The sequence below is a fragment of the Phoca vitulina genome, unplaced genomic scaffold (genome assembly GCF_004348235.1).
Source record: "Phoca vitulina isolate PV1807 unplaced genomic scaffold, GSC_HSeal_1.0 scaffold27, whole genome shotgun sequence".
Taxonomy (NCBI): Eukaryota; Metazoa; Chordata; class Mammalia; order Carnivora; family Phocidae; genus Phoca; species Phoca vitulina.
In genome coordinates, this window is record NW_022589730.1 from 16,663,198 (window position 1) to 16,735,286 (window position 72,089).

A 72,089-nucleotide genomic window follows, 5' to 3' on the forward strand; every position below is an offset into this window, starting at 1 on the left:
CCATCCTCACAGAAGGCCCGTCGGACAGTTCACTGGTTACTGCTCTCCGGTAACCGCCATTAAGCGCTAGTATATAAATGGCTTATTATTATAAAAGTTCTGGATACACTCTGGATTCAAGTACCTTATCAGACATAATTTTCAAAAAACTCTCCCATTCTGTGGGGTGTCTTTTCACTTTCTTGATGGTGTTCTTTAAAACATAAAAGTTCATTTTGAGCAAGTCCAATTTTATTTTCTTTGTTGCTTGTGCATTTGGTGTTGTATGTAAGAAACCATTGCTTAGTCCAAGGTCACAAAGATTTGCTTGTATGTTTTCTTGTCAGTTTTACAGTTGTAGCTCTTACATTTAGGTAGATGATCCATCTTGGGCTGAAATCTGTGAGGAGGGGAATCCTTTAGCATGCGGCTATAGTTGTCCTAGGACTGTTTGGTGAAAAGATTACTCTTATTGAATACTTTGGCACTCTTGTCAAATATCAATTGCTCATAAACATTATAGGCTTACTTCTGGATTCTCAGTTATATTTTATATTCCCTTAATCCATGTTTCTTTATGCCAGTATCACACTGGGTTACTGTCACTTTGTAGTTAAGTTTTGAAATTGCTTAAGTGTGAGTCTTCCAACTTTGTTCAAGTTTATTTTGGCTTTTGTATTTTCCATGTGAATTTTATCAGTTTGTATTTCTGTATGAATTTTATCAGCTGGTCAATTTTTGCAAACAAGCCAGCTGGGATTTTGACAGGAACTGCAGTAACCCTGTGGAGCAATTTGGGGAGCATTTTCATTTTAACAATGTAAAGTCTTCCAATCCATGAACAAAAATTTATTTATTTAGGTCTTAATTTCTTTCAACAATGTTGCATAGTTTTTATTCATCTTGATGCTACTGTAAATAGAATTTTTATTTTATTTTATTTTATTTTATTTTATTTTTTTAAGATTTTATTTATTTGCGAGAGAGAGAATGAGAGACAGACAGCATGAGAGGGAGGAGGGTCAGAGGGAGAAGCAGACTCCCTGCCGAGCAGGGAGCCCGATGTGGGACTCGATCCCGGGACTCCAGGATCATGACCTGAGCCGAAGGCAGTCGCTTAACCAACTGAGCCACCCAGGCGCCCTGTAAATAGAATTTTTAAAAATCTCAATTTCAGAACATTCACTGCTGACATAGAAATAAAACTGATCTTTGTATATTGATCTTGTATCTATCCTGCAGCCTGGTGAACTCATTTAGTAGTTTTTAAATGAATTTCTTAGAATTTTCTATCTACTAAGATTATGCCATCTGTGAATACATAGTTTTACTTCTTTTCCAGTATGGTTGACTTTTATTTCTTTTCCTTGCCTAATTGCCCTGGCTAGAACCTCAAGTACAATGTTGAATAAAAGGGGTGAGAGTGAGCATCCTTGTCTTGTTCCTGATTTTGGGGACAAGGACATTCAGCAGTCTGTTGCCAATAAAGATGTTAGGTGTGGACTTTTTATAGATGCTCTTTATCATATTGAGGAATTTCCATTTTATTCCTAGTTTGTTAAGTATTTTTATCATGAAAGGGTACCGAATTTTATCAAATGTTCTTTCTGCAACTGTTAAGACAATTAAGTCAATGTAGTAATTTTGTCCTTTATGAACACGGGACAGTTGATTCTCATTATTTATGAATCTGTATTTGTGAATTTACCAATTTATTTGTAAAATTTGTTTGTAATCCCCAAATCAAAACTGTCAACACGGGGGTGCCTGGGTGGGTCAGTAGTTAAGTGCCTGCCTTCGGCTCAGGTCACGATCCCAGGGCCCTGGGATCGAGCCCTGCATCGGGCTCCCTGCTCCACGGGAAGCCTGCTTCTCCCTCTCCCACTCTCCCTGCTTGTGTTCCCTCTCTCGCTGTGTCTGTCAAATAAATAAATAAAATCTTAAAAAAAAAACAAACTGTCACCACTTTTATGATCATTCATAGGTATGTGCAGACCCATGAAAATTTTGAGTTTCTCCATATGCATCTTCCCAGCGGGGGCGAACAAGACAATGCTTTTGCCTTCCTGTTTCAGCCCCCACCCCCAGACATGACCAGAAGATGAGGGGGCGGAGGCAGGGCTGTGAAAGCTTTGGCTCTGGGACCAGTTGGACGGGTATGAATCCCAACTCTGGCAGTTATTAGTGGAGTGGCGTGACCTCAGGAAGGTCACTTCATGTTTCTGAACCTCATTTTCTCTTTTGTAAAATAAAACAGTATACCAGGATAAATTGTTTTCAGGATTTAAGATTATAATCTACTTGAGATATGAATACACACACATTTCCCTAGGAGCAATGGCTCTGCATTCACTGGTTCGGTATTCACAGCGACTTCCTAGACTGTAACCACTGTGAATAACGAGAATCGTTTGCATAGGACATGGATTTTTGGATGTTAAACAAACCTTGCATTCCTGGGACAAATCTTACTTGGCCATGGTGTATAATCCTTTTCATATGTTGCTAGACTCAGTTTGCTAGTATTTTGTTGACGACTTTTGAGTCTCTTCGTAACAGATATTGATCTTTGGTTTTCTTGTGATGTCTTCACCTGGTTTTGCATCAGGGTAATACTGGCTTCATAAAATGAGCTGGGAAGTGTTCTCTCTCCTTCCATTTTTGAGGAGAGTTTGCAAAGGACTGGTGCTAATTCTTTAAATGTTTGGTAGAGTAGAGCAGTGAAGCCATCCGGGCCTGGTATTTCCTTTGTGGAATGTTCTAAAATTACTAATTCAATATTTTTGTTATTGGCAGTTGCCTTTTTAACTTGCTTTAGGTAGGACAAAAGGTGGTTAAGATTATCTCTTAAGGCCAGTAAAATTCATTAAGAAAATGTTATCAAGGAAGACATATCCAGTGTTTGTAAGATTCAATAAGCAGCTGCCAAGATTATCCAGTAGGAGAATTATCCTGCTGTCTTGCTCTAACAGAGACAAATATTTCATCACCTCTCCATGTGCTTTCATGACCTTAGGAACAAGAAACTTCAGCCTGTTCTACATAAGATTTATATACAAACATCTTAACTAACACTTGCAGTAAAGTCCTATAATCACAAATTAAAGTTTGTACATTTCTAGATTATATACAGACATGCATATTTATATATTATCTTTAAATCTATCTACAAACATAATACCTATCTTAGAACCTGTCGGGAAGGCAGTGTGTAGTGGAATAAACACTGGAACAGAAATCTGGAGGTCTCAGTTCTGGGGCCAGCTCTAATGTAAACAAGATGCCTCAATCTGTTTCTCCCACTGATGAAACTAGGTTAAGCCTGATGATCACCAAGGTTTTTTTTCCTGATCCTAAAAATACAATGACTTACTCTACAACGCCATTCCCATTGTACTTACTTCAGAGTGCTCAAAATGAAAATATTTTTGCTATAAACACATAAACATAGACACATCCATCCTTCATTCTTACAGAACAAGTCAACCAATTCACCAACTCTTAGAAGAGAACAAAGAGGAAGTCTGTGGGTAATATAATTCCAACACCTCAAAGTCCTGGGTTTGCCAGGAAATACCATTACTAATCTCTCTGTACAAATACGTATTTGCTTTTTCGTAATGCCTCCCTTCATGTCAGTGCTGTTGCATACGAGACTTCTAGTAATTACGATAACTTCCAAAAACAAGGAGGTCACTTTTCAGAAATCCGGAGCCCCTCAGAGAGACTGAATGGCATGTCATCAGTTGTCTCCACTGGCACGTTGCTCCTACCAAACTGGCATGGATAATGGTGGGTGTGGTGACTTGAAATGAATGCATCTGCCATCCGGCTGCAGTGACAGCCATCTGAGGGCAAGACGTTACTGGAGTTACCAAGGTGCGAATGGTAAACACCATGGAATGAGTCTTGAGTCGAGTGGTAATGGCCGGCTCCTGCTGAGGTGGATGCCGAGCTCTGGTAAGGGCCATTACACATAATACAAGTTTGGAAGCAAGTCTTCCTGCCCAAACCTCGGTGAATGTCCAGTTTGGCAATGAGGGGTTTCCCAACATTCACCTCCTGCTTCTCCTCTACGGTATCTTCCAATCCTGAGTACTGATATGATAGGCAGACTGTGAAGATCAGATGTTCCTGAAAAGGAAAAGAATTATTTTTATCAACCGTGAAAGCATATCAATCTTAGAGTAATACTGACAAATACAAATACACACGTGATCACACAACAACAACGCACACTCTCACTCCCCTTTCCCAGGTCCCCAATCCTCAAGGCTCGTTTACACCTTCCCCACATGAAGAAAGGCCAGCTATGATCACCTTCCCCTCCCTCACCCAGTACTTAAAGATCTTGCTACTGCCCGTAGCCAGAATCACAGAGACCTTGTACTGTATTCCGGATGAACAGTTTAAAGGCATCTTCCAAGTAGTGGGGTTTGGGAAAATTACCCTTCCCTACTAGTGGAGATGGAGAATGATCCTTTAATGAAGAAACCTGGCTTTACACCTAGGCCAAAAGTTTAGCTGTTTTAAAAAACATGAAATAATAATCCACAGTCCTAGGTGGAGAAGTATAACTGAATCAGATCATAAGGTTATTTCAAAGACAAAGGAGACTGTAGGTAAGATTAGCTATAAACAGGGTGACAATAGTCTGTCTTTTATTCCTTAACTAGGAAATGATTATTTGGAGATGCGAAGGTATTTAAAAGCAGACTATGCAGGCGCCTAGGTGGCTCAGTCGTTAAGCGTCTGCCTTCGGCTCAGGTCATGATCCCAGGGTCCTGGGATGGAGCCCCGCATCGGGCTCCCTGCTCCGCGGGAAGCCTGCTTCTCCCTCTCCCACTGCCCCTGCTTGTGTTCCCTCTCTCGCTGTGTCTCTCTCTGTCAAATAAATAAAATCTTAAAAAAAAATAAAAATAAAAAATAAAAGCAGACTATGCTCTTTATCTCTAACTTTTCAACAATATGGAGAGTAATCACATGTACTCTCACACAAAAATCCTCAGCCCATTACCAGGGACAGAAGAGAGTATGACAAGGGTCACTGATAAGACTCACTGTGTATCACTTATCTCTACTTCAATTTAATACCCAGTGAAGCAGTTCATCTATAAACTAATATAACTGTCACATGCCAAAATGAATTTTCACTTTCATAAAGTCAGTAGTTAATAAACAGGAAAAGTATTAACCTTTAATTTTTGCAGCGAACTGAGCCTAGTGTAGAGGCAATGCTTGGGAAGATCCTTAGATACTAAATAGCTGCCAGTTTCTTCAGGCGTCCCTTTATTTGCATCTTTTGGATCAATATCTAAGTCCTGTGAAAATCAGTGGATGTTATTAATGAAATCAATTAAAGTCACAACATTGTCTATGACAGTAAAATATCTTAACAGGTATTGTCCTCTTATGAATTTTGGCCTGAATAGGTAAGCCCATAGACAGGACTAAAGAAATAATAAAAACAACATTTTAGAGTGTAACAGGAATTCCAAATTCTGCACAGATACACTTAAAAAGTTAGCTCTGCAAGGATAGTTACTTTCAAACTATCCCTACAAACACTTCTTAATCCTCTCAAGCTTCCTTTTAAGTTCCAGCCCCGTTAGACTGTGACTCTGGATTCTCACCCTGCTCACTCATCACTTTTGGGAAGGTGCGGGCGGATTTATATGATTCATATATTTAAAAAGAATAAATGGACATGTACAGGCAGTCCTTCCCTTTTCCTTCTTTAAGAGCCAACCCCTGGGTAAGAGCGGGAGACCTGTTCTGGAACGTCTGAGAGAAGGCCTCAGGCTCTGCCCTGCCCAATGCCCAGGAGGCCCATCTGAGTCCAGCGCTGTTACGGCTGGTAGACAGACCTGTCTAATTCTGGGGTTCAGTGCTGGACCATTTGCTCTCACACTAAGCAGTGTCCTCCATGAAGTCTTTATCAGTAGCAAAGGTGATGTTCTGGATTTGTCTTGCTCCTTGCTTACTTCTCAATTTACTACACTCATGTAGGAAAGAGGGGTATATTTATTGGCTTCTTTAGGCCAACATGAAATAAATATCATATCTTAATTTACGGAAAAACAGAACTAAATTTCTATGCTTCCAATATACTACCATGTTACTTCTTCATATTTGATATCCTACTTAGGGTAAAGGAAATTAAAGGCTTCTTTCCTGGGTGAACTTTAGACATTCCTAAATTTGATAAATTTAAGGTATTTTAGGGATTAGTTTTTAAATATTTTGACCATTGTTACTAAAATACAAATAAATATTTATATAAATGGAATATATAGGTATTCGTATTTCCTTTAAATTTACCATCAACTTTAGGTTTCCAAATGTTTAGTCTTTAGTAAGTGAGGCTACACTGTGCTATTTTGGATAAAAGAAGAAAGGGGGCTCTTACAAGAGGAAAATCGGTGACATAGGCGTCGCACATCAGTACGTCGGGTGGCTTGTGGACTATGCTTGTGTAGATTATCATGACGTTGGAGAACTCGGCGGCAAACCCTAGCTGAATCTGAACACCGCACTGAAATTTAAGACACATACTTTCTGGGAGTTCTGAAAAAGAACAAAAAGAACAACTTACAAATAATCCCTTGAGGAGTGCTTTGATAAGTTTTCTGTTAAGCAACGGACAATTGTTCTTTATGGGGCAAAATAACAGTGAGAGCTTTTGCTTTCGCTTAAAAATGTTCTATAACGAACACATTGTTCAAAGACACACAAACACACATGCATGCACTTAAAGAAAGAGAAAAAGCCCCATATTCTGCTGGTCAAGCAAATAAAAATCTTTCATTTACTATTTCCTTCCAGTTCTCGTCCCTCTGCATATGTAATTTTTACAGTGGTAATCAAAAGTATCCATACAATTGTAGATAAATTTTCACTGTTGCCTTAATCTTCATGAAAATAGTTTTTAATAAAGCATAGTGTCACTGAATATTTGTTACTCTGAACAAATTCCACTATCTTGAATATCTATAATATTTCTGGGTTTTATTATTTTTCTATCATAGTCAGTGTTTCTTATACATATGTACTTAATGCTTAAACGTTATTAGATACAGCTGCTCGATGGGTCCTCACACATGTGACATTCTCCATTTATACAGAATATAAATAGATTTCACCGTAACATTTCCAAAATGAAGTAATATTAATTTTCAAAGTGTTTACCTAGTTGATGGGATTAAAAAGGAAAAACTACACTATCATAATTTTAATTTTATTTTCTCTAATTACTACTTAAGCTTACCATTTTCTATATTTATTTCTTAATTATTAATATATTCTCAATTGTGTAGGCTGAATTTGCATCCTTTGATGATTAACTGAGGGAGTTTTTTTTTTTTTTTTTTAAGATTTTATTTGACACACAGAGACAGTGAGAGAAGGTACACAAGCGGGGGAGTGGGAGAGGGAGAAGCAGGCTTCCCCCTGAGCAGGAGCCCGATGCGGGACTCGATCCCAGGACCCTGGGACCATGACCTGAGCCGAAGGCAGCCTCTTAACCATCTGAGCCACCCAGGCGCCCCTAACTGAGGGAGTCTTAATGTTTTTCCTTTTACCATTTTGCATGAGCTCTTTAACATAAAAAATGCCAAATCTGTTACCAAAAAAAGTGCTCTCTTTCCAGACAAACTACTCCACATCTCTAGAGCCTATTTGCCTTTGGTAAGGTGACATTTACCCATATCTAAAAGATAAGAAATAAGTATTATTTTAAGACCACAATCTTTTCATTATGTTTTAAATATGTAGGCCACGAACTCTCCTGCAAATGCGGTTATGTTCTGAGTATCACTCATTCACTCAACAACTATTTTACTGAACACCTATTATGTGCCAGGCATGGTTCAAAGTAATGAGCAAACTGAAAAATACTGGACCAGCCCACGTCTAAAGTTTCTTTTTTTTTAATTTGAAGATCTAATTGGCTTTATTAGGCAATTCATGAATTGGGCAGCATCTCATCCACCAAGTAAAGAGACGCTCCCTTAGTTTCATTTCATAAAAGGTTTTTTTTTACTATTGATCTTTACCACCATGATTTTGTTACTGTTGTTGTTTAGAGCTTTTTAAAGGAAAAGAATCAATTTCAATTACTTATCCAATTATCTGGAAAGCCAAGACAATATATTTATGGCATTTTATATTTTAATGTGCTTTAACATATCTAACCAAAAATATATCTTAGAGAACAGACTATTATGAAAAGAAAGATATTATATAGAAGTTCACCAAATACAATTTTCAATTATCTACAATAAGGGATTCACCATACAGATATTTGGGACTCACAGAAAATCCAAAATCTTCATTTCAGTCAATAATTTAAACTTACCTTTTCACTAAATCACATAGAATTACCAAAGGTAATTAAGTTATAGATATGATTTCCACCTCACCTTCTCTTTTCTTGCTCACCGACTCACTTATTCAAGAGTTGAAAAGAGAGAATACTCAGTAATACTGATGAGCAGATAGTATTTACTGACCAGCATGCTTGTCCCTTTACATGTGTGATGGCATTCAATACCAACAACCCTCCCAAGTATTATTTCTTGTCCCCATTTATATATAACATGTTTATCAAGTGGTAGAGACAGGATCAGAACCCAGGCCTGTCTGATTTTTCAAACAGCATACTTCCAACAGCTCACAATATAATAAAATCTAAGGGACTGTATATTAGATAAGTTGTTTAGTTTTGGGTTTGCCCACCAGGCTAAAGTGTTTTCACTACAAAACTGAGAGGAAGACCATTTATCCAGGAGGAAAAAAACCTCCTTCATGATTTAATACAGCATGTTATAGAAAAACCTCATAAGAACCAGGCTTCACCATACCATGTGCTTTGGCCCACTGCAGATTCCGTACCAGAGACTCCGCAGAATACGCTGTTCCCTGAATTGGGTCAGTAAGTGCTCTCTTTTCAGACAAGCTACTCCGAATCTCTAGAGCCTGTTTGCCTTTGGTAAGGTGACATTTACCCATATCTAAAAGATAAGAAATAAGTATTAAGACCACAATCTTTTCATGTTTTAAATACTTAGGTCAAGAACTCTCCTGCAAATCCAGTTATGTTCTCAGTATCACTCACTCATTCAACAACTATTTTACTGAACACCTATTATGTGCCAGGCAAGGTTCAAAGTAATGAACAAACAGAGAAAAATACTGGGCCAGGCCACTTCTAAAGACCCGCCGTTTAGCTTTTATCTTCTATAATTCTATTATCATATCTCTAATATTCTAAGCCTTAAAATTCACAAAGAACTGAAAGTATACTTTTTTTTTTTTTAAGATTTTCATTTGAGACAGAGAGAGAGGAAAAAGGGGGGGGGGGGGAAGGGAGAGAGAGAGAAGCAGGAAGCCTGACATGGGGCTCGATCCCAGGACCCTGAGATCATGACCTGAGCCAAAGGCGCTTAACCAACTGAGCCACCCCAGGTGCCCCTGAAAGTATATTTCTTTTTTTTTTTTTTTAAAGATTTTATTTATTTATTGGAGAGAGAGAGAGCACAAGAGAGGGGAGCGGGAGAGGGAGGAGCAGACTCCCTGCTGAGCAGGGAGCCCGATGCGGGACTCCAGGATCATGACCTGAGCCAAAGGCAGTCGCTTAACCAACTGAGCCACCCAGGCGCCCCAAAAGTATTATTTCTTTACTGAAAGGGTAGCCATGATAATTTTATGTCTATACTCTGCTGAGAAATACATGTATCTAGTAAACAAATGACTACTTATCTACAAAAAAGGCAAGATATCATGCCATCTTTACCTCAGATATTTTTAAGAAAGGAAATAATGTGTTATAACCACAGATACGGCTAAAGCACCACCACTCCTCCCCCGACTCAAAATAACCACTGTCCAGGGTAGTACACATTCTCGTGCGTGTTTTAATTCTCACTCAGGCACAGGCAAGTAGTTTATGCTAATGTTTTAGTTTTTTTTTTTTTTTTAAAGATTTTATTTATTTATTTGAGAGAGAGAGAGACAGATATAGTGATAGAGAGCATGGGCTGGGGAGGAGAGGGAGAAGCAGGCTCCCCGCCGAGCAGGGAGCCCGATGCGGGGTTTGATGGCAGGATCCCGGAATCATGACCTGAGCTGAAGGCAGACGCTTAATGACTGAGCCACCCAGGCGCCCCTAATGTTTTAGGTTTTGAACGTAACAAAAATGTTATGCTACATGCATGCTCTGTAATGTGTTTTCATTCAACATGTTTTAGGCAAAGACTTGTGACTACTGATAAATATCAATTTAAATTTACAAAGCCATATATATCATTCTTTAATATGAACAAATTACAGTTTCTCTTACTTCTGTATATATTATTAATTATTAATAAATAAAGTTTATAAAGTTATAAAGTAATAATATCTGGTCTTTGGTATGTAGTTACTTATCTGGAAAAAAAAGAAGTAAAACTAAGATTCTTAAATAGAAGAATCTATTCTTAAATAGAAGCCAAATACAAAAACCAGATAAAAGCAGAACTTTTCCGGTTGAAGCAGGATGGCGGGAGGAGGTCAAAGCTCTGGCTGGCTATGTTAAATGGGAAAGTGGTTAAGTCAGGTGATCCAGCTAAAAGATCTACACTGATAAAAACATGAAAATAAACAAAGTGACTCACAGCTCTTAGTGAAACACTCACATACCTTATACTCCACCTGCCATCTTTGGAACACCCATGAAACTCCATTTCTCATGGGCTGGTTTGCAAAAGGATTGCCTTTTGGCATGGCTTTTAAAATGGCATTTCAAAAAATACCTGGCAGTCTATCGGGATAATAGGATATGTACTTGTTTGGCACCTGACAGGAGCGTAACATTATCCCGAGAAGGAAAGGGAACAGAAGGAAATGGAAGACATGATGTTAGCCCTCTAGGGTCATGTCCTGAAAGCAGAATTTAAAAACGATTAAGTCCATCAAGAAAAAAATGAACCCAGCCTTTTCCACCCGAGTCTCAAAATTTCTGCAAAGTTGGATCTGTCTGATCCTGGGAGAGGCTGCTCTCTGGACAAGGTTTTCTGCAAACAAGCTGACAGGGCCGCAGCAGACCCGAGGCAGAGATGAGGCACAGAGCTCTGAGGATGAAACTTTACTGATTCCAGCCGTGCCCGGGACCAGCCTTGCAGCTCGAGTCATGCTGTGCAGATGGCGCAAAGCTCAGTCACCAGGGAGACAAGGAGGAAGCAGTGAAACAGGAGTGAACGTTCTAGAAAAAACTGTTTTATCAAAATAAATACTAACTCCAAACCTGCACAATGACAGTAGGAATAAAATAATTACCAGAGAACCCTGAGTAGCTTTCTCTTTTTTATTTTACCTTCTGCAACTTCATCCAGTAACACAGTAATTTTCTTGTCTTCTAATAATCTATCTTTTAAAAATTTCATGAAAATTCCATTTGCCAACCCAGAATGCTGGATTTCAAAAGCTTCTGCTCCTTGACACCTTAAACACAGCAAAAAGACAGAAATTTTTTAAAAAGTAAACACTTGCCCCATGGGGCTTGTGTAAACACTGATGAGCCTCATTTGCTTCTCTGCCTCTCGCATGACACCCTCATTACAGAGCTGACCTTTCAGCAGGAGCTAAATGCTCTGGGGCTTAGTAAAAAGAAGATGCCAAGACATGAGGAGCTAAAGTCAATTATTTAACTCATTTATCCTTTCAAGAGTATCAAGGATGAAAATTTATGCCTACACTTCTATGGATATATCTAGGCTTCTAATCTATAATCAAAAAGAAGTCATCGAAAAATGAAGGTATCTCCAACAGGAATGTAAAACCTCCTTACGTGGCGTATCCAAACACAATATTGGCGGTGACTTTTAGCGCGTCCAAGATTGGGATGGTGTCATCATAGTCATTTCTGTTTAAAAGGGAGGAGGGAGAAGGGCAGACACAAATGTGAAAAAAGTTAAACAGCATTTTAAAGAGAGCATAAATAATAATGAAGAGGTGAAATCTGATAACACTATTCTATTATACATAATTTAAGATTATAGATTCAAAATTCCTTTACCAAATCAGGTACATATTTACCCCAAATAATCTAGGGCTCCTCTGCTGTTGAGACAGCAGACAGTCACATCATCTTTTCTCTGGTTAGCTTTAAAACTGGAGTTACATCTGAACTCTAGCACTGGTTTCTGATCGGTAAATGCTGAGCAAGCACAAAACTGTATTTCTGAGAGGAATAATCACTGGTTCTGTTTCTCAGTAACCCAGTGACAAACAGCTTCAAACACCTGGTCTGGTTACACTTTCTGTATCTGCGAGACCAGGACTGACAGAAGCCCCACCTCTATGCGTGCTGTTTCTGTCAATTTCTGGAGAAATAACTGCAGTGATGACTAGAGACATCTACAGGCATTCTGAAGAGTTGAACCTTCTGGAGTATGAATAAATACCCATACCCTTCAGTTCCTCACTTCTGTTCTATAACAAATAGGAAAAAGGTTAACGTAATTAACTACATATGGAGAAAACCTATTTCCTTCTAGTTTCCTTCTTGGTCAGTTTCAATCTCACAATTACAAACTCACAAGCTTAAGTGTTTCTTAGCATTCCTAGGTTTGCCTTAGATTTCACTGTCAAGGCTGATATTTACCTAACTCCGATGAGCTTTGTTTAACAAAGATGAGGCAGTTTACCTTTTCCTACACATGTCCAACAAGAACACATTAAGTCCAGTTTCTTTTTCTTGCATCAATTTCAGTATATTTTGTACACATAGACAGTTTTCAGACCTATATGGATTTGGAGCATCAACAGGGACCATAAAGCTGTTGCCAAAGTTTTCATAACCATGCCCTGCATAATATAATAATCCTGGAAAGGAAAAAAAGGAGGTAAAAATTAATTCTAAATTGCACTCTGAACATGCATGTAGCAAGCTTTAGAAAAAAAACCAGACTTTTTCTTCAAGTTAATGCAAGCTTATTTAAGGATACCCAATTATAAAAACAACGTTAACTAAATTTGAAGACAACAGTCTTCAAGTACTGTATTTTTTTTTTTTTTAAGATTTTATTTATTTATAAAGACAGAGAGAGACACAGTGAGAGAGGGAACACAAACAGGGGGAGTGGGAGAGAGAGAAGCAGGCTTCCCGCAGAGCAGGCAGCCTGATGCGGGGCTCCATCCCAGGACCCCGGGATCGTGCCCTGAGCCGAAGGCAGACGCTTAACGACTGAGCCACCCAGGCGCCCCCAAGTACTGTATTTTTTTTTTTAGATTTTATTTATTTATTTGACAGAGAGAGACACAGCGAGAGAGGGAACACAAGCAGGGGGAGTGGGAGAGGGAGAAGCGGGCTCCCTGCCGAACAGGGAGCCCGACGTGGGGCTCGATCCCACGACCCCGGGATCACGACCTGAGCCGAAGGCAGACACTTAACGACTGAGCCACCCAGGCGCCCCTAAATGTAGCTTTTTCTAAGCAAAGAAGGGAAATCTAATTTCATGGATTATTTTTTCTTTTTGTTATGAGATATAAATATCATTTTTTCCATCTAGAGTCTCTTGAATTAATAATCTAAAATTCGGGTTCCTTTTAGTATTCCATAGATGAGTCATTATTTCTTTACTGAGAAATGATACTATAAAAACTGCACCAAACAACTCTGAAGATTTTCTTGAAGTTTGTTTTGGCTGTACAAAAACTCCCCCAGAATATCAGTATGGGCTTCCTTATTAAAATATTTGATAGAAATACTTGTGAAGACATATTCCCCTGGGCATGCAATCTCTAGGGCCCACTGACATTGCTCTCTCAGAATTCTGGATATGACGACTTCTTTCTATGGTATTCTAACGTTAACAGTAAAAAGGCGTTTAGACAGGGAACAACAGAAAAGCTAATCCTTTGTATCCATAGTCCCTATTCCTAGCAAAGAATGGGGCTTTGAACACTAAAACAATGTGCTTCATTTGGTCTTAGAGGGCGGGACCCCGGTCTACTTGAACTCCTACTAAAATGAGAAACATGGTTCTTTCATGTGTAACATTTCAGGTAAAAAATGACAAAATGGGCACATTCATTTATTCAGTGTGGGTTTATTCTATCTCATCTGTGCCCTGAATGAAATCATGTAGGCATTGAAAGAAATGAAAAAGAAAAGACAAAGTTCCTGCCCCAGGGAGCTTGTAACTCATTCAGTCCTGCTCATGTTGTTAGTTAAAGAACAAAGAAAGTCAGCACATAATGAAATACCATAAATTATGTGATTAAGGAAACCTTGTCCGATAGGAATAGGGTGCAGAGAGGAATCAGTGTGAGGTGAAGCAGCAGTGGGTGGCCTTGAGAGCCTGGGTGCAATCTAGAAAGGCAGAGAAAGAGTGAGGTTCATGAGAGGCAGGCAGAGCAGAAACAAACAAGGTGAGGACTGAGAATGGCAGCTCATAGAAAGGAGACCAGCCTGGCAAGGAATCCAATTATCATTGTAAATGGAAGTGAGAGTGCACTGATAGGGAGCGTTTTGAAAATCATGACACAGGGAGTAGATTTAATACACTAAGCAATGAAGATCAAGTAAGTGAAAAGAAAACCCGAAGAATGAGGGAAAATATTTGCAAAGCATGTATCTAAAAGGATAACCCGTGTCTAGAATACATAAAGGACTCTTCAATTTGACCATAAAAAGACAAATACCCACATAAAAAATGGGCAAAGGACCTGAATAAACATTTCTCCAAAGAGGACATACAAATGCAAGTAAGTACATGAAAAGCAAAACAAAACGATGAGACACCACTTCGCACTTACTAGGGCGGCTATATTAAAAACACAGGCAGTAACAAGTGTTGCCAAGGATGTAGAGAAAGTGGAAACCTCATTTACTTCTGGTGGGAATATATAATACTTCTGGTGGGACTATACAATATACAACAAAGTGCATGCGCTTTGCAAAGAGTTGAGGCAGCTCCTCAAAAAGTTAAACTCAGAATTATCATGTGACCCAGCAACAGCAAACGCAATCCAATCCAAGGTACATACACCCAAGAGAACTGAAAATGTGTGTCCACACAAGAATGTGTACACGAATGTTCACAGCAGTGTTATTTATAACATCCACACAGTTTAAGCAACCTAAATGTCCATCTGATGAGTGGAAATGTGGTAGGCCCATACAGCAGATGATTATCCAGCCATAAAAATAATGCAACAACACGAATGAACCTTGAAAACACTATGCTAAGTGAAAAAAGCCAGACACAAAAGGACACGTATGGAATGATTCCATTCTATGAAATGTCTCGAAAAGGCGAATCCATAAAGCTAGAAAGTGGATGTGTTGTTGCCAGGACTTTGGGATAAGGAGGAATGAAGAGTGACTGCTCATGGACATGGGGCTTCTTTTTGGGGTGATGAAATGTCCTGGAATCGGGTGACTGATGCACAACTCTGTGAATATACTAAAAGCTGCTGAATTGTACACTTCAGAAGAGTAAACTGCGTACTTCTTTGTCAAGTACAGGTACCCCTTGCTTTTTAAGTCTGCGTCAGACCACTTGGCTTTTATGGAAGACCTACATTAGTACCTGCTTTTGCTAATCAAAAGAAACCCGAAGAGGATTTTTGCTTTGACGAGAAAAGGCAAAAGCAAAAACAGCATTGAGTGTGTGTCTGCAGCGAGCACAAGCCCCGGAGGGGCAGCGCGAGGGGCACCTCGGGCTCCTTCCCCGGAAGCACCCTGAGCACCCGCAGCAGCCCCAGCTGTGAATGGTGTCTGGGAGCCTCTGGGCTTTGTCTCCGTTTGTGTCGTGCATCTGTTAGCAAGATGTGTCCTTAGGTATTAGAGAAGCCTGTTTGGGTCTGGGAATGCTCAAAACGTTTTCCATACAAATGCACGGTAAGTGCTTCTTCCCCGTAGGCCACTTGGGCTTATGGAAGGTGTTGCAGGAGTGCTCTGCGTTCCCGTAGCGGGGGACCTGCGTACAAGATGGGATGGTCTTCCCCACTGGTCTGTTCACCGCTTCTGAAAGCAAGCTCTGCTTATTTCTAACCTTCATGACCCTGCTCTGGTGACTCCTTCCCATCCACCCAGATCGTGACAAGTCCTTCTCAGGCTCAGAACGCTCAGCAGGTTATCGTCCAGACACACCTCAGGCTCGCCCCGCTCTGAAGCCCTGCAGCACCACTCGGGGACACCCTACAGTTCTTTGTAGGTTTAATTTCTTGGATAAAAATCACAATAGACATTAATCTTACACAGTGGTATAGCTTTTTCATGGTTTTGAAAGCACCTTCATATACATGAACTGATTTTAATCCATATAAGCAACCTTTAAATGATTTATAACCTTATTTTATTCTTTTTTTTTTTTAAGATTTTATTTATTTATTTGACAGAGAGAGAGAGACACAGCGAGAGAGGAAACACAAGCAGGGGGAGTGGGAGAGGGAGAAGCAGGCTTCCTGCGGAGGGGGGAGCCTGATGCGGGGCTCGATCCCAGGACCCTGGGACCATGACCCCAGCCGAAGGCAGATGCTTAACGACTGAGCCACCCAGGCGCCCCTATAACCTTATTTTATTCTTGAGGAAATTAAAAAGATCAAATGATTTGCTTAAAATCATATAGGTGATAGGTATTTGGACTCCAAAAAAGCATTTTTTTTTCTCATTATATTAAGGGACTTATAATTTTGAGAGTATAAGTCATGTTCTTTATTTTCTGTATCTCCTTCAATACCTACACACTCCTTTATCTGGGCTATGGATATAATGGTGACAGAGCCAGAATTTGGATGCTGGCCAGGTCAACCACCGTGTCCCCACAGCACTGTCTCTTAATAATCTACTGCTGCTTTTCTAGGGACCTTTGCTCTAGAAAATACAAAATGTCAGCGTACTGGTTTTTGAAAATGCATTAAATTAACAGTGCAAACCAATCACGACAGAAGTAAATCTGAAAAACATTCCATAAAGGGTCTGATTTGCAGTAGAAATGGTACCATTTCTACAACTGGTATTACTTCAGCCAGCCAGCCAGGTGGCTTGGAGATTGCCCCCGCTGTATCACGTAACTCATCTGTCTCTATCAAGACTTGTAACTTGGGAGAAGCACCAACTTCAAAGGAAGGTTCGTCCTCCATCGACCAGGGAAACCTAAGTGCGGTCTGTTATTTCAATGCCATATGTCCTCCTCTGCAGTCACCAAAACTAAGGCACTTGGAACAAAATACCTTTTGTCCATCCCAAAATGATTTATGAAAAGTGTAAGCATTTTGTACCAAAGTCTACATACAAATTACATTGTGGGAGGTTAAACATTCTTATGTAAAATAAACTAGACCAAAGCAAGGTATTTTAAGAATTGCATCTCTAGTACTCCTTATTATTCGACTACCCCATTACTCAAGGACAGAGGCACAAAATAGGTATCCTTTAAAAATGACAAAAAATTGAACATGGTTAGAAATACAATCCTATCAATTAGACTCTTAGGGAATTTTATTTCTTGGGAACATGATTTCCAAGAATATAGTTTATTACAGATACGTATTCTTGTCTACAGGGAGAAGAACGGCTTCAATGGAAGACTGTCCCACTGGAGCTGAGCTGCAGGGCACCCAGCACAGTGCTCTGATGAGGACCACGGCCACCATCTCAACCTACATAGCTCCTCCTCTGTGCCAGGCCCTGTTTGAATAAAGTGCTTTAATTATCCAGTTATCACCTCCTATAATCCTCACGACATATTTTCATAACCAGGGAGGTAATATTATCATTCCCCTTTTACAGATGGAAATACTGAGACACTGACGAATAGGTGACAGAGCCAGAATTTGGATGCTGGCCAGGTCAACCACCGTGTTCCCACAGCACTGTCTCTTAATAATCTACTGCTGCTTTTCTAGGGACCTTTGCTCTAAAAAATACAAAACGTCAGCATACTGGTTGTTCATGGCTTCACTACACTAATGTTTTAAAAACTCCTTTTTTTTTCAAATGAACTCTTGGGCTGAACCTTAATATATTAATGACATATGAAAGCCGGGTTTCTCTAATTGAGGCCTCAAATGGAATGCTACCTGGTTCAAATCTCCCATCTAAAGATGAAGGAAAAATGGAATTCAGGAAATTACAACAACAATAGCCACAATACTTTTAGTGGGCCAGGCGCAGGGATCATTTTGTCTTATTTATTCTGCAATCACCTCATTTTATGGTAGTCTACCCACTTCATAAATCCTTTTGGCTTATGAAACTTAACTAACTTGGTTCTAGTTATACATTGGTCAGCAGAAAGGCCAGAGTGCTGGACACGAACGAGCTTACTTGAGGCCTCCTGCTTCACCACTCAGCTCTGCTGAGCCGAACGACTCCTCTAGAGTAAATAAGGCTTTTGCCATATTCTGACCAGACTTCTTCAATATCCTTTTCCATAAAAGCACAGCGAAGCTGCCGCAGGCGATGAGTATAGAAAGGCACAGGGTGGGGGAGATATCGAGCCAAATAGTTACTCTCTATCATAGCCATCTACATATGATAACTGGAGATCTTTTTTTTTTTTTTTTAAAGATTTTATTTATTTGACAGAGAGAGACACAGCGAGAGAGGGAACACAAGCAGGGGGAGTGGGAGAGGGAGAAGCAGGCTTCCCGCAGAGCAGGGAGCCCAATGCGGGACTCGATCCCAGGACCTTGGGATCATGACCTGAGCCGAAGGCAGACGCCCAACGACTGAGCCACCCAGGTGCCCCGATAACTGGAGATCTTTATCTTCATTTTGTCTGTAAGGACATGTAGTAGAAATCAGTTATTCCTCCTCTTAGAGTGTTTTATATGTTTTAAAAGTGAATTACCTATTTTCTGTTCTGTTGCAGTTTTTGCTTCTTCTACAAACCCACAGGCAACAGGATATAAAAGGGCATAAACTTGAGTGTCTGTGCTTTCCACATCTAAAGTTGTTCACGCTGGAATTCCGACGGCTCTGCCTCGGCCTCCCCCGCCCCCCCTCCCCCCGGCAGGATACTAGCCGGGACCTGGGGCTGCCAACTGGAGGTAAAGGCATGGTGCAGGAGGACGGCCCTCACCCTCAGGCCTCTACCACACTTTTATGCATTTAATGCAGATGTGCCTGATGTTTGGGGTATTCACAATACTTCAAAATATAATGCAGTCACCCTGTTAAGACACGAATCACTAGGATTTAAAAGGCTTCTAGCTTCCTTCAGCTCCCATTTTGCTTTAATTGTTTTTGTATTCTGTACTCCAAGATGATGTTTTTATATTGGGGCAAAGTTTCAGCATCAGCTGAGTGTTTTTTTTTAAGATTTATTTTTTTATTTTTTTATTTGACAGAGAGCACAAGCAGGGGGAGCAGCAGAGGGGGAGGGAGAAGCAGGCTCCCTGCTCAGCAGGGAGCCCGACATGGGGCTTGATCCCAGGACCCCGGGATCATGACCTGAGCCGAAGGCAGACGCCCAACCGTCTGAGCCACCCAGGTGCCCTCAGTTGAGCTGTTCTTGCCACAGCTTTTTAATATTTCTGATTCTCGACTTTGCAGGGGCAATTAAAAGTTTTGATTTAAAAAGCTAGACAAGGGACGCCTGGGTGGCTCAGTTGGTTGGGCGTCTGCCTTCGGCTCAGGTCATGATCCCGGGGTCCTGGGATCAAGTCCCGCATTGGGCTCCTTGCTCAGTGGGGGAGGCTGCTTCTCCCTCTGCTTGTCACTCCCCCTGCTTGTGCTCTCTCTCTGACAAATAAATAAATAAAAACTTAAAAAAAAAAAAAAAGCTAGACAAAGGGCTTAAAGCTAAGGTGATAATGTCAATAAGAAATGAGCATAATCAGGGGCGCCTGGGTGGCTCAGTCGTTAAGCGTCTGCCTTCAGCTCAGGTCATGATCCCGGGGTCCTGGGATCGAGCCCCGCATCGCACTCCCTGCTCGGGGAAATTATTAGAAATTATTGAAGTAAAATAATTTGAAAGATATAGAAACTAAACCGATACTTTCTATTTATCACCGGCATGCCTAATGACAGGCCTGAAGATGCCTCTGTGCTGGTGGTCGGCTGTGAGCACCACCGTGCGTGCACCCCGGGAGATACAGCTCAGATAATCCCTCTGCTGGCCTTCCGTGTGTGCTTCTACCCAGTACAAGTAACTTACCGAAGAAATTACTACTGAAGGCATATTCTGGCTCTTTAAAAAATCTTTACCATAAATGTGGTGTTCTTAACATTTAAATGGGAGAATGAGTAAAACGATTACAAATTTACCATTAGAATTTTTGTGGAGGTCCACCTTTAACTATGTTTGTGTAGAGCTTTCGTTTACAAATTGTTTTCATATGCTTCATTCACCAACATATCCTTGCTAAATTCCAGTTCCCATTAAAGGACTAAAAAATACCAGGCAATAGTCAGAAAAAGGAATAAAACACACAGAATGTACACTTGGTTCCCTTTGTACTACACACACACACACGTGCACACACACACGCACACACACACACATGTGCACACACACGCACGCACACGCGTGCACATGCACACACACAGCAGGACTGTACACATTTGACTATACAATGTGCCATCTGGTCACAGCTTCACTGTACTTGAATCTTATCAATAAAAAACAAAATCACCTAAGATAGGAAAGAATTCTAATAAGAACAATATTGTTGGGACGCCTGGGTGGCTCAGTTGGTTAAGCGACTGCCTTCGGCTCAGGTCATGATCCTGGAGTCCCGGGATCGAGTCCTGCATCGGGCTCCCTGCTCGGCGGGGAGTCTGCTTCTCCCTCTGACCCTCCTCCCTCTCATGCTCTCTGTCTCTCACTCTCTCTCTCTCAAATAAATAAATAAAATCTTTAAAAAAATAAAAATAAAAAAAAAAAAAATAAAAAAAATAAGAACAATATTGTTTTGATAAAACAAGAGACATGAAAGTAAAGACGTTGAGCTAATTAGTAATTCCCATGGAACTACAGAATGAAGATCAAATCCATCATTTTTACAAGAATAAAACTCTTCAGTTGGACGTATTTACCGCACCTTTCTCTGATTTTTATCTCTTAACCTAACTTGTACAATGAAGAGTGGATAATTACAAAAACAAAGATTATAAATATCTTACCATATACTCCTTTGTCTAAAAGTAGTAAAAATTCATCCACAGCATTTCGCATCTCATATTCAGTAAGATCCAACAGTGAAACAACTTTGAAATCTAGTTGTCTTAACAAGTTGGTCAATTCATACACATCCACCAAAGGAGCTTTAAGCTTGGGGTGCTCCCAGTAATTCATATTTCCTATCAAAAGAGCAACTTTGTCCTTTGCTGTTAAAAAAAAAAAAGAGGGGGGATTTAGAGGAGGATATAAAGATTAAAATAAAACCTATGGAAGTGGTATAATTATAATAAGACATATACTTTACAAATAAGATCTCATTATTTAATTTCATTTTAGAACTATCACTTTATATAGTAGGCCACTTTATACAGTATACTCTCCTGAGGAACACAGGTTGATAACTGATGAAACGAAACTTACTGATGCTTTTGAGAACCAGGCAAAGGATATTTATGAGCAGCATAGGAAGCGTAATGGTAACACATATTAAATTAATACTTTTATTCAGTTAGTAAAGAAATTAGTAAAGAATATTCAACTAGACTTTTAGAGCAAATTTAAACAAGCAATGTTAGTAAATTGGGTTCCCATCAAATTAGGTTCTGTTTTGCTGACAGGGGAAAGAGGCTAAAAACAAAAGAAATACCAAAAAGAGGAACAGGACAAATTCTCGTCAGAGCAAGTATGGGGAAAACCAAAGAGGGAGAAAAGCAGGGACTTAACAAGAACTCTATCTGTATTTTTCAGTTGATGTACTGTCTCCTTTCGACTTCCTTAAAAAAACAAAACAAAACAAAACAAAACCCTGTTTGGGAGACCTTAGGGATACGTGAAGACCTTTTGTATGAATATCTTAACAGTTTATTTTCTGACCTTAGTGCAGAGACTTTGCTCAAAGATGTACTCTCGTATGAGGAATTTCTGTTTTTAAGGGGCAAACAGACCCACACCTATGCCTTAGAAAGTACCAGCTAGCTTTACCACGTGTAGAGGTTGTCCTGAAGTGGCTGTAGAAGGCTGGTCTGGGGTGCGGTTAGTGGACAGAGATCGGAGACCGTGCCCTGAAGGGAGGAACCTGTGAGGACCGGCAGTGGGGACGTGCAGCACAGGTTCAGGCCCAAACCGTGCCAGAGGTGCCAGGGAGCAGCGGACAAGGTGTAACCAGGGCACCTGGCAGAGCCCAGCCAGCTGGCTGAGGAGCCGCACGGGGCAGGATTGGGAGCCGCCGACTGACACAGGCCAGGACTAGGTGACCATCCTCTGTCACTAAATGCTGCTCAGTAGTTTCGTTATAAATTATGAATACTACTCTCCTGAAATTGAAACAGGCATAAATAATCCCATTGCTGACTTGATGTCTGCAATATGGGGTAGAATTTCAGATGTTTCAAATCATTAAATTGATGAAAAATCTTTGGTAAAATGTCTTTTCTTTCCACAGAACATTTAGGTCTAGCGTTAAGCCAGGTCTGGAGAAAAACCAGTGCCAACTCTAGACGGGGCTCTCTCAGAGTGAAAGAAAACCCCACTTTGTGAAAAGCCTCAATCTTTTTGTCATGACATCTTTATTCTACATTCACAGTCTTAGAGGCTTCTTGCAAGTTGCCTATTGTTATGAGTATATGTATTTTAGAAAAGAATGAAATGATACTTAAACATTTCTAATTCAGTAAAAGTCACTTCAAGGCCTACATAAATGATAATTTTTTATTCAAAAGAAAAGGTCAATTATCAAGACTATTTAAAACACAAAGATTCAGACATAAAGTTTCTACTGAACTGCCTTTAGTTCTAAAAATCATTGAAAAAGTTGAGGACACTCAGGATAGAATTCAATAGGAGGCAGTATAAAACTTAACGGTGCTTTTGTTTGTTTTAATTTCTTCTTAAATAAACTAGATCTGTGCTCTTACATCAAAGTACCCACTGTATGGCAAGACTGTTAGCTGGCTAATCCACAGAAAGAACATTCTCAGTGCATTTTTTGTGAGTCCATCAACCCCATCAGAATTTAGACCCGTCGATACAGTGACAGACTCAGTGCAGTCTACCTCTAAGTGGGGGAAGTCAGAGAATGTGTGTGTGGCTTACACGCTACAGCCCAAATCACGGGTCCCAAAGTTATGCAGGTAGTAAAGTGTTTGTAAATCATTTTTTTTGATGGAATATTATAATTATTATTTTTTTTTAAAGATTTTTATTTATTTGACAGAGAGAGAGAAACAGCGAGAGAGGGAACACAAGCAGGGGGAGTTGGAGAGGGAGAAGCAGGCTTCCCGCTGAGCAGGGAGCCTGACATGGGGCTCGATCCCAGGACCCCGGGATCATGACTTGAGTTGAAGGCAGACGCTTAACGACTGAGCCACCCAGGCGTCCCTAATAATTTAATTCTAATATATGTCCTAGACTAAGTTTTACTGGCAAAAAACAATTATAAGAAATATAACCGAAAAAAAAATTCACTGGAGTCTAGGGGGAAAAGACCAGTTTTCAGACTAAGCATGTTTTTTGCTAATGTCAACTCTTTATTCATGGATTTAGTCATCTATTTAGAAAGAACACTCGGTACAGTTTACAGAAGGCCAGGGTTCAACAATTTAAGAACTATGTGGCTCAAAATACATGTATCAATAGTTGACCATGGCACCTTAAAAGAATTTTCCCCAATTACAGTTTTTAACAGCCAATTCCTAAAATGTCTTAGAGCACTTTCTCGAGTGTAATGGTAATAAAGATGATGGGTAAGTAAATCTTACCTTGCTCAATCTACTGTGATACAGTTCCTGAGTGACAGGCGAACTGGGGTGCATTTGGAATAGAGAAGCAGACCGCAGTGGTCAACGTAAGAGATGACAAAGACCCAGGCCAGGAATTGGTTGTAGAAAGGAAAAGGAAAAGCCAGACTTTAGAGATACGACAGAGAAAGAAGCGGTAAAATGCAAAGTTGGGGAGATAAGGGCAAGGAATCAAAGACAATTTCAAAATAGCAACTACATAAGCAATTCATGATGGCTTGCAAGTGATAAAATAGATGGAAGAAATCTTCTGAAGAAAAACATTTACTGTAAGAGCCACCCACAACTTCTTGAACACAAACCATTTATTGGAAAAAGGAAACAAAAATGCCAGTTGATTAAGCAACAGAATAATAAAACCACTTCAGAAAGCTATTTTAACTACATGATCCTAGGCATCTTCCAAAGCTTAATGCAATGTATTCTTCAAAAACGGCTACAATGTTACTGTATTAATTCCATGTGTAATTATTTGAATAGTGTGTTATTCATCTTACCTCCTCTAAAATAAATAATATTTGTAAGTACCTGGAAAAGAACCTGATACAGATTAAGTGCTATTTAGGTATTTGTTAAGTATAAAAACACTTGGCTATCAAAAATTGAGTACTAGCACCAAATTTGACTGACTATACAGTCCTTGTTGGTCTGCACAAAATCTTTTAATCTCTATGTCCTATAAAGTCAAGTCGAAGCCTACCTCTCCAGATGTGGTAGAAGGTGTGGTGACCTCCAAGGAGCCACGCTATCCTTGCCCTCAGGGTATAGACCCGCAAGCCAGCTCCGGCCCCGAATCTGGGCTGCCCTGTGATTCTCTCTGAACAACATCATTTGGCGTGACACTTGCCAGTTCTGGGTGTAAACTTAGGAAGTCCAGACAACTCCCACTTTTGAGACCCAGACACCATGTAAAGAAAAAATTTAGCTACACAGCAAGACCACGTGGGGAAGGAGGGGAGGACGGGGAGGGGGAGAGAGTGAAGTAGGCCCAAGGCTGTACAACGGGAAGACAGAGGAGTACAAGACCCTTCTAAGGGGGCAGCCACTATTTAGCACAGCTAAGCTACCCCTCAAAAGCTACCACTTTTCAAAAGAACCTAGAAATCTAAATTTTGATATAATACCTGATTAATGACAACTGATTCTGTTAAAAAATACTGTATATACTGTATGGACTCCCCTCCCCATCCCCACCCCCCACAAAGGTTACCCAGTTTGTGCCCTTTTCTCTGTGGCCTGTGGTAATCTCATGTATGCTACTGCTTGGTCTGAATTTCCACCTCTATGCTGATGATGCTCCTAACTCTACCTCTAATCCTGCCCCTGCTCCCCGCCCCCGAGCTCCAGATCCATATACACAAATGCCTGCTGTATATCTTCACCTAGATGTGATCAAATACCTCATACAGGTTACGTCTCAAATGGATAGTCACCTACCCTCTGGATCTTGCCTTCCACTCTGTATTCTCTAACTCAGTGGACTATTATTGCTGCCCACCTAGTGGGACAACCAGGAATCCAAGCAGACATGGTGATTCCTCTCTACTTTTTATGCCCTATAGCAAGGTCATGAGAACAGCTTACTGATTCCGTCGCCTAAAGGTCTTCCGAGTCTGCTCTGTCTTCTGCATTCCCACTGGTACCATCCTTGTTTAGATTCCCATGATTTCTTATCTAGACTATTGCAACAGTCTCTTAATTTTTCTCCTAACCAAAACATTGTCTCCCTGCAGTTTACTTTCTCCACCCATATAAGGCTGGCCTTTCAGAGAGACAAATCACAGCCCTCTATCAACAAGTTTCCTTCCAATGGCTTGCATGAGAAACGGGGCTCCTTGGGGCTGGTGTCTTCCGACTTCTCTCCCACCTTCTCTTTGTGCTCTAGAGGACTGTGTGTTACTTCCAGTTCCCAAAATACAGCATACCAGCTCATTCTCTACAACGGTGTGCTTGCAATTTCATGCTTCCTCTGTGTGGAAGGTCCTTCTAGTCATCCTTTTTTTTTTTTTTTTTTTTAATTTTTAAGTAATCTCTACACCCAAGGTGGGGCTTGAACTCATAACCCTGAGATCAAGAGTTGCACACTCCACTGACTGAGCCAGCCAGGCGCCCCTCTATTCATTCTTTAAAATATAAAGCTGCTATTGCAACCTCTCCTGCTTCCCCGATCTCTAACCTCACTAAGACACAGGATTAATCACTTCTATGTAACATGTGCGAGTTTCTTGTTTACCTAGTTGTTTGTTTGCATGCTGCCAAAACAAAGAAATTGCTCCACAGAAGTTGACTAGGTCCCAGAAACTGAATTCATAATCTTTTTAAGATCCCTGTTCTACAATTTCTTTTACAAATATCCAAAATAAAACATTTGGTCTCAGTGTCATTTAAATATTTATAATGTCAAATTAAAATACCTTGAATCCCCCTCATGACCACCATAAAAGCATTATAAAACTGCATTTTGACCAAGCATTTTATTTACTTATTTAAAAAAAGATTTTATTTATTCATTTTAGAGAGAGAGAGAAGCTTGCGGGTGGGGTGGGGAGGGGCAGAAGGAGAAGAAGAGAGAGAATCTCACGCAGATTCTGCAAGATCACAACGTGAGCTGAAACCAAGAGTTGGACGCCCAACTGACTGAGCCACCCATGTGCCCCTATTTTGACCAAGCATTTTATTTACTTATTTATTAAGCAGGCATGGAGCCCAATGTGGGGCTTGAACTCACGACCCTGATATTGAGACCTGAGCTAAAATCAAGAGTCAGACACTTAACCGACCAAGCCACCCAGGCACCCCTGGACCAAGCATTTTAAAGCTCTACTCACCCAAAGGCTGATCAGCTGTTTGCTCTTTATTGTCTACAAAAAGATAAAAATATAAAAAATATAAGGTGTTATTGTCCATGATACAAACATCTGCAGGGTTAAAGATATATGGAAACAATGAACAATAACATCAGCAGCATCAAAAGACAGAATATGGTTTCTAACAGCTAACTAATAATTTTAATATTTTCAGATTATTTTTTTTTAAAGATTTTATTTATTTATTTGACAAAGAGAGACACAGTGAGAGAGGGAACACAAGCAGGGGAAGTGGGAGAGGGAGAAGCTGGCTTCCCACCGAGCAGGGAGCCCGACGTGGGGCTCGATCCCAGGACCCTGAGAGCATGACCTGAGCTGAAGGCAGACGCTTAACGACTGAGCCACCCAGGAGCCCCTAATATTCTTGATAAATATACCTGGATGGACAGAGTAGAATCAGGACAGGGGACTGTTTTGGTAATTAATGACCATAGCTGGGGGTAGTAATCTTTAATATGCTAGGGAGAAATCAGTCTGGAAATGGTGGGTGGTGGTACTAAGCAGGAGCAGGAATGGTCAGCAGTTACTGAAGGCTTGCCGGTACTGTTCTAGGTGTTTTAAATATAATGGATTTAGATAAGCCTCATCTTGTCTATGAGGTATATACTTCCTCCATAATATAGATAAGGAATCTGAGGCACAGGGAGACTGAGTCATTTGCTCAAAGTAATTGAGCTTCTAAGTCTCACTCCAGAAGGGGAGAGGGAGAGAGAGAAACAGACTCCCTGCTAAGCAGGAAGCCCACCTCGGGGCTTGATCCCAGGACCCCAGGATCATGACCTGTGCCAAAGGCAGATGCTTAACCAACTGAGCCACACAGGCGTCCCTGCTGTCCATCTCTTAATGGTCCATGACCACCTATTTCTCTGTATAACACCAATGATCCTCAATCACACACCTTTTACTTCAAATAAAGACACTCCAGGGGCGCCTGGGTGGCTGAGTTGGTTAATCAATTGCCTTCGGCTCAGGTCATGATCCCGGGGTCATGGGATCGAGCCCCACATCAGGCTCCTTGCTCGGCGGGGAGCCTGCTTCTCCCTCTTCCTCTACCTGCCACTCCCCCTGCTTATGCTCTCTCTCTCTTTCTCTCTCTGTGTCAAATAAATAAATAAAATCTTTAAAAAACAAAAAAAAAGACACTCCATTAACTGCCTTTTTATGACATAGAGTTATACACAATGATAAAAATATACATTGATATTTTCTATTGCTGCAGTATACTTATTCTGCAGTCTTATAATCTAGAATATTTTTAATATTTTCACTTGCATGAAATTATCCTTCATGTAAGTACTAATTTCAACCCTAAATTATATTATTTTAATAACAAAAAAATTTACTAGTACTACAACAGAAGAATATCTAGTTATTGTATTCAAGCTAATGTTTTATATTACTCACCAGGATGTCCAAGATTATTTAATTCATCTAAAATGAAATAAGAGAAAATAAATTAGTTTTAAATAATCAAACTGCCAACTTAGTACAAGTAGTAAGACTAATCAGAAAAGCAGGTTTCAAGCTATTAAATCATGTTATAATATTTCATTAGTTTAGAACTTTTCAAATGCCTTCAGGGAGAAGCCATGCAACTACCAAGCATGAAAGAATGCTACTGTTGATATCGTGTAGAACTTTTGAGCTATTGCTACTTTCATTAAATGACAAAAAGCTGAACAGACTCATTCATCATTTGTTCAAAGTTTTAGATATTCTGGCCTTTTGGGACAGAAACAGTCAAGGGATAGGTCTGTGGTCTCAACGGTAAACTTTGGGAAACTAAGAAACAATCTCAAATGATTTCTTCATTTTTTTTTTTTTTTAAGATTTTATTAATTTATTCATGAGAGAGAGAGAGAGAGAGAGAGAGAGGCAGAGGGAGAAGCAGGCTTCCCGCTGAGCAGGGAGCCCGATGCGGAACTCGATCCCAGGACTCTGGGATCATGACCTGAGCCGAAGGCAGATGCTTAACCATCTGAGCCACCCAGGCGCCCCTGATTTCTTCATTTTTAATAAACTTTTAATTTTAGAATAGTTTGAGATTTACAGAACTAAAGTGAAGACAGTAAAGAAGAGTTCCTGCATACACCCATACCCAGCCTGTTTTAACATCTTATGTTTAGTAAGGTGTAGTTGTCACAACTAATGAACCATTAATGTTCTTTTTTCCCCCGGGACCCCATGCAGGACACCACATTATATTTTCTGATGTCTCCTTGGGCTCTTTGTTGTGACCGTTTCTGAGGCTTTCCCTGTTTCTGATGGCCTTGACAGTTGTGAAGGTTACTGGTAGGGACTTTGTGGAATGTCTCTCACTTTGGATTAGTTGATGTTTTCCTCATGCTTAGACTGGTGGAATGTGTTTTTGGAGGTACAGTGGTTTCAGAATTATTAACCCGTACTCTCCAGCTAAGGGAGAGATAAAATCATCTAAGCAAATACCCATGACATTACAGCCATCTATTTTTCCTTTACAAATCTTATGAAGATGCAAATTAACATTAACAGTAAATTACGAATGTTATGCTGTTGATAAGATGTCACAGAGGAACTTATTCTTATCTGTGATGTAAAGTCAACGGAAGAGCATCATCAACTAGAGTACAGGGCTCCATACAATTTCTTTTGCCTCTTGTCTTATAGACTTCATTCATTTCTAGTTACTTAGGTCAGCACCTTGTTCTTCCTTCCCCTCTTCACTGAGGTTGCTGCATACATTTGTAACGCATTTAGATTCTCTGGTCACATTCTGCATTCCATCCTGGGATTCCCCCTCCCCTAACCTCCTACTAAATGATTTTAAAAACTTGCACACATGTATTCACCATTACAATGATCATACAGAATAGTTTCACTGCCCTAAAAAAACCCCTGAGCTTCACTTACTCAATCCCCACCTTTTGTCCTGACCAAATATCTTTAACAAAACACATAAAGTGAAATAAGTAACATCATGTTCTGCAGGTTAAAAAAAAAAGATCTGATGTAGGATACTGTTAATGGTATGTGTCAATCCACCAATTATGAAACATCTCAACATTTACACTTTTTTAGAAAGAAAAGTTGGATCTAATTCTCCCATTTGAAATTTCTGAAGTAGTTTTCATGCTTGGATCTTCATCTCTAAGTGTGCTGAAAGGCTTATGTGAAAATTAGAATTTGACAGTGTGCTTGCTACTGTAAAAACTACAGAGATAATCATACAGGTAAAGAAACAGCACAGCAAGTAATTTCCATGCATCACCCTGAAGCCGAACAGCAGGGCTAGTTTATATTTGTTCTTAGAGATATTCAACTTTGGAAAGTTTAAAAATCATGCAATTAGGCAAAAAAGACGTAAGAGAAGGAAGAGGAGTTTGTTAGGATTTCTTCACTTAGCTTCCCTCGTGTAAGGCCTCTATAGACAACAGGATTGGAATCCCCCTTACGCTAGAGAATTCCTGTTCAAAAGTATGCATTAGGACAAAAACAGTAATTACAGCATTTCAGCGTGATACCATAGAGATACAAAAGACAGGAAAACCCAGGAAACAAAAGATTTAACTTTTTTTGTTTTTTACTTTATCCAAGTAGAGCCCAAGATTATCTAATAGTTTAAAGAAGCAGAAATTGAAAAAATACTTTGCTATTTACAAACCAAATTCTGTAAAACAATGTGATGTACTAAGGGAAGGTAACAAGTATTAAAATTTACTCATTAGAACTTACGTACAATGCTTTGCATAATTAAATTTAAAAGCTTATGTTGAAACAGATTTTCCAGTTCTCTTTATATATTATTGTAAAGATGACATGGTAGATTAATCTACAGACTTATAGCTTCAAAAAAATGGATCTTACTAATTTTATACTGAAATAGAAATATTAGGCATTTGATAAAATGTGTTTAACAAGAAATCGCCTGTCCTGAAACTCTCACAAAAGCCACATTTACATTTGAACAGCAAATAATCATGGCTAAAAGGATGGCTAAAGTCATTTAAACAATTATCCATTGTGGTATAGCCGTCCATCTTTTTAACGAATTTTATAAAGATAAAAATTAACATTAAGAATTAGTTGTAAATGTTTCCTATTTGTAAGATGTACAGAAATGCTCTTCTTATATGCAATAGAAAATCAATGGAAAATTAGTTACCTTAATGGTGTGTCAGTTTAACAATGTCCCTGGCAATTGACAAATCCTGAGACTCAGTGAAATTTCTTTCTTATAGCTAGTATTTTTTCCATCACTGCACTCAGCAGGCTAGAGCACTCCACCAATCCCCAGGGGAACCAGCATGCAGGATATGTGGTTTCAAACCAAAGGATCACACTACCTTCAGTGCACTCCACTGCCTCATCTGTTCTTCCTTGTTCCAGAGAAAACAAATGTGAATATACTGTAATTCATGATCTTAGGAAGGGCAGCCATCAGGTAAACAGAGAAATAAATATCATAGAAATATGTTGGCAAACCAACATATGCATCAACCCTCCTACTGTTGACAACTTAACTATAAATGCATTAAGCTTAAACAGAGCAAACTTCCAGATTACAAACTTTATAATGGGGACTGCTGATTAATGAGCATTCTTTCCTTTCTATGTCTGTGATGCCTGGTTTTTAAAAGTGTTTTATTAAAAATCTTTTCCCACTTAAATAAAGTTTTTTTATAACTAAAGTTTTAAAGAATACTTTTTTTTGCCACAAATGTTTATGATTGTGAATTTAGAATGTATTCTCTCGATTTTCTATATAAATAATATAACTCTGGATACTTAACACAACATTAAATAGAATGAGGTAAAAAGCAGAATTTCCATTGCTTTAATATTTCATTTTATATAACTTCTACTCCACTTATCAGAACACTAAGATTACTTACCTATGATGATTTCTACCTTCTTGCTATCTTGACTGTCTCGGTCATTATATACATGACACCAATAGGTTCCCTGATGTTCCAGATCCACATAAGGTACCTGTTATCAATATCAGAACACACACACACACACATTTCCTTTCAATTTAATTTTAATTGGCTTGGAGAGAAACTTATTTTGAATTAGGAAAAAAAACCTGTAACATTTAAGAGGACTTTAGACATTCTTAGATTATTTCCATTTATTAGATTAAGTATTAGCAGGCAAATGATACAATGATTCCAATAATGGTGAGTTAGGTGGAGTACTATTTGACATTTTAAAGATTTTATTTTTAAGTAATCTCTACACTCAATGTGGGGATCGAACTCACAACCCCACGATGAAGACCTGGTGAGCCAGCCAGGCGCCCCTATCTGACATTTTAGTATAAGCCCTTAGATGTGGGCTAGTGTTATGTTCCAGCATTTCTGTAAATATAAGAATGAGTTAATACTGAATAACAAGGGACTTGAAATGAAAATAAGGAAAACATTAAAACACCTCAACGAATATGAATTTTAATGTTTGTCTTAATTTTCAATTATACTACTTATTTTATATATCTACACAAAAAAATACCCAAATAACCAACTTCTTACCATGTATAGCTTTTTTGTCTCATGTATTAATGGTGATTCATTTTTGAACCACTGGTAGTGAGGAATAGGGCTTCCAACAGCAACACACTGTAAGACCAATGTGCTACCAAGCATCAGCTTTTGGGACCTTGGTTCAACGCAGATTTGCAACTTGGGTTCAGAGATGCCATCCACACTTCCTTAAATTAAAAGAAAAATATCACTGAACATAAATAAAATCCCTAGGTCAGTAAGAAAAAATTTTCCCCCTTTAACTAAAAAAAAAAAAAAAAAAACCAACAACATAAAAAGGTGTTTTCAAGTTATTTTTTATAATCCTTAACAGTACCTCCTAAAACTGTTTCATAAAACTGTGACACTTCCAGAAATACTAAGAGATGTTCTGTGGATAAAAGGATGCTGTAGACAAGTATGTTTAGAAAATTCTGGGTTAAACAAAGTTAAACAGATTTTTTTGCTACAGGACTTCTCAGAGCTTTAAGTGTTATATGCTTTGTTTATTTAGAAGGGCAAAATAGTTCAAGTGGCTTCCAGACATGTTTGGCCACAGATTCTTTTTGGTGGGGGCAAGTAACTTATTAGCATCTTGAGTGATACTCACATTCAACACAGAAAGTTCTACATTCTGCTGTTTGATTTAACTTATTAAAAGAAGGAGTTTTAGCATGGAATAAATATGGATGGATGATTGCTAGCATTTCTTCCTGAGGCAGAAACCAGAAAGCATTATTACTATTATTTTTTTTAAGATTTATTTATTTATTTTTTTTAAGATTTTATTATTTGACAGAGAGAGACAGCGAGACAGGGAACACAAGTGTGGGGTGGGCTGGGGTGGGAGAGGGAAAAGCAGGCTTCCCACTGAGCAGGGAGCCTGATGCGGGGCTCGATCCCAGGACCCTGGGATCATGACCTGAGCCGAAGGCAGACGCTTAACGACTGAGCCACCCAGGTGCCCCTAAAGATTTATTTATTTTAGAGAGAGAGAGAGAGCATGTGCACGTGTGCACCCATGGGGGTGGGGGAGGAGGAGGAGAGAGAGAATCTTAAGCAGACTGCACGCTCAGTACGGCGGAGCCCAACACAGGGCTCAATCTCACGACCCTGAGATCATGACTTGAGCCGAAATCAGGAGTCCAGTGCTTAACTGAGCCACCCAGACGCCCCCAGGAAATGTTACTTATTGAACCCTCATGTGTTGCTCTAAGGTCCTCGAGGAAGGAGGACTTGTCATTGTTACCCAATACCAAGTCTCCATCATGAAACTCAGTGTCTCACACATTGCAGGTGATCAGTCTTTGCTGAATGAATAGGATTTAATTTATAAACATATTAAAGTTCATTACACGCACAGAAATATCCTAGAAAGACACAATTCCCTTGTTTAATAATGACTATTTTTAGAGATTATTTATTTAGGTGTAGGAAAAGCTAAATTGAGAAAGAAGAATGGAGACAGGTAACAACAAGTCTGTTTCCCACCTATTCTTTCTGTCTGGTAAAATGACAATATAGTTCTTGATTGTGAGTGTGAATACAGAAAATAACATCTGATGGCTACTCTTTAGAATAGGTTGATTTTTTTAATCAGTACTAGTTACTGGCCTAAGAAGCTGAATGACAGAGAGGAGAAAAACAGTCTGATGAAATGCTTTATTGTGGGGAATGATACGCTACCTGCCCTTTCACACCAAAGGCAACTCTAGAGGTTTTATTCCGCAACATGATTTTGTCAGCGTAATACAACAGTTTGGGAGAAAGACACACAGTGTAGAAAGAAATAGGAGGGACGTGTGCAGAGGCCAGTGGCAGGGCCGGCCCAACACATGTCTGTGGAGAAGGGACCAAAGCACACGGGATAAAGTCTGACCAACTGGTGATAAGAACGTACATGAGCTTCCGGTCCTGTTTGTGATATTGTGAAATTCAAGTAAACATTCAAAATAAAATAAGGCAATTCCCATCCCAATATTCAACTTAATTTATCACTTACCCTGAAAGCTTTCTGTTACTTCAGTGACATCACAAACATCCAGCTGTGACCACTGGCTGAATTCAAAGGTGAAATTATTATTAACTCGACAGACATAAAAGCCCGCATCTTTTACGTGCACTGTGTTAAAAATAAGTTCTGATGCATTTCCGTTTGGGATCTGTGAAAGAATCAGTAAGAGAATGTAAATGAATGACTCATCAAAACATGCCTTATAAAAATGTGCCATGCAAAAAAATGTGTTGATTTCTTTGGAGCTTTGAAAAGCATATTTCCCCCCCCCAAGTTCTAAAATATTTTTTACTTAAAAAAACAAACAACATTTTGAATAATTTAAGACTAAAGTCTTAGAAATCCACACTCTTTTACAAATCCATTAACTAGAGAGTTAAGATCTCATCCACAGATCTTCCAAAAACTAACAGAAAAGTATCTGTTCTGTCATTTAAAATTGTTCAAATCATTAGTATTTAAAGAATCTACAATGGCAAATTTATAAATAACACGGAAGGTTAGGCCCGACTATTCATTTCAGTTCTGGCCAAAATAGCTGTGAGTACCTAAGCAAGTTATTTCACCTTGAGACCCCATTTTCTCATCTGCAAAATTCTGTAAAAGGACAGACTCCTGAACCACCACTCTTCTTTCAGGGTCTGGGCAGGGAAGGGCTATGGAAAGCATGTCAGTGATGGGAAGAAATGGCCACCCAAGGGTTTGCTAAGCTCTCCCCCAGGGCTCTGGTCACCACATTAAGGTTTCTTTCACCTTTGCTGCTCTCATCAATCTGTAAGTGCACTTCTGCCACATTGTCAAGGGGCTTAGTCGAGTGCCCTGTTATATTACATTAGTTCCCTTTCAAAAGTATCCCTCTCCAAACCCCAACCAACTGAATTCCACTCTTGCCCCTTCAGAACCTGCACCAGAGCAAGAGCATTCTGCTGAGGATTTGACAACTAGGATGGCAGGCTGCACTTGGCACCATGTTAATGTACTAAGTCTGCTTTTCTACTAGACTATTAATGCATATTTTGTGTCTCTTCAAACCTCCTACAATCAACCCTGCTTCTCTCAGCTACCGACTTCAGATAGAAACTCTCCTCTTCCTGCCACCAAAGCTATCTATGTATCTCTTTATAACTGCTCTCTTCTCTCTGTTAAAATGCAAAATGCGTCTTCCTGGCAAAGGCTACTTGGGCTTAGGATCTGTGGGGATCCACTCAGAACCTCAGACTTGGTATGTAGACTAGTTCAAGCTGCAGACATTTGGGATCAACAGGTGCAGAAAGCAGCTTTCTCAGAGACTCCCCTATCTGACTAAAAGTAGACACTTCTGGGAAATGAGGCTACCATAAACTCCTTCTTCAGGGTGGCTTTGTCCAGGAAGGAGACCAAGAATAAACCTACTACAAATCCCCTCTCCAGGAGAGTTTTATGGCCATGATGAAGATGGGAAGACCACTTTCACCCACATGAATAAACACGGTCAAACTTAACTTATCTCCTGCTTATTCTTCTAGAAACCCCTTTGTATTTCTTAAAGAAATCCATCTGTTCCTCTCATAGAGGCCTTTGTCCCTCCACCCTTTTCCCTACTAAATTAGGTATGTAAGGCTTTAACTTTAACTAGTCATGGAGCTACTTCCTTTGTAAGTTCCCATACGAATAAACTTCTTCTCTTGTCAATCTGTATTTTGTCAGTTAATTCACAGGAACCCAGAGAATGAACATAAGAGGGCAGAGGAAAACTTTTTCCTCTCCTGTCAATTCCATCCTCTCTGACCTTGCTCCTGCAATTTTCTCTCTGCTTTACCATCTATTTCTCTTCTATTGTATCACTCTCGAAAACATACTCTAGTCCTTTGTATCTTAAATAAGTAAAAAATCCCAAACAAGCCTCCCTTGACACGCACCCCCTCCTCTCAGCAGCACTGAAAATGTTAACTACCCTTTTTTTCTTGAAATGCCTTCCCTTTGAGGCTTCATACCATCCTCTGCTGGATTTCCTCCCATCTCTCTTGCAGGTTCTTCTTAGTCTCTTTACTGGTTTGTCTCTGTAACATAAACTGTCAAAGACTCTCCAGATATCCAAACTGCCTAGCTGATTCATGTAGATGTCTGATGGGCATTTTGAACTTAATGCATCTAAAACCAATCCTTGATTTTTCTCCTTAAATCCATTTCTTTCCCAATCTTCAATACCTCAGTATATAACACGTCCCCGGGTGCTTCCATAAAAAATCCCGGGGTCATCCTTGATCTCTCTTCCTTTTTCTTCATGCTCCACCTCTAACGTATCAGGTGTGATCAACTCTCCCTCTAAAATAACCTGACCTGAGCACTCTGTTCCCTCTCCACTGCCCTGCCACTATTTCCAGCCTAGCACAAGCATTAGCTAAATGGTCTTCCTGCTTCTCTCTTGCTTCTCTTCAAGCGGCAGCTTTGTGTTTTAAAAACACAAATCCTATTATGTTACTTCTGCTTAAGACGGTTAGTGGCATCTCACTTTAGATCACCCTGCTGATTCTCCTCATAGTTCTTAACTCAAAGAATTCTGTTTGTTTGCTGTCTCTCCCACCAGAGCATGACCCTGTGTGTCAGTGCTTCATCATCACGGCCTGAGATCACGGCCTGGCACAAAACAAGCGCTCATCAAGTACTTGTTCAATGAGTATCTCTTAAAATAACCCCATGGCCATAAAGGTAGCCTGACAAAACTTGACCTTGTGAGGGCTTCAAAATCTATTACAACTCTTCTAATCTCAGAAGTACTCCCCACCTCCTACATTTTTACCTTTCTCAAATCAGGGCATATTTTACAAATGATATGCTTAATGTACCAAGTTTTATCTGTTATTTCTCCCTTTTCAAAAGACATTTATTAAGATAAAAGCAACTTTGCAATTGAGAAAATGTTAAAAATAGCTTTAGTTACCATCTCCTGAAAGCGTAGGTACATGAAACACATTGTCTATTAAATTCTTATAACCCTGGATGACAGGAATTCATATCACAAAAAATGACACTCAGGGTTCCAACACAGGCCTGTCCGGCACCGAAGCCTACATGCAACCTTTTACTACAGTTCAGCGGCTCTACCTTACCTGTGTGTAAGGGATGGGAATAAAAAATTGTATAACACCACACATTTCTTCTAAGGCACAGGATGATCCCATTAAAGGAAAGATCATGATCTTAGAATGGCTCTTTAACTTATTTTCAGGTTTGCAAATGTAGACTTAGTACTGAATTTGGATGAAAGCTTAGTTATTTGACTAACAGGTTGAAAAGAGTATGGAGTTTCAAGGTATAATCTAGGAAGGAAGGGGGCTAGGGGAGGTGGAGTGGGAGAAGAGAGGAGCCAACCAAAGCGAGACTCAACATGGGCTAGCCAGACCAGTGGGAACACTCAGTGGCACAGGAGCTCGAAGAACTTTTTTTTTTTTAAATATTTTATTTATTTATTTGACAGAGAGAGAGAGAAAACAAGAGTGCAAGCAGGGGGAGCTGTAAAGGCAGAGGGAGAAGCAGACTCTCAGCCGGGCAGGGAGCCCCATGCGAGGCTCGATCCCAGGTCCCTGGGATCATTACCTGAGCCGAAAGCAGACGCTTAACCAACTGAGCCACCCAGGCACCCCTAACTCAAAGAACTTTTAAGAAAAAAGAATTCCAATATGTAATTTTAAATTATTTATTGGGTGGTGCAGGGATACAATATTTCCACCAAAAGAATAATGCCCCACTCCACCAGCCTGAATTTCACTTCAGAATCTACCACAATAGCCTAAATCTTTTGATATAATAGTTATGTGAAACATTTAAAATAATCTTCCATTAGCCTTCCGTGGCACCTTAAAAATCTTTTAATTAAAGATTTTGGTTTCCTTTTTTCAGGTGGTTGGGAAGATGGTGGACATTCATACTGAGTGCACCTACCCAAAGCAGCCAACCATCTTTCAAAATAAGAAGAGGGACCTGCTTGGAGAAACTGGTAAAGAGAAGCTCCTACAATACCATAAAAACTTTGGTCTGGGTTTCAAAACATCCAAGGAGGTCACTGAGGGTCCTATACCGACAAGAAATGCCCCGTTACTGGTAATGTCTCTATCTGAGGGCAGATCCTGTCTAGTGTGGTGATCAAGATGAAGGTACAGAAGACTGTCATCCACCGAGACTTCCTCCACCGCATCTGAAAGTACAACTGCCTTGAGAAACACCACAAGACTATGTCCGTACACCTGTCCCCTGGCTTCAGGGACGTCCGGATGGGCAATACTGTCACAGTGAGTGAGTGCTGACCCTTGAGCAAGACTGTGTGCTTCAGTGTGATCAAAGTCACACAGGCTGCTGGCCCAAGAAACCATTCCAGAAGTTCTGAGACTAGAGGGCACACACGGCCAAAGAAAATAAAGTTATTTTCAAAAAAAAAAAAGAGAGAGAGAGAGATTTTGGTTGGAACATAATTTGTTGTTAAGGAATTTTGGATGGGTATGTTAGAATGTACTGGTGATATTTACTATTTGTTAATGTTGTTCTAAGTAATAATACTGATTTCCACAGTTTTTAGAGTCTAGAGAATTGATTTTATTATTGCTTACCTTTTTTTTTTTTTTTTTTTTTTAAGATTTTTTTTTTTTTTTTTTGAGAGAGAGAGAATGAGAGAGAGCGAGTACATGAGAGGGGGGAGGGTCAGAGGGAGAAGCAGACTCCCTGCCGAGCAGGGAGCCTGATGCGGGACTCGATCCAGGGACTCCAGGATCATGACCTGAGCCGAAGGCAGTCACTTAACCAACTGAGCCACCCAGGCACCCTATTGCTTACCATTTTTAAAAAAATATTTTATTTATTTATCTGAGAGAGTGAACGAGAGGGATAAAGAGAGCACATGAGTAGGGGGACGGACAGAGGGTGAAGGAGAAGCAGACTCCCTGCTGAGCATGGAGCCCGATGCCAGGATCCTGAGACCACGACCTGAGCCAAAGGCAGATGCTTAACCAACTGAGCCAGCCAGGTGCCCCATTTACCATTTTTTTGTAAGACAACTTTTGGAACCGTCTTACCAAAATAATGATTATTGACTACTTCAGTAATAACACAGCCATGTCTATCAGATCAAAGTTCCAAAAAACACACTGAGGATAATGATGCTAAATAATCTGCTATCATTCTCTCTTTTTATGACAAGGGAAGTAAAATACATTAAAAAAGTTACCTCTTTATTCATTTTAAACCATTGATATTGCACAAAGGGATGTCCAGTTGCCCGGCAACACAGTTTCACAAACTGTCCAGCCAAGACTGCCTTTGACTCTGGGTTGACAGTGATCTTTATGCCTTAAAAAAAAAAAAAAAAAAAAAAAAAAAAAGTTAAGTCAGTCACGGAAGAGAGGTTTTCCTTGTTTACATTTCTGAAACCAAAACGTATTCTGGAAATAACCTGTATATTCATCCTAGCTGTAAACTGCCCATTCATATCTCCCTCCCTGCCAGGTTATGCCTCTGTGAGTTCCAGGCTTTGTAAAACCAAGAGGAAAGAAACTCATCCACAGAAGACTTTCATCTACCATACTTCCCATGGCTGGGGGAGAAAACTGTTTGCCATCTTTCCTTAGAAGTATTTTTTTCATGTCCTAACCCCTCTGAAATCAGGATGCACCTTACAATAGATGTCTGCTAGACAGCAGGTGTGATGCAGGTCTCAGTGCCAACTCTTCCAATACTCGGTCGTAAACGCTCATGTGGCTGGCACTCCCACTGACTCAGGGGCACTGCTGCAAGCGGTGGCCACTGAAAAGGTCTTCAAGACACATTTATTTCAGTGCTATGATTTAGTATTAAAATGAAAATCACTCTGTACGCAGAAAGGCACAGAAACAGAACAACAGGATATAAATCCGACACATGTGATACAGACATTTCTCATCTGAGAAATGACTCTCAGCATCAAAGCTTGGGAAGCTTTAAAGAAAATCCTAAGTCAACTATGGAACTACCTCCCCCCCCCCCCCCCCCCCCCCCCCCCCAGCCGTGTCCCTTTCACTTACTCCCTCTGGGGAAGCCTGCTGCCACATCATGGGGATGCTCAGGCCGCCCAAGTGATAAGGAAAGAAACTTTCATGTAAGTGAACCACCCGAGAAGAGGACAGTTCAACCCCAGTTGAACCCTAGACGGCTGCAGCCCTGCCCCAACGGCTTGACCCTCACCTCATCAGAGGCCAAAACCGGAGCCAAAACCACCCAGCTAAGCCATTTCCAGGTTCCTATCCTCAGAAACCATGTGGAGTAAAAAATGGTTGTTGTATTAAGCTTTGGGTTTTGGGGTAATTTATTATGCGGCAACAGATAACTGACACAAAAGAAACCAAAGTTAGGAAATTCTACGTTTGCCAAGATTATAATACATAAAACTGGGTTAGCTGGCTTCCAGGAAGGAAGAAGAAAAGATCATTAAAACTTGTAAAATATAACTCCCTGCACCTAGTTTTATTTTCTTTCTTCATCTATCCTGAATATGATCTCATAACAGTATCTTTTTCTTCTATAAGCCGCCAATCCAAAGGAATAAAACAAGATTACAATTGAAGAGGAGTTAGTCCAATAATATCAATCTTAGTACATCCAAGATACTAACCTTTCCAGGATAAAAATAGTATATAAGGTAAAACAGGTATGTGAAAACCATTCCAGAAAGATACCAAATAAAACCAAAATCCAAAATAAATAAATATTTATTGCCTACCTGTTACATTTGAGGGTCTGGAGAAACCCTAGAAAATCTTTAGTAAAGAGAGTAGAGCCTCTCAAAAAAGAATTTAAAACTTTTGCCAAGGGAGAACTTTCCTATTCATTAATTCTTTACGTTGATGCCAAGTTAGCACAGTATGGCAGAAGTAACAGTTCTTCTGGAACCTGTACTATGTGCTGGTTGCAAAGGACATGGTAAAGACAGAAAATGGGATGAGCACTCTCACTTTGGCCGGCAAATTCACAGCACTGCATTTAAGGCTCCCAATGCCGTTCTTTAGCCACAAGAGATACATGTCACAACTTTAAGATACAAAGATTCTGATTTTCAAAGTTTACGTGTGGTAAGAAAGAAAAAAAGTTGTAACAACAAAAGAAGGGAACAAATATAAATCTGAAAAAGAGGATTTGTGGCTAAATGGGCTTTAAAATGTGGCTGTCTTCTAGTCATCTCCAACTTAACGTGTCCCAAATTCCTCCGAAACAAAATCTACTCCTGCATGAGACCCCACCGTCTTGCCAACTCAGCCTGTCCCCATGCATCCAGTTACTCAGGGCAAAAACTTAGCAGTGCCCCCCCGAAATCCCTCTTTTCTTCCTCATTCTCCACATGTAACTTCTCTGCAAGTCCTGCCAGTTCCGCTTTTCCCCGTCTCCACACATCTTCAATGCCATGATCTTAACCCAAGCCACCATCAGCTGTGACGAAACCATGTTACAGCCTGCAAACTGGTTTCCCTGCTTCCGACTGGCAGCCCAACTGTCTTTTTAAAACATAAATTAATCCAGGGGCGCCTGGGTGGCTCCGTTGGTTGAGCGTCCGACTTATGATTTTGTCTCAGGTCATGACCTCAGGGTGGTGAGATCGAGCCCCACCATGGGCTCCACACTCAGTGGGGAACCTGCTGGAGATTCTTTCTCTCCCTCTCCCCCTCCCCTCTTTCTCTCTAAATAAAATAAAAAAAACATAAATTAGTCCATACCACTCCTCTGATTAAAACCCTCGACTGACCTATTGTACTTCGAATAAAGTCTACATTCCTTATCATGGTCACAAGGTCTTATATAAACTGACCTCTCTAACCTCGTCCCCTCCCGTCCTCCTTGCTCCAGCCACACTGGTCCTCTTTTCGGAAGCCAAGCTATTTTCTACCTTTTTACTTACTAGTCCTCTGCTGGATTTCCCCTCCAACCCCCTACTGTTTCACGGCAGGCTCTTTCTTTCTCATAATCTAGGTCTCTAGCTTCGCTGGGAAATGTCTCTAAACTAGCTAACCCCCACCCCCACTTCTCAATTACATTCACCCCACTTTGTGGTCTTCACTGCACTAACCATCTGAAATCCCTGTGTTTTCTTGTCTGTCTCACCTACTAAAACAGAAGCTTCATGAGAACAAGGACCTTGTTTGTCTTAGTCACCAGTTTACCCGACACCCAGAACAGTGCCTGGCATATGGTGACACAGTGAGTGTTCCGCATGTATTTGCTGGATGACTGTATCATCACCATAATAAAACTACTATGGTAGCAATTTACTGACTGCTTTATATGTGCCCGGTGTTTTGATCTCTAACCTTCAAAATAACCAGATGAGTTAGATATTAGTTAGATCTATGTTACAGTGAAGAAAATGAAGTCGTTTGCAAAAGATCACCCAAATTACCTTGAGTAAACTATTTAACCTTTCTGAGACCAATTTTTTTCCCATTGTAAAATAGCAGAACCAAAATACAAACCTAGGTTTTCTTGGGCTTTAAAATCCCCCTGCTTTTGTTAATCCAGTGATTCCCCCCCACCCACCTTTATGGAAGTATGCTCGACAAACGAAAGTTCTATACATTTATAGCGTTACCATGTGATAATTTAATATACATATACATTGTGAAGTGATTACCACTGTTGACTTAATTAATACACCTATCACCTCATATAGTTATCATTTTCCAGTGATTTTTTTTTTTTTTTTTAAAGATTTTATTTCTAAATAATCTCTATGCCCAACATGGGGCTTGAACTCACAACTCTGGGATCAAGAGTCACACGCTTGGGATGCCTGGGAGACTCAGTCGGTTAAGCATCTGCCTTTGGCTCAGGTCATGATCCCGGGGTCCTGGGATCGAGCCCCACATTGGGCGCCCTGCTCAGTGGGGAGTCTGCTTCTCCCTCTCCCTCTGATTCCCACTCCCCCGCCCCTGCTCTTGTTCTCTCGCTCTCTCTCAAATAAATAAAACGTAAAAAAAAAAAAAAAGAGTCACACGCTCCACCAACTCAGCCAGCCAGGCACCCCCCAGCAATTCTTAATGTCCCTCCCAAGCTGATCTTTTGCCACATGAGCCTCTCTTACTGAAGGGAAAATGCCAAGCAGAGTGCAGTGTCTTGCACCATGGCAGTGCTTATAAACTGACCATAGCAAACATTCTCTCCTATTATACAGAGACAAGAGTGATGGAAATTAAAAAAGCTTTCTCCCTAGAGTGTCTTACAAAGAAATGAATAACTTTAATGGACATAGGGCCCATAGGGCCAGGATATCCTAAAAGGTGTCCTTCTTTTGTGTGGGAGACAAGACTATATGCTTTCTAATTTACGTTCAAGCTCAGTTTACACATCTGTCCTGGACCATCCATTTCAATAGTCTAGTCTTCAATAAGCAAGCAAATAAATACATGTATTTATTACTTAATGCTTCAAAGACTGAGAATTGAAAGGCACAATGTGATTTGGAAACCGCCCTTGGTGAGTAGTAAAGACAAGAAGTCGCAAGACCTCCCATGCCTTAACCACACAAATTTCCTTCCTCCCACGTAGTGTTGTGCGGCAGGGAACCATGGTCAACCTGTAACCACCCTCGCGGGGCGCCCACCAGTCAGCAGGTGCTGAACAAAGGTAAGGAAAGAAGACGGCACAGAGCTATGGAGGGTGTACCAAGGCATACAAATGAAAGTTCTATTTTAAAGGGTGAATGCACAGTTTCCTGGCAAACAAGCCTATTTTCAGATAACATCTGCAAAGAAGTCAAAGAGGTTATTTGATTTCCTGTAAACCGGGGAGAATCTGAACTAGGTACGATGGAACATGAGGATTGTTCATTCAACACACACCTATGCAGATCACAGATTCATGATACTGAGCAATAAAACTAAAAACCTGCTGGAATTTCAAAACAGTAAGTTAGGGTGACTCTTGACTTGACAGAAGGATTCACCATAGCTTCCCTTTAAGTTACCCTCTCTCAGAATGCTTTAAAAAAAATTTTTTTTTAAAGATTTTATTTATTTGAGAGAGCGCGAGCGAGAGAGCACAGGCAGGGGGAGCAACAGAGGAAGAGGGAGAAGTACACTTCCCACTGAGCAGGGAGCCCGACGTGGGGCTTGATCTCAGGACCCTGGGATTACGACCTGAGCCAAAGGCAGCAGCTTAACCGACTGAGCCACCAAGGCGCCCCATGGATGCATTTAAATATTGATACAACTTACAAACAGCTGTTCCAGGAACAGGTCTATTGTGTACATGACAGTACATCTGTTTTTTTTTTTTAAAGATTTTTTATTTATTTATCTGAGAGAGAGAATGGGAGACAGAGAGCATGAGAGGGGGAGGATCAGAGGGAGAAGCAGACTCCTCGCTGAGCAGGGAGTCCGATGCGGGACTCGATCCCGGGACTCCAGGATCATGACCTGAGCCGAAGGCAGTTGCTTAACCAACTGAGCCACCCAGGCGCCCCAGTACATCTGTTTTTAGAGGCTGCAAACCAAAAATTTCTTTCCATCAGTTTCTATCTTAAACTCTTCCTCAGAGTTATTCTGAAAATTTCTAAGCTATCATTGAAAAGTGCCTCATCCTGTCCCAGAATAAATACCATTTCTCTCCCTTCAACAGTCTCCCCTCAACACAACCAAAGCATGTCCATGTACGCCCTTCCTACAAGTCAGTTTAAATTTGCACCTCTTGTGGCTAAACCTAGTTTCCTCATCATACCCTGTATGCTTCCATATTGCCCAGGGACCCTGAACACCTCAATGCAGACATACATTCTTTCAGACGTCATGACTCCCTTTCTATCGCTCTCCTCCTCCTTTGTCCTTATTCCCGTCCATACCATCATTGCCTCTTCCACTTCTTGATATTTTCCTTTCAGAAATTTCGTCACTCACACAACAAGAAAAGTCCTTTATAAAAGAGGATCTAATATGAGTATTTTTTAATTTGGCAAGGACAAAAAATTGCAGTCCACAGGTCAAAGAGGCAACTGGGAGAATAAGTCATCACCAAGTTCCTGAATAACCCAGAAATTTCCTAGCATGATAGAAATGACATTGAGTTCAGGTCAGGGTCAGCAGACCTGGGCTCTAATCCACTTTTGTCAACAACTGTGACTCTGGCTAAATGATAACCAGTGGAAATCTCATTTTCCACACAAATGTTTGCTCACATTTAAAATTTAAATGTTCATAATAGCACAGTTCTGTTCCTTCACAGAACTGTAAAGATAAGATGGTTCTGAACTAAAGGTATTTTGGAAATTAGAGAATAATATTCAACAATCTTGGTTCCTGTCTTTTTTTTTTTTTTTCTCAAAGATTTTATTTATTCATTTGAGAGAGAGAGAAAGTATGAGAGGGGAGAAGAAGTAGACTCCCCACTGAGCAGGGAGCCCGCTGGGGGGATCGATCCCAGGACCCCGGGATCATGACCTGCGCCGAAGGCAGACATTTAACCGACTGAGCCACCCAGGCGCCCGTTGGCTCCTGTCTTAAAGACAAAAAAGGTGTGGGGCAAGTGGAAAAGGTGCCACTGAAGAGGTCTCAGCCAGAGCCGTCTGGTATGTATGGAGAGTGAAGTACCTTTTACATAAAGAAAGGAATAAAATGGTAACATCACAGAACTAGAGTTGGAACCCTGGGATTCATCTAATGAAACCCATACATAAAATGTTAATTCTCTCTAAATATCCCCTATCGTCTGGCTTCTGCTTAACCAATTCCAGGCCAGGGCATGACTTCCTTGGCAGCCATTTTGTGATCTGCATAACTACCCTAACTGATGGAGCCTATAATCACTCAAATATTTTCACTTAAAAAAAGAAAAACAGGAACATCTTGAACTGCACATCTAGGCTCAATGACATTTGCGAAGGACAGAGATGCCAACGTCAGCTGCTTTGGGATCAGGAGTTTTGATCCTTTAATGAGAAAATAAAGGTCTAAAAAATCATTACAGACTTCTGGTTCAAACAACTTCAGCACACTCATTTAATGCTCCCACTCCCCTCCAATTCCCACTGGAATGACCAAAAGAATAAAATATGGAAACAATCAGTGCTGGGAAATGGGCATGGGGAGCAGCTAGCTATCCATGTGCTGTGAGAAAGCCCAATTAGAGAGAAAGCAGAAGCTCAATCCTATGGGGCTCCTTCAGAAAATATATTAAGTGTCAAAGCCCATGGAGAGCAAGAATTTAGGGATGAGTTACCCTCAGCTTAGATCCCATCCTAAGTGAGGGACCACAGAGGCTGGCTCCTAATCAAGGGAATCGCTCTAGTTAGAGGCAGGGGAATGCTGCCCCAGCTATTGCTGGGCTACCAAAACAAATACATAAAAGAAACTCAGTTTCTCAGAAAAACAGAAAAACTCCTTATTATAGCCATCTCCCATGGCTATCTCTGGCTGTCAGCCCACAAACAACCAGAATAGAATGGGGCAAAATAAAACTAAAATAAATCTAAAGTTTCCTTGTCTTCCTGCATTTAGGTCTGAAAGGTCTGTTCAGAGGCTCACAGCATCTTTGACAGAACTCACCGCCCTCACCAAAAGCAGACCTCTCTATAGAGACAATGAGAGAAAAGTCACTGGATTTTCTCTGGAATAAGAACTAATGTCCTCCCATGAAACTGTCTTACTACAAAAAAAGAGAGAAAACATGAGAATATATCCTTTTTTTTTTTTTTTTAAGATTTATTTATTTATTTGAAAGAGAGACAGAGAGAACACAAGCAGGGGGAGAGGCAGAGGGAGGGGGAGAAGCAGACTCGCCGCTGAGCAGGGAGCCCGACATGGGGCTCGATCCCAGGACCCTGAGATCATGACCTGAGCTGAAGGCAGATGCTTAACAAACTGAGCCACCCAGGCGTCCCAACATTAAATATTTCTATACTGTATTTTCACCAAGATACAGGAATACACTGAAAAGGAAAACCCAAAGATCAGATAAGACTTGTTCTACTTGTGTTTACGATTGTGTTGGATGTGATCATTTACAGGTTTGTCTTTCCTGTTAGACTACGAACCTTTCCTAGGCGAGAATTTTGGTTCTAGTCATCTTTGAATCATAGTACCAAGTGCAACATCTGGAACAGCAAAGGTACTAGAAACCTGTAAGTGTTTACTGAATGAATGAGTAAAGTCTTAAATAAAGTTGATTCTATCAGAGCTTACCTTCTTAAGTACAATAGTTTTTATTCTCAATATCCTTATTAAAAATTAAAATTTTCTCTATAATTCTTATACTTCTTTATTCTAATATCTGCAAATACAGTGAGTTTTAGATTATTCACATAAAATGCACATAGAAAGCTAACAGTAAATTACCTCTTCCTGAAATTACTGAGCTTTACAGATCCTAAAATATGTCCTCAAAAATGAATACTTAATATTCAAGAAACTGATTCCCAATGGACACTATACAGCTAATATGAGATAAAACTTCACAGAAATAGTGAATAAGTGTTAATGTAGAAATGTTAACATAGAAACTGCTTTCCTCTTCCTGGTCTTCCCTCAAATGCAAGGAAGTCCTAGGGGATAACTCTGAAAAAGCTTGTAGGCCAAGTACCAGAATGATCTATATGCGGAACACTGATGGTAAAGTGCTAATCCTACTATGTGGAGAAAAACACAAAGAGCAGAAATGGATCTGTGAAGGGATTAGATTACTGATGTTTATTAGGTTGGCTCTGTATTCACTGCTGGTTTGTCAAAAATTAAAACATTGTCAAAAATTTCAGGCAGATCATTACACATCAACAAACATGTGACTCAATTTCAGGAAAGCCCAGTGTCATGCATGGGAAACTGAAAACGTGGAAGCCCGAGATCTGAGGCCAGTGATCCCACCACAGATCAGGAGACGGGAAGCCTCTGTGGCTGCCTAGAGACCATTCCACATGGCATTCATGTAACTCGTCCAACTCTGCCAGGTAGAGAACACTTACTCTCATTTTATAGACTTGGCAACCAACAGTCACAGTGATTAGTGTAATTACTGAAAAAAGATAATGAGATATACAAGTTATATTCATTTCCTGGAGAGGTTTCTTAAGTTTTCAGAAGCCCTGGTATGGTATTCTAGGAAGTATGAGAACTTAATAGCTAACTGAGTGCCCCAACTGGCAGATTTCAATCGTCACAACTCCTGGGTAATGTTCAAGGCACTGGGGATATAAAAGTTAACAAATGTCACCTTATGAAGAAGTTCACTGATTGGTGACAAACAACAATTTCATCTAGACGTAGTTACTCCTACCCCAGACCTCTTGGTATGAAGAGGCACTGAGGAACAGATGTTAAGCATCCAGTGCAACGTGTAACTCAAAGGAGGCACCTATTTTATCATCACCTCAGGCCTTGGGAGGCAGAGGATGATCTGAGAGTCCAAGTTTCCTGACTTGTAATCTAGGGTCCTTTTCCTTTGTAGTGGACTCTGGTTACCTCCCTAGCATCTGTTATGCCCTTTCTCCTTCCAACAGGCCCACTTTTGTTTAGTATCCTATGTGGTTTCTGGAAAGCTGACTCAACCCAACTCTGTTCCTGGCTCTAAGCCAGCAAATGGGTACATTCCATCTCCCTTGCCACAGTGACAGGTGTAGGGACAGGCATTCGAAATTAGTTAACTAGAGTGAATCTTATGATTTTTGCTGGAACAAAGATGAATGCAAGTCAGTAGAGATCTTGCAACTATGCAGAAAGTCACTCTTGGAAGGAAGCCAGTAACAAGAAAGGAGGGGCAAAGATGAAAACAAACCAATTCTTTGAAAACAGGGCTGTCCTCAGCCTCTCTTGAAGCCCAGCTTGCTTCAAGACTTTTCGGTTAGAAGATTCCCGAAACCCAGAACTGACAAAAATAAGATCTGAATTATAATTTTAGCTTTCTCATGTTAACTTCAAAATATTATCACAAATAGGCTGGTTATGTAATAAAAACTACATACATCAAAACCATGTAACATAGAGAGCATGAGTCCTTAGACCATGGCCCTCCCAACCTCGACTGGCTTCTCTGCTTCTGGTGGAACCTATAATGGTGAACTGGACCCGAGAAGGGAGGTCTGCAGTGCTGCTGTCATCACGGGACTCCGATCACATGGTCTCTCCTGCCTGACACTGCTGCAGGGGACCAACTTTACCTGTGGCTGTGCAGACAAGGGGCTGTTTCCTATTCCTCACACCTGACCTTGCAAGTGAGAAATCTCACTCAATATTGGTATATTCAGAAAAAAAAATCATGGTTGAATCAATCAACATTTCAAAAGCATCATGTTGGTGAAATACTTAAACAGTAAATATCTACCATATTTGCTTGATCTCATTTGTATACATACATACATATTAATAAATGTTTGGCTGCACTATTCCTCCCTTCCTCCCTTTCTTCAGTTCAAAGTAAACTCTACCCCCAATATGGGGTTCAAACTCACAACCCCAAAATCAAGAATCACAGGCTCTACTGACTGAGCCTTGGCTGCACTATTTCAACATGAGTTATAGAAATCCTACCCCTAGGGGCGCCTGGGTGGTTCAGTTGGTTAAGTGTCTGCCTTCGGCTCAGGTCATGATCCTGAGGTCCTGGGATCGAGCCCCCACATCTGGCTCCCTGCCTGGCAGGGAGTCTGCTTCTCCCTCTCCCTTTGCCCCTTCCCCTCCCATGCCCCTTCGTGCTCTCTATCCTGCTTTCTCTCTCTCAAATAAGTAAGTAAATTCTTAAAAAAAAAGAATCTTACCCCTAAATACTTTACTTTTTTTTTTTTTAAAGTAGGTTCCACATCCAACGTGGGGCTTGAACTCACGACCCTGAGATCAGAGTTGCATGCTCTCCCACTGAGCCAGCCAGGCGCCCCATCCCCTAAATACTTTAGCACGCATCTCCTTGGAATAAAGACATTCTTCTACAGACTACACCACCATTATCACACGATAATTCCCTAATACCTAATACACATGTTAAATTCAAATGGCTTTACTTGTCTCCAAAATGTCTTCTATAGTTGATTTTTTTTTTAAATATTTTTTTAAATTTATTTGACAGAGACAGACACAGTGAGCGAGGGAACACAAGCAGGGGGAGTGGGAGAGGGAGAAGCAGGCTTCCTGCCGAGCAGGGAGCCCGATGTGGGACTCAATCCCAGGACCCTGGGACCATGACCTGAGCCGAAGGCAGACGCCTAACTGAGCTACCCAGGCACCCTACAGTTGATGTTTTTGAACCACAATCCAATCAGTGTTTATGCATTGTATTTGCTTTTTATGTGTTCCTTAGTCTCAACCTGGAGGGAAAAAATGAGTCTCCATATGTCTACATTTTCCAAAAATATTTAATACAATTCATTGGCAAATGAGATATTTTCCTCTACGTTTGTCTCCACGAACTCCTGGAGAACAGACCTCAGAGAAGAACCTACCTGGGGGGCTTAGAAGCAGAAGAACCTCTGTGTGCTCCATAGTTTGCAGGAAGTCACTCAGTTCTGTGACTGTACAACCTTTCTCACCCAACAGCTTCAGTAAACATAAGCTTGGACTTCCTTCAGGCTCCAAGACCTTAAGAGAGCACTGCTCCAAGTCCAGGCAACTGCAAACAACAGATTTAAGTCAAGTCAACAGTTTTCTCCAACATGATATGCCTGCTCTATGTTTGGCATGATTGCAGATGTTGTAGGGATAAACCGTGAGTCGCTGAGTGGTGAAAAGTTATTTCCATTATGAGTGCTACTGTCCTTTCCTCCTCTGCCATCATAGGGAATTCCTCTTTATGCCCTTCTCCAACTCAGCTCCCAAGACTACTAAATCAGAAGATGAGAGAAATCCCGAAACAGGATGTGAAAGAAATTTGGCTTTGATGTTGATCAAAATTTTTACCTTTAATTTGGGACTATGGATTAGGAAGATCAGATACATTTCTTTACTTGTTCTTCTGCTTTTATTAAGCATAATATGAACCCAAAAAGAGGCATAGATCTTCGAGACATCTTGAAAAATGAAAAAACTTAACATACAATATTTTGTATTAGTAGTGTGCCTACATATGTATTCATAAAGATACAGAACAGTGTTTGTTCTGCATGATACCGTTTTTATTAGTAAGAATATGTGTTTGTTCTTATATGTACAGAGTTAACTTTGAAAAGATAGCCAAGAAACTAGTAGTGATTTTCCTACAGAGCAGGGGCCGGAGCAGCAGAGCTCAGTTGGATGATTCAACTTTTCACTATAAACCCTTTTGTACTGTCGGACTTTTTACTACGTGTGCTCATTTTTTCAACAATTTTTAAAAGACTATTAGTGACATTCAAAGTACTTCTAAGTACCTAGAAATACCCTAACACAGGGGCAAGACAAACGCTGGTCTGTGGGCCAAACCCACCCAGTCACCTGATTTTGTAAACAGTTTTGCTGGAACACAGCCACGCTCGTTCACATACACGTTTGCAAAGGGGGACGGCTGCTTTCCTGTTAGAATAGCAGAGGTGAGTCGTTGGTCTGCAAAGCGGAACATGTGGACTATTTAGCTCTTTATAGAAAAAGCTGGCTGACTTCTGCTCCAAAGAATCTACTTTCTGTCTCATTGTCCTTTTGTTCAAACTATTTTTTTTTATTATCACTATTTAACATACACAACAAATTTCCTTTTCAGTGTTATTATGTTCAGTAGGCATGTACAAGGTTAGAAAGACAGGTAAGATCAGACTACAGAAGGCCATAAATAATGGGGCAAGGAGTATGGACTTCAACCATTTCATAGAAAGGGAAAGCACAAGTATAAAACATTCAAGAGAAGAAAAACAATAAAAGTTAAACCAAACAATCAAAACAACAGAAAACCCCCAAAAATCTTCCCAAAGATGATGTAATGTATGGTGATTAACATAATAAAAAAAAATCTTCACTGGGGTGAGTATGTGCTCTGGTAAGCGCTGTGAATTGTGCAAGACTGTTGAATCTCAGATCTGTACCTCTGAAACAAATAATGCAATATATGTTAAGAAAGAAAAAAAGAAGAAGAAGAATGTAGCAGGAGGGGAAGAATGAAGGGGGGGAAATCGGAGGGGGAGAAGAACCATGAGAGACGATGGACTCTGAAAAACAAACTGAGGGTTCTAGAGGGGAGGCGGGTGGGAGGATGGGTTAGCCTGGTGATGGGTATTGAGGAGGGCACGTTCTGCATGGAGCACTGGGTGTTATGCACAAACAATGAATCATGGAACACTACATCTAAAACTAATGATGTAATGTATGGGGATTAACATAACAATAAAAAAATTTAAAAAAATAAAAAAAAAATAAAATAAAAAAAAATCTTCCCAAAGAGACATAACCAGTAACAAAGGCCAACCAAAGTCTTTAGATAATCTTCATGATATACTGTAGAATTCGCACGTCACACACCTTTGCGGCGACCTCTCCCTTTCTTTCCAATTTGTAGTCCAATATAAACTTTAGCGTCTCTGTGAGGTTCACCCAGACCACACAAGTCCCCCAAACACGTGTGAGACATAGTCTCCTGATGGCACTTATCTTACATATTAAAGGTTGACAAATTTCTGTAAAGTGCCAGAAGGAAAATATTTTAGGCTTTATGGGCCATATAGTCTACTGCATGTTCTTCTTTCTTGTCTTTTGTTTTGTCTTACAATTTTTTAAATATGAAAACCAATCTTAGCCCATAAACTGCAAAAACAGGGGCAGTGGCCCAAATTTGGCTCAGGGATCATTGTTTGCAGACCCCTGTTCTCTATGTCTCAGGTGACACAATTTTGCCTTAATGACTGAGCCACCCAGGCGCCCCCACAATTTTGCCTTAAAACCATGAGCTTTTCGGGGCGCCTGGGTGGCTCAGTCGATAAGCGTCTGCCTTTGGCTCAGGTCATGATCCCAGGGTCCTGGGATCGAGCCCCGCATCGGGCTCCCTGCTCAGCGGGAAGCCTGCTTCTACCTCTCCTGCTCGCCCCTGCTTGTGTTCCCTCTCTGGCTGTCTCTTTCTCTGTCAAATAAATAAAAGCTTTAAAAAAAACAAATAAATAAAACCATGAGCTTTTCTTTCATAGGGATGTCTTCTCTACCTAACTAGATCACAGTACTCCTTGAAAACAGAAACCCTGTATTTTTAACCCCTCAATACCTAAAATCTGTCTTGCCCATATTAATTATTCATAACTGAATGATTACTGCATGAATTTCAATCATAACTAAAAAGGCTGAAGGACTGGATAGATGGAAAGGGTCAGACGTAACAGTATCACAGCTGTGCCAGATGCAAGGTGAGCAAGTTTTCATAGGACTTGGAACATTCTTTTCCTTTTTTGGGGGGGGGGGAAGGGGGGGAGAGGGATAGAGAGAGAATCTTAAGTAGGCTCCATGCTCAATGCAGAGTCCAACACGGGGCTCGATCTCAAAATCAAGAGTCGGACGTTTAACAGACTGAGCCACCCAGGCACTTAAGCCACATTCCTTTTGATCAGTTTTATTAAAAGGCTACCATAGCATTTATATAATGGTCACTCAAGATTTATAATTCTGTGGTGAAGTTGGTAATCTCTTAACTTTAGGAAAAAAAACGTATCCAACCAAAATAATTTCAATACTAGTATCATCTATCTCATAGGATTGTTAGAATTAAATTAGATAATCCATGCTAGAAGTACTTAGCACAGTGCTTGGCGAATAATAAGCACTCAATAAAAGTGAATTCTTATTATACAATAAAAATATGGGATATTAAAAGAACAACAGTTTCTTAATTATGCTGATTTCTGAAACTGTTTTCCCTTTTCCTTAAAAATGTTTTTGAGTAGTTACTAGTTTGGTAACCTGATCATGTCCTTCAAGGCCTCCTGTCTCTATACTCACTAGGTGTTCCTTCTAAGTGTCTCAGTTAAATGCGTATATTCAATACTCTATTTTTGTTAAATGTGAATCATAATATAGGTCAACTGTCCCCAAATGCTGGATGGTAGACTAGTGGCAGGACAATTTGAAGCCCAAGGTAAAATGATAAAAACAAGGACAATAAGACTGCCTTTTACTCTGAGATGGTCTTTCCTATTTCTTAGTGTTAAAGCGTCCTTTCTCCTCTGAGATAATGGTGACTATGAAGACAGCAAGAATGAAAGCTGCAGATGCCCGCCACTCCTCTACTCTGTAAAATTTTCTTCCGTTAGTCCCCGTAACACCCAGGTCAAGAAACCAGTATTAGAGACAATAGAAGGATTACCATTCTTTTAGATAATTAGAATATGAGATCTATAAAAACAAGGATGTTGTATGCTAAATATAATTTTTTTTTTTTATGATTTAGAAAGGTGGTCGGACTCTGGTACATAAAATTCAGCAGCCATCTCACCAAATGCAACCAAGTGATGCTTTGATGTTTATACTCATATAGAAAAAAGCGAAAAACAATTTGACTTCTTTCTTCCAAATGAAGAAAGAGGTCGAGATGAAGTAGACAAAATTTTCCAATACAAGAGGCACAGGAGAAAAACATGATTCTGTATCTCCTTTCCTTTTTTACTGATTTTCCGCCTGGGCACTGGCTTTCAGCTCAGATGATGCTTCTAAATACCCAGCCTCTTTCTTTCCTTTTTTAGTTACATTCCTGTAAGACTGTGCTTTGAAGTGGTTTCTACCAGGCCTAATTTGGAATTTCTCATTTAAGTTAAAAGACTATTACTGAAAAAAATGGGCTTTGCTTTTAAGAAAATATATTTGTATTTCTCTTCACTTCATACATATATATTAATCACTTCAAAAAATATATCATCAAATAGAACACATCATACATCCCTTAGGGTACAAACCATCGCACTGCTTTTAGGTTCTTTTGCTTCTCTTCTTGGAACATTTACTCTTTGAAATCTCTATTCATTAATTCAGCAACTACTTGTTAATCATCTAAAATAGGCCAACTATTTTTCCTAGGTATTTAGGATACTGCAGCAAACAAAATTCCCTATCATCCTGGATTTTTCTATAAGATATAAATATACATATGCACGCAGAGGCAGACAAACAGAGGTGTGTGTGTGTGTGTGTGTGTGTGTGTGTATCCATCCAATGGTCGTAAGTGCTCTGGAGAAAAGCAAAGCAGGGGGCTAAGTAATGCTGGAGCAGATGTATGGGGTAATTTTAAATAATGTGATCAGAGAAGACCTCACTGAAGGAGGTGACTTGTAAGTAAACACTTCAAGAGGTAAAGTCATGCAGTTCACCTGTGAAGACTATCTCAGACTGAGGAAAGAGCAAGTACAAAGACCCTCCTGTGTTCAAGCCAAAAGCAAGAGAGCAAATGTGCAGAAAGCACAGAAAGGGAGGAAGATAATGGGGTCCAAGAGATGACTGGTGGCTAACTAGTGTTTTTATCCTGAAACAGAAAAGCAATTAAAGGGTTTTGAGCAGAGGAAAGGTAAGACCTGACTGGACGTTTCAAAAGAGTATAAATTCTCACTGCTATGCTGAGAATAGCTTGGGGGCAGAGGCAAAGCGGGAGGAGAAGTTAGGCGGCTACTGGAATGATCCAGGTGAGAGAGGGCAGTGGCTGGCCCAGGGCTGGGGCAGCGGAGGTGGGATTCTGGATGCACACTGAAGGCACAGCAGATGTGGATCGCTGATAAAACGGACGTGGTGTATAAAAGTGGAGTCAGGAATAATTTTGAAGTTTGGGGCCTGAGCAATCGGAGGGGTGCAGTTGCCATTTCCTGAGATAAAGAAAACTGAATGAAAAACAGGTCTGTGGGGGAAGACATGCTAAATTCTGGACATGCTACGCTCAAGATATCTTAGTCATTCATGAGGAGATGGCAAATTGGCATCTACAGGAACGTATCCAGGGGGTTCAAAGCAAAGATACGGACTGAAGATACAAACTAAGAGGAATCCACCTAAGTATGTATAGTCCTGAGACTTAAGGATACATCGAGAAGGGGACTGGGTGAAGACACGTAGATAGAGAGACACAAAGCCTGGATCCTACGGCACTCCAAATTTCAGACACCGAAGAGACAGACCGGAGAGACAGAGACAGGAGGAGATCCTTTGTTTCAGCTTTGTACACGTTCTCATTCTGATCATAAACTGCAGGAGGGCAGAAGTCTGCAGCTACAGAGCACGTTCTGCACAGCAGGTGCGCAGTGATGGCTCTCCTAGGTCCGAGTCCCAAAGCCCCCTTCCTATGGAGTCCAGGCAGCGTTAGGGCCTCCTGAAAGCTCTGTCACCTTCAGGGTATGGTGGGCAAGACCCTCAGAACCTGCATCTGTCTGCACTGACGGCAAAGGCTGTTCAATATCAGGGCGGTCTGGAATGGCATTAGGGCTGAGTTTGTATTTAGGGCACTCCCGTATGCGCACGGTTGTGGGAAACTAAACTGGAAGCCAGGACTGATTCTGAGTCACCCATAATCGTATGAAGACATTTACAATTACTCCTAATCCCTGATGGACAGTTCAGGATGGACTCTTGGGGTTTCTTCATCAAATTCTCATCTATTTGAGGAAACATGTATAGAGTCAGAAAAAAAGTGTAAGAAACAATAGGCAACCTTGGAAGATTTTAGGGAAAAAAGTCTACCACCTCATGGGAACTGTTGTCCACTTGGACCCTCCCACTTCAGTTCCTCGGTCTGACACTAGAGAAAAATACCTCTGGGACTTTCTGCTATCCTAGATGCTCTTCTAGCACCAGTATGAAATTACTCTGAAATAGCTTTTTGTCTTACACAGAGTAAGCATCACCAGCTTACCTTGCCCCCCCTCAGATGTCACTCTCCAGCCCCTAAGCTCCCAGTGCTAACCTTTTGTTATGCCAGTTTAATTCCGATTTCAGTAGGTATATGACTCTAATATTCCCCAATTTTCTAACCTGCAGGGGTGCCCCCACTCCCACCACCACTCACCTATTCTGAGCTAATCTTCACCATCCTGGAAGACTGGTGAAATCCCATCTATTTCTTTTCAGACTTCCCACCCTGAAATTTGCCAGATTCCATGAATGCATGCCCTTTGTTGCCCGCGAGGCGACTGGCCTTCTCTCTATACTACCTTCCCCAGAGATGTGGCCTCAGACTTTTCTGTTAGTTTGCCAAATGAACCATTCTGTAGCCTCCGGCAAAACCTGACTGAAGGCTTGGGGAGGAACACAGAACACCTGATGTCAGGTATCCACTACTCCAGCCATGCTTCTTCAGTGGCAGGGCCTTCCTTTCTTCTCTTTCCTCCACTGTCAAATTAGGAGCCCTCACTCCCAGGCCCTCCTCAGGAAAGTCCAGAGCCTTCCCTAACTAGCGTACTAATCACAAACTAACCAATCACAGATCTGATGATCTGACCCCAAAGAAGACAACTTCTTACACTATTAAGTCTAGAAATTCAGAAATCTACAGACCTAGTGTAATAGTATTTTGGATTTTCTTTGCACAGTCCCCTCTCCCTAAGAGAAACACGTTTTTTCCCGGAACAGAAAATTGTGCCATCTGTCTGCTCAATTTTGCAAGTTTACCACTTCTTAATCCCAACCTCACATCATTACTCCTCTCTGTGGCCAAAGAACCCTAAATCATCATGACCCTGGTTTAACCCCAAACTCTGAAACTCGAGGTTGTTGTGAGGGCTAAAGTAGATAATGCATGTAAATATTTAGTGCATCGGTATATACTAAGTGCTCAATAAATGGTAACAACCCATTGTTATTATTATTCACACCCAACACAGCATTTAACATGTTATCTGTAAATGTCCCAGAATAACAATCCATTACTAGAGAGGTCCTTGTGAATAGGAACTAAATATTTGTCATCTTTTTATCTTCTGGAACTTCCCACTCATAATAGGCACTCAATAAACATAATTGTGAATGAATGGCTCCCCTCTCAAAAGTATTTATAGTGTCTAAGACAGGTTCTATGCATAACACACAGAATCTTAACTGATGCCTCCTCTTCTCAAGGAGTTTGTAAGAAAACGTACAAATAATTATAGTCCAAGGCAAAGTTTAGTCATATGAGAGGTTAAAAAAAAAAAAACTTCTAAGGGATTCCCAGGCAGACCAAAACCCTAACAACGGTATAAAGGAATGGTTCTAAGTGTGGTCTGGGCACCCCTAGTGCAGTTCCTGAGACCCTGTCACGGGATCTGCAAGGTCAAAATGATTTTTCACAGTAACACTGAGATGTTATTTAGCGTTTTCATTCACTGAGTAAGTGTACACTGTGGAGTAACCAGTGTTACATGATCTGGGATAGTGCAACAGACCGAATGCAGAAGCACGTAAAAGAGGCCAGTTCTCTGCAATAAAGACAAAACATAGAAGAGATCTTCAAAATGTAAAACAATGCCACTTTTCTAATTTTTTTTTTGTTTTGGAAAAGTTTGTTTTTCCACAAAAACATGTAATTTCTGTTAACATGTAACAGGCTATTCTTTTAAAATAAAATTTTTAACGTTTCTTAGTTTTAATTTTTAATAGGGTAAATATATGTGTGTAATACATCGAACCCACATTAAAAACTCTCTGGGGTCCTCAATAATTCTTCACAGTGTAAAGTACCGAGACCAATAGTTCGCAGTTCCTATCCTGGGAAGAGGAAGATAGTTTTACTTCGAGCTCAGTGCTCACGGTGAAGTCAAGAAGAGAACCTGGTAAGTTGGTTTGATGGAGGAAGATGGTAGTTTTAGTATCAGCCTTTCCCATGATCATCCTCTCCTATATAAAAACTGCCATGAAATCCTGCACCCAAGCCCTTCGCTTTCATTATCTCTTTACCTGCACTTCGCCTTCCTTAGGTCTTCCCGGTCTGTGCCCACATCCCGTTCTTTTGTACTCTAGGTCCTTTGGAATGACTGCCCTGTCCTAGTGGTTTCCAGACAGCCTTCCCTCCAGATCCTTCCGGGTCGCCCCCCACTTCTCCCTTTCAGCTCACGGGGAGGAGGGTCCAACCTCGGATTTCTGGCATTCCCACGCTTTCCCGACCGAGTTCCCTCTCCGCGCGCCTTTCACCGCAGCGGCCCCCGCACCACTCCAGCCGCCGGAGCGTCAGTCCTCCCACCCGGGTGCCCGCTCGCCCCCGCCCCGCGGGCCCCTGCCCCACGCCCCCCGCGCCCCCGCCCCTCACCTGAGCCGGAGGCGCCCCCGACTCCCCGCCACCTCGGCCAGCCTCCTCCAGCCCCGGCCCTCGGGCGCTCGGTCCAGGCTCCCGCTGAGTCTCCGCAGCAGCGGCTCCGGAAGGCGGTTGAGGGTCGCGCCGAACGAAGCGGGGAGCGGCGGCCCCGAGGGCGCGGCCGGAGACGGCTGCAAGGCCGGGGGCGGCGGGGCCTGCAGCAGCTCCCCGCACAGCGACCCGTCCGACGCCGGCGACCCTGCGACTTGTGCTGCTCCCCCCGGTCGCATCGCGGGCCTCGGCTCCAGCGCACCTTCCGCTCGCCCCCTCGCTCGCCCCGGCGCCGCGGAGGCAGGGGCGGAAGGACAAAGCCGGCTACGCCGTACCGCGCTCTGAGGAGGAAGCTCCGCTCCCCGCCCAGCCGAGACAGGTTTGCCTGGGGGAGCCGCGCCGGCGGGCCGTGCCCGCTGCGCCGAGGGGGCGGGGCCTCTGGCGGGGCGGGGCCTCTGGCGGGGCCGCCCTCTTGCGCGCGTGCGCGCGTGCGCGCGGCCGCGCGTTTCCTTCGCTTTCCCCCGCCGCCGCCGCCGCCGCCCGGTCGCGGAGGCGCGCGCTGCGGAGCTGGGGAGGTGGAGTCTGGCTGAGCAGGATGGGTCGGGTGGTTGCCGCTGGGGGGGGGAAGCGGTGCAGGAGCTACACCCGGGCGGCTCCACTTCGGCTAGGAAGCCTGCGGCGTCGGGGCTTCCCGAGACCGTGGGAGGAGGATTGCCTCACGCCGGAGACGGGAGCTCGCGGCTCTCCATCGCCGGCCCCCCGCCGCGCTCAGCTGACTCAGTGACTTGCATGTGCCCGCTCCCGCGTTGGGCAACCTCGGCCGAGGCTTCCTCGTTTTAGGGTTTGACGTGTATGGCATTGCTAAGGGAAGTGGTTCCTAGACATCAGATACCTAATGGAAATTTGCTCGAAATCTGTGCCTAGACTTTTTTTTTTTTAACTGGGCGGCAGGTCATGGAAATGATTGTTTTTAGCAGGAATTGCCTGGTTTCTTTCGAGTCAGGCTGCCACCCATTGAAAACTATAGAGTAGTTTGGGACAAAAGCAAGCAACTTACGGAATGTGACCAGCCAGGTACTCTCAGACACAAGGCTTCCTTTCCCATTTTCCGGTGCCATTAGCTTTTTCATCACACAGGACAACAGGATTTTCTGTAGCAATTTGGGCACTCAAATTCTCCCTAACTTCTGGCGAGATAGTTGCTCCATACATTCTCCCATCACATTCTAGCACAAGCAATCACTATACTTTTTCATCCGGGGTAAGTGCAGAGTTCAGAATGCACTATAATGGCTAAGTGCACGACCTTTAGATCCAGAAAGATCTGCTGGACTCTAGTTTTATGACCTTGAATAAGTTACTTAATTCTCTGCCTCGTCTGTTAAAATGGGATTGAAAATACAGTAGTCTGTGTAGAGTTGTTACCAGAATTAAGGGAGTTGATGTAAGTAAAGCATGTAACTCTGCTTGTCACATAGTAGATAACAAATGCTAGCTATTCTCCTTAGAAATGCAAAAGCTTGTTTCATACTGTTTGACTTGGTAACCCTTTCCCAATTACTTCTGGTGCCTTCCTGTTTTGTTCTTAGTCGTTGAACATATAGGAGAGTCTATTAGCTGCATGTGCCAATTATGGGAATCAAGTCTTCTAGTTTTTATTGGTCTAGTCTTTATTAGTTGACTGGTCTTTTAAAATTGAGATTCAACAGACTTCTTTTTTCTAAGTCTGCTATGTGCAAGGTGTTGCGTATGCAGCTTCTCATATGTTCCTAGGGGTTAAAATGCACATCTATCTTATTTACTCTGGAAGAATCCTTCCCAATTTGATCTTGGTCCAATACAGCTCAGCTAGATACTAACTGTGTCCATCTCCTCCCATCTCCTCTTCAGCTTCTCCTCTCCTGCCAGGAGGACTGCCTCCCTCACTTCACTCTAGTCTGGGCCCTATTTTCCACCTTGCAATTTTATTTTATTTTTTTTAAGTAGGCTCTACCCCCAGCGTGGGGCTTGAACTCATGACCTCAGATCAAGAGTCTCATGCTCTACTGACTGAGACAGCCAGGTGCCTCCTACCTTGCAGTTTTATAACCTATTCAATCACCCCACCCACCACCCTCCAACCTCTACCATGGACTGACATTACATTTTATGATTGGTCTTTTTTTCCTCCTAATCAAATATTAATATTTTTATTATGTAATTTCACCCCCTGTTGTTCTCTTAAGGGGCATAATGGTTTAATAGGGAAAATTATGACCTTTAGAATTAGCCCTGAATTTGAATTTTGATGCTGCCACTTATTAGAGACATGACTTGAGGCAAGTTACTTAACTTCTCAGCTTCAACTTCTACATCTGTAAAAAGCAGAAGATAATAGTACCTGCTTCAAATGATATTATGGGAATTAAATGAGAGATAATAATGTATACATATAAAAAGTGTCTGGGAGAAATAGATGCAGGGTATATTAGTACTCTCAAAATTGCCACATTAATTTTGGGACAAAATAATAAACAATAATTCAGCTTTCCTTTCCTATACCAACCATTAAATTATACACAAGAGAAAAATTGAGAGTGGAGATCTGGCTTTTAAATGCACCTTAAAATTTCATGCATATCGTTAGATAATGTACTTGGGAGTTCTTCCTCAGTAGTTGAAAGTGGCATAGGTCTTTGTGAATCCAGACAGTCTGCAAGAAGTTTGTGGTTTCTTTCTATGGAAATCCATTGATGTAATCTTCAAAATACAAATCTGGAAACTGACTCATAGATTTCTCTTCCTTTACACAATTTGACTCTAGATGGTACTTTAACTAAAAATGCCAGAACAACATGTTATTTCATATCTGGACAGGTTTTCAAAGGCCCAGTGCAGGAGAAAACCTGCAGGTCCTGGGATTGGTATACAATAGAGAGGAAGGAAGCAGGAGTCTTGTGACTTAAGTGGTACCCCTTGTCTTTCATCCTTATTCCATACCAGCACCTTTCATGTCCTCTGACTCAGCTCTGTGTTGAGGCCACTCAGTGCACCCTCAGATTCGAGGTTCTCCACATCCACTGCAGCCCCTTCTTGCTGCCATCTCCCAAAAGATTAGGGGCACTTTCCCACTTTGATTTCACCTTTGGAATAGTAACTAAGTGTTGTAATAGTATTCCATACTTTTCCATCATAATGAATCATCCATAGCAAACTACATTTACTTGTCTAAATTCATTCATTCATTCATTCGATCATTAACAAATATTTACTGATGCCTACCTTGTGCCAAACTCTGTGCCAAATACTGTTAAAGGATAGTTTTTATTAAGGCTTTTTTGGAGGAGGGCACAATTTTAGACTCACGGCAAAATTGAGGGGAAGATACAGAGATTTCTCATAGACCCTCTGCTCCCACGCATACAACCTCCCCCATTATCAACATCCTGCAGCAGAGTGGTACACTTGTTACAGCTGATGAACCTCCACTGACACATGACCACCCCAAGTCCATAGTTTACATTAGGGTTCACTTTTGGTGTGGTACATTCTGTGGGTTCAGACAAATGTATACTAACATGTATCCACCATTATTGTATTATATGGATGATATCTTCACTGCCCTAAAAATCCTCTGTGCACCACCTATTCATCCCTTTGCCCTTGAACTCCCATGAGACTATCAATGGGTAGTTTAGCAGTGCTTTTTGAGATGGAAGACATGCGTGTGCAACGCAGTCACATCGCTTTCATCCCCTTTCCTTCTGATTCAAGAAAATATAGCTGAGGGGCGCCTGAGTGGCTCAGTCTTTAAGTGTCTGCCTTTGGCTCAGGTTGTGATCCCAGGGTCCTGATCCCTGCTCAGCGGGAAGCCCGCTTCTCCCTCTCCCAGCCCCCCTGCTTGTGTTCCTGCTCTCGCTGTCTCTCTCTGTCAAGTAAATAAAATCTTAAAAAAAAAAAAGAAAAATATCTGAGCACTGGTATGATGATAGAAATAATTTTATGTATCATGATAGACATGGCATTGTGATAGGAAAAGTCTTGAATCAGGTCTAATTTATTATCTACAAAGCAGATCACTCAGAAACTCTGATACTTAAATGATCATTACTAACAAATCACTGGGGACACATTTCAGCTGAAGGTGGGAACTGCAATTGAGGTACTATTTCTCATGGCCACGAGACACTTTGTTGGGGTTTTCAAAAGAGTACTATTCATCCACCCAGTAGTGTTCAGACTTTGTGACAAAAACAACTGCATTGGGCTGCAATACAATTAAAGAAGGAAGTCACTCAATAATGTTTACCAACTACCAATTAGTACTCTCTTAGAATGTAGGAAAAACACCAGTGTTCCTCATCTTTGGCTTTACTTAAGAATCACATGAGGGTGAGGCATCTGGGTGGCTCAACCTGCTCAACCAGGGTCCCAGGCATCCTACTCTTGATTTCGGCTCAAGTCATGATCTCAGGGTCATGGGATCAAGCCCCGCTTCAAGCTCCACGCTCAGCAGGGAGTCTACTTGAGATTCTCTCCTTTTCCCTCTGCCCTTCCCCCCCCACTCTTGTGCTCTTTTTCTCTCTCTAAAATAAATATTTTTTCTAAAGATTTATTTATTTATTTGAGAGAGAGAGAGAGAGCATGAGGGGGGGAGGGTCAGAGGGAGAAGCAGACTCCCCCTGAGCAGGGAGCCCGATGCAGAACTCGATCCCGGGACTCCAGGATCATGACCTGAGCCGAGGGCAGTCGCTTAACCAACTGAGCCACCCAGGCGCCCCTAAAATAAATAAATCTTAAAAAAAAAAAGAATCACATGAGGGCATGGCGGTTCATCAAAAAGTTAAATGTGCACTTTGGCAGCACATATACCAAAATTGGGATGATACAAAGAAGATTAATATGCCCCCTGAGCGAGGATGACAGCAAATTTGTGAAGCATTCCACATATATCTTTTTGTATCTGTATGAGGCGATGGATGTTAACTAAACTGTTGTGACAATCACTTCATGATATATGTAAGTCAAATCATTATGCTGTGCATCACTTACATCTCAATGAAACGGGAAAAAAATTAGACATAGAATTACCGTATGATCCAGCAATCCCACTTCTGGTATATAGCCAAAAGAATTGAAAGCAGGCACTCAATCAGATCCTTGTACACCAATATTCATAGCCTCATTATTCACAGTAGCCAAAAGGTTGACAGCCCAAATGTCCATTAACAAATGAATGGATAAACAAAATGTGGTATATATGTGCAATGCAATATTATCCAGCCTTAAAAAGGAAGGAAATGCTGACACACGTTTACAACATGCATGAACTTAGAAAGCATTACACTAAGTGAAATAAACCAGTCACAAAAGGATAAATACTATATGATTCCAATTATTTGAGGTACCTAAAAGGGACAAATTCATAGAGACAGTAAGTAGAATAGAGGTTACCAGGGCTTGCAGGGGAGAAGAGAATGGGGAATTATTGTTTAATGGATACTTTTTGTTTGGAATAATGAAAAAGTTCTGGAAATTGATAGTGCACAACATTGCATTGTGAATGTACTTCACGCTACTAAATTGTATGCTTAAAAATGGCAAAAATGGTAAATTTACATTATATATAGTTTACCACATACACACACAAAAAGAATCACCCAAGGAACCTGAAAAACATACTGATACCTGGGCTATAGTCCTGAGAGACTCTAATTTTAATTGGTCTCAGATGGGGCAATAGTAGCTTTTAATGTATCCCTCAGGGTATTCTAATGTACAGTCAGGCTTAAGAAGGGATGCTTAATCTCCAGGGCAGTGAGGCTCAGCCTTGACTACACATTAGAACCATTTGGGGAGTTTTAAAATACACTGATATCTGATCTTACGTCCAGGATTCTTATTTCACTGGCTTGGGGATCCTGCCTGGTCACTGAGATTTTTTTCTGAATTCCCCATCTGATTCTAATATGCAAGCTAAGGTGAGAACCTTTGCTCTAGGGACACCCCAGGATCTCTGCCTTTCATTCCACCTTGGGAGAACCAGTATTTCTGTCAGTGATGAAATCAGGGGCAGAGTGCAGGAAGGACTTCTGATGAGAGTCGAAGGGCCAAAGGCCACTTGATTCCTTCTCTTTCCCTCCACAGAGTCAGAATGTTAAAAATGGGAGAAGCAAAGACCAGTAGAGGGCCCAGGAGAAAAGGGTGAAAAAAATCTATTAGGCTCACTCTTATGAGAGAGAAAGGCTCTTTATTCTTCTTGTAGGCATCTAGCTCCTAACAGCTTCTAACATGGGCAGTGTTCCCCGTCCTACCCCTCATCCCCCTTTGAGTTCCCCTCCCCCCTTAGGAGGGACTCAGAGCTGACCTGCTCAACCAGGGACCCAAAGAGCCAGGGCTGATAGGAGTATCCCAATCAAGGGGCTATATTGTTGGTGCATGAAAAACTGGCCGGCTTATCTAAAAAGAACATCGAGATGGTAGACATACACCATCCTCTGGGTGATCCTGACTTACCTTCAGCCGGTCTTTTGTCACTTTTATCTTCTGTGGTATTTGTATTTCTGTTCTTCTACATACATGTTGGCTCATTCTGTTTATTAGGTCCTGTTGTATGCTGCTATCTTGTTTGGGAATGCCTTACTCCAGCCCTAGGTCCTTGGGACCAAGGCCAACTAGACCAGGTGTGGGGATTTAGTCATGCAGCTGAAGGGCAATGTGGGATCAGGGTGGCCCCTAAAGATAGGAAGTATGGAGAGAGCAGATGAGGCCAGTCCTGCTCTAGGCCTTGAGGTAAAGTAGTGGTTCCCCATTAATCTGTATCATTTCATCATGGCAGAATTCCACCATCAGGATTTTGGCTGGTCACTGGCCCAGCGGTGGTAAGTGCCTTTAATGTCCCCTATATCACATTCCTCTCTTCCATATATATGGCCCTTGGGAACCAACCCAACACTGGAAAGGGGACTTGGGGTTCCAGATCCTGGCTATCCCTTCAGGCACAGCAGACAAGGGACACAAATAATAAAACAGAACCTTTGTTTTCTAGGAACCTATGATCTTGTTGAAGAGATAAATTACATAAACATGAAAAAATGGCAGAACAACATGTTGAACCTTAGGATTTCTGTACTGTTAATGTAGTCAAGCTCATTAGTTTTCCAGAGATGGGCCACGAACAGAGAGAAATAAACTTCTAGGATTAGGAATGGTGGACCCAGAGAGTTAAAGGAATCTGAGCAATGAAGGTATGATTATTTCCTGGATAATAATGGTATAACTTATATGTTTTTAAAAATGTGGCAACTGTGATCATTCTCAGTTGATGATATTAACCTTTGCATGTGAACACGCTCAGGGAGAAAGGTGCTGGCTCTCTACTCCATGCCTGCAAAGGTGACTTGTTCTGTTTTCTGGGGTGACTGATGGAGGACCTCAGCAGACTTTCACAAGGTGTTAGTGATGATTCAAAACTCCTGATTGCGTGGGCTGTCTCTTCTGAGTCTGGGAATTCCTTGACATGGTACCTTGAAGACACATTTGGTGGGTCAGATTAGGGGAGTGGACTAGACACTAAGTCTCCTTCAATCCTAAGGTTCTGAGTAGAAAGGCATTAGGTCCCAGAGGTAGGAAAGCATGTGGTCAAAGACCAGCCAAGGAGGGTAATTGCAGCTGCTCCAGGATTGAGTTAAGCAAATTAACATGTAAATACAATTTATTTGTGTGGGGCAGAGGGGCAATATTTAAATGACTGACAGTTGAAGTTGTACCATATTTGTTATTTGCTAAAATTAGATGCTGTGAACAGCATGGCTATTTCAGGAGGATGGACATACACGGTATTAAATTAAAATGCAAGTAATATTTATTTGTTAGAGGAAAGGGGAGGAGAAGTACATGTTTAGTTGACCAACAGCTTAAATCATATTTAAGGCCTTTAAACATTAGTTATATGCTAAGCCTTATATGCTAATTATTCATTTGTTCTGTAAAGCCATCTCAGTGAAAACTTTTCTTTGAAACGTTTTTGTGGGAGGCTAGTTGACATTATGAGTAAAAGGTCATTTACTTAAAATATTCTATAAGTTTTTCGTAAGTGACAGTAATGAATTTTATTTAATGGGGTTTTGTTGTATATAGATCAGAGCTTCTAAATTCCTGGAAATTTTTATGGTATCTTTTTTTTTTTAAAGATTTTATTTATTTATTTGTCAAAGAGAGAAAGAGCACAAGCAGGGGGAGTGGCAGGCAGAGGGAGAAGCAGGCTTCCTGCTGAGCAAGGAGCCTGATGTGGGACTCGATCCCAGGACCCTGGGATCATGACCTGAGCCGAAGGCAGACACTTAACCCAGGCATCCCTATGGTATCTTAATATAGGTAGTCGATAATTATTTCCTTAATATAGGTAGTCAATAATTATTTTCAGTAATATAAGTAATGAGAAAAGCTTGGCACAAATACCCATGTAGTCCCCTGTTTAACACTGTAAGCCGGGTGTCAGTCCTAAAGAGCATTTTGGCTGACCTAGCCCAACACCTTCACTTTCAGATGAGAGCCCTGTGGCCCAGAGAGCTTTTTTGCCCCTTCTTGAACCTCTACATAGTAGTTCTCAAAATGTGGTCCTTGGACCAACAGCATCAGCTTTTTAGAAATGCAAATTCTCAGGCCCCACCCCAAACCTACTAAATAGAAACTCTGGGATGGGACCAACAATATGTAGCTTACCAGCCTTCCAGATGATTCTGATCCACCTGAACGTTTAAGAACTACTCCCCCACACCTTGGCTTTAAAATATCTTGAGGCAATAATTTCCCTTAGATCACTCTCAGCCACATAGAGATTTACTTCCTGTTTTATGTCTAAATTTATCTCCCTGAAGCTTTGAAGGGCGTGTCACACAGTCTTCACAAGCGTCTTACGTTCTTTTGTGGGCAACAGTGCAGGTTGGCTCTCAGCAGAAGGGGAACCAAGCTGAGAGGGGAGATTAAGACAGAGCTGGCAGTGGGCAGGGAGGGGGAAAACAAGGGCTAATCTTCAGTCCCTCCCCATTATCATTATTTGATAATTTGGTAATCCAAGATCCACTCCAAAGAGGAGCACGGCACAGTTCAGTTGGGGGGTCTGAGTTTCTAAGACAAATAACATGGAATCAAGGGAGTACAGAGTGGGGACATAACTTAGGAGCTACATGATAAAGAGGATGGGAATCTAGAATATTGGCCAACATTGTCCCAGAAATTCTGATTACCAGCAAGATAGAATCAAGAAGGGTCCAGCCCTCTGGGAGTTGAGCACTGTTGACAAGCTAAAAAAAGGCTCCCGATGGACTGGCTGCGATTCATGGTAGGATGCTACTGCTCCCCACCCACTCCTGCTAACCTGGTTAGCAGAGAAATCCAGGGATTCAGGATGCCCAAAAAATTGAGGATTCAGAATGCCACGGGAGCCATGTGAGGCCGCTGTCTCTGAGGTCTTCACAATGCTGTTTGGAAAGACAATGCAGTGCGTGGTTACTGTTTTGTCTACCTAGAGTAGAACTCCCGGCTCAGAAATACTGCTTCTCAATGTGTGGTTCAGTGGGAGCTCCCAGTTTCTTACCAGTCTGTTTCTTTAACTCAGTGATTGGCTGGAGGTAGGCATGTTCTCCAAGCTGGGCCAGTCCTGGGAATTTCTTTCTTTTTTTTTTTTTAAAGATTTTATTTATTTATTTGACAGGGAGAGAGCCAGCTGGAGAGGGAGCACAAGCAGGGGGAGCGGGAGAGGGAGAAGCAGGCCTCCCGCCGAGCAATGAGCCCGATGAGGGGCTCGATCCCAGAACCCTGGGATCATGACTTGAGCCGAAGGCGGACGCTTAATGACTGAGCCACCCAGGCGCCCCCCTGGGAATTTCTGACCTTCAACCAGATGAAGAGGGTCTCAAGCTGTGAGGTGGCAAAACTGGGAGGTATAAATCTGAGCTGTTTGGTGGGCATGTCCCCACTGGCTGTGTGGAAGAAGCCAGTAAGGTGGCGGGGAAAAGTGACTGGTACACTGAGGATGAGAAATGAGAGGTGGAGAAAGGATAGGTGGTGCTCCAGTCCCTAGTTGTGGTCATCCTGAGCCTGGCTCATATCTACCTTTTCAGCAGTTCAGTTGGCTGAACCAACAAATTCCCTTTTTTGCAGTAGGGGAGGGGAAAAAAAAGTTTCCTCTACCTTCTTATGTTCAGTAATTGGGGCCTGCAAATTACACTGATAAAAGACAGATGAACAGGAGAAAAGGTTTATTTTGTATGCACAAGAGAACCATCAAAGAAAGCAGCTGGCTTCTTAAATGGTTGGAGTTAGAAGATTCTATACCTAATTTAGTAGAAGAAAGGGAGGAGGGAAGAAAAGGCTTCTTATGGGAAGAATAGGTTTTTTTTACATCCCCCTTTTTTTTTATTTACAGTAGAAACAAATGAAAATGGGAGAAAATGTTAGCATCAAAAATGTTGAGTAAGTCACTCTTAGAAAAGGTTTGTAACTTTTCAAATAGGTTTCTTTAGGAAAGGCAAATGGGTTTTAGGAAAAAAAGAGGAGGATAAGAAGGTTTGTGATAATGTTTTCTATATAGGTACGAGAGGTCTTTCCATTTTCAGGGTCATAAAACTGCCCTGGAAAACGGATTTGGGGTAGGTTTTATTCATGTTCTCCCTTCTCAGAGTAGATCAGCTCTGAAGAGGAATTTATGGCAGCCTTATTTCTGAGAAGTTGCTGCTATTAGTCAGACAAAGGAAGCTCCCAGAGCCATAACCCCCCCATCTGCTGAGTCTCAAAAATGTCTTCAGCTTAAAATAATCATTACGCCAAAGTGGCATACTTTGGTGTGCCATATTCTGATCCCCTTCATTACTGAAGCCAATTTGTCTCTAAGTACTATGTCTCACTTCACAACAGCTTTTGTAGGTGCTTTAACAAAACACCTTGTAAAGTTTTTAATTATTTTACTTTCTATTCTTTTAAAGATTTATCTATTTATTTATTTGAGTGAGAGAGAGAGAGAGAGAGCATGTGCATGCAGAGGGAGGGACAGAGAGAGAGAATCCTAAGCAGACTCCCTGGTACGGCCCTGAGATCATGACCTCTTAACCGACTGAGCCACCCAGGCACCCCTCTTTTTTTTCTGAAAGATTTATTTATTTAAGAGGGGAGGGGCAGAAGGAGAGGGGGAAAGAGAGAATCCACAAGCGGACTCCTCTCTGAGCACGAAGCCAGACACGGGGCTTGATCCCAGTACCCCGAGATCATGACCCCCAACCAAAACCAAGAGTTGGACATTTCAACTGACTGAGCCACGCAGGTGCCCCTATTTTACTTTATTTTAAAGTGGAGACATGATCAATTCATACTATTTTTAAATTTCATATTTCGAGAGCAGTTTTAGGTCTACAACAAAATTAAGATTTCCAGTATACCCCGTGTCCCAGCACATATATGGCTTCCCCCATTATCAGCATCACTCACCAGAATGATGCATTTGTTAGAATTGATGAAATCTCCCTTGTCACTTCATAAGCACCCAAAGTCCATAGTTTACCTTAAAATTCACTCTTGGTGCTATCCATTCTGTGGGTTTAGACAAATGTGTAATGACATATATCCATCATTATAATACAATACAGAGTATTTTCACTGCTCTTAAAAGTCCTCCATGTTCCACTTATTCTTCTCTGGCAACTGTGGATTTTTTTTACTGTCTCCATAGTTTTGCCTTTTCCAGAATGTCATAGCATTGGAATCATACAGTATGTGGTGTCTTCCTATTGGCTTCTTTCACTTAGTAATATGCATTTAAGGTCCTTCCATGTCTTTTCATGGCTTGGTAGCTCGTTTCTTTTTAGTGCTGAATATTAATCCATTGTCTGGATGGACCACAGTTTATTTACCCACTCTCCTATGGGAGGACATCTTGCTTGTTTTCAAGTTTTGACAATGACGAATTAAGCTGCTGTAAACATCCGTGTGCAGTTTTTTTAAATTTATTTTTATTTTTATTTTTTTATTATTATGTTCAATTAGCCAGCATGTGTGTAGGTTTTTGTATGGACACAAGTTTTCCAAACTCTTCCAAAGTGGCTGTATACTTTTGATTGCTACCAGCAATGAATGAGGATTCATTTACTATCACTGAGCCCACATTGAACTTTTGCACGTTCTTTAATCTTATGAAAACTGTGTGTTTAGAAAAATTTGCTTCTAGAAAATTTCTGCCAAAGAATTTTATCACTATAAATAATTCACATCCACTTATTTGTACAATATTAACCAATTAGGCTTTTCTTTTTTCTGGAAAGCAGGTTACTGTTCACTCTATGGATTGCTTATTGTTCCATTTAGATGTTCCTATATTTTATGACAGATTCCACTAAGGGTATCTCCGGAAGAAATATTTTGTGTGTGTGGAAGTAGTGCTGTCAGCTCAATAGCTTCTAGCCTGAGGTCATTTTTGTTGTTGTTGTTGTTGTCTTGTTTGTTTTGTTTTAAAGATTTTATTTATTTGAGAGAGAGGGAGACAGAGAGCAAGCGCAGGAGCAGGGGGGAGGGGCAGAGGGAGAAGCAGACTCCCCGCTGAGTGGGGAGCCCGATGCGGGGCTTAACCCCAGGACCCTGAGATCATGACCTGAGCTGAAGGCAGACACTTAACCGACTGAGCCACCCAGGTGCCCCTAGCCTGAGGTCATTTGTAA

The 72,089-nt window shown here is 41.1% G+C and overlaps 1 protein-coding gene, 1 non-coding gene and 1 pseudogene across 3 annotated transcripts; 2 read left to right on the forward strand and 1 right to left on the reverse strand.

Annotated features, from left to right (window-relative positions):
• Nucleotides 1-1,870: 1,870 nt before the first annotated feature.
• On the reverse strand, nucleotides 1,871-59,730 carry MALT1 (MALT1 paracaspase). Of its 2 annotated transcripts, XM_032422686.1 has the most exons (17): nucleotides 59,368-59,730; nucleotides 50,672-50,838; nucleotides 39,467-39,588; nucleotides 34,258-34,417; nucleotides 32,265-32,443; nucleotides 31,626-31,722; nucleotides 31,077-31,109; nucleotides 28,159-28,185; nucleotides 26,716-26,748; nucleotides 21,095-21,298; nucleotides 12,663-12,840; nucleotides 11,804-11,878; nucleotides 11,330-11,457; nucleotides 8,841-8,990; nucleotides 6,389-6,546; nucleotides 5,175-5,300; nucleotides 1,871-4,113 (listed from the first exon to the last, which is right to left on the reverse strand). In XM_032422686.1, exons 1-17 carry the CDS (start codon nucleotides 59,640-59,642, stop codon nucleotides 3,673-3,675), a joined length of 2,553 nt encoding a protein of 850 aa, XP_032278577.1. In that variant the 5' UTR covers nucleotides 59,643-59,730; the 3' UTR covers nucleotides 1,871-3,672. The 2 variants fall into 2 exon arrangements, with proteins under 2 accessions (XP_032278577.1, XP_032278579.1); XM_032422688.1 differs by lacking the exon at nucleotides 31,077-31,109.
• Nucleotides 38,136-38,820, forward strand: LOC116643722 (annotated as a pseudogene).
• Nucleotides 59,731-64,231: 4,501 nt separating the features above from the next.
• On the forward strand, nucleotides 64,232-64,335 carry LOC116643873. Its single transcript, XR_004301654.1, has one exon. It is a non-coding gene; the product is annotated as a U6 spliceosomal RNA (small nuclear RNA).
• Nucleotides 64,336-72,089: the final 7,754 nt, after the last annotated feature.

Coding starts and splice junctions, on each gene's coding strand:
- MALT1 (XM_032422686.1), bottom strand. CDS start 59,642: ATGCGACCGGGGGGAGCAGCACAAGTCGCAGGGTCGCCGGCGTCGGAC. Junction 11,879..12,662: donor TTGGACATGTGTAGGAAAAG/GTAAACTGCCTC, acceptor CCTTTTAAACAG/AAATGACTATGATGACACCA. Junction 5,301..6,388: donor ATGTCACCGATTTTCCTCTT/GTAAGAGCCCCC, acceptor TGATTTTCACAG/GACTTAGATATTGATCCAAA.